Source organism: Hyposmocoma kahamanoa, unplaced genomic scaffold (assembly GCF_003589595.1).
Source record: "Hyposmocoma kahamanoa isolate Upper Pololo Valley unplaced genomic scaffold, ASM358959v1 80, whole genome shotgun sequence".
Classification (NCBI taxonomy): domain Eukaryota; kingdom Metazoa; phylum Arthropoda; class Insecta; order Lepidoptera; family Cosmopterigidae; genus Hyposmocoma; species Hyposmocoma kahamanoa.
This window is the reverse complement of record NW_020654051.1, coordinates 5,175,840-5,247,928: the sequence shown is the minus strand read 5'-3', so window position 1 is coordinate 5,247,928 and position 72,089 is coordinate 5,175,840. Positions and strand designations below refer to the sequence as shown.

General features: G+C 36.2%; 3 protein-coding genes and 1 long non-coding RNA gene across 6 annotated transcripts in view; 1 reads left to right on the top strand and 3 right to left on the bottom strand.

Moving 5' to 3' along the window:
• Window positions 1–260: 260 nt before the first annotated feature.
• Window positions 261–5,055, bottom strand: LOC113233933. The gene is made up of 4 exons (XM_026469169.1): window positions 4,257–5,055; window positions 3,397–3,539; window positions 1,425–1,562; window positions 261–476 (listed from the first exon to the last, which is right to left on the bottom strand). Exons 1-4 carry the CDS (start codon window positions 4,960–4,962, stop codon window positions 261–263), a joined length of 1,203 nt encoding a protein of 400 aa, XP_026324954.1. The 5' UTR covers window positions 4,963–5,055.
• A 6,502-nt stretch (window positions 5,056–11,557) lies between these two features.
• On the bottom strand, window positions 11,558–13,697 carry LOC113233896. The gene is made up of 3 exons (XR_003310760.1): window positions 13,636–13,697; window positions 13,168–13,200; window positions 11,558–11,610 (listed from the first exon to the last, which is right to left on the bottom strand). It is a non-coding gene; the product is annotated as an uncharacterized LOC113233896 (long non-coding RNA).
• A 25-nt stretch (window positions 13,698–13,722) lies between these two features.
• Window positions 13,723–45,696, bottom strand: LOC113233895. 3 transcript variants are annotated; one of them, XM_026469124.1, is made up of 12 exons: window positions 45,531–45,696; window positions 45,071–45,457; window positions 44,335–44,447; window positions 41,403–41,537; window positions 40,978–41,124; window positions 36,304–36,576; window positions 31,546–31,683; window positions 27,953–28,108; window positions 26,694–26,796; window positions 20,826–20,944; window positions 18,951–19,030; window positions 13,723–13,777 (listed from the first exon to the last, which is right to left on the bottom strand). In XM_026469124.1, the coding sequence occupies exons 1-12, from the start codon at window positions 45,544–45,546 to the stop codon at window positions 13,759–13,761; spliced, it is 1,686 nt and encodes a 561-aa protein (XP_026324909.1). In that variant the 5' UTR covers window positions 45,547–45,696; the 3' UTR covers window positions 13,723–13,758. The 3 variants fall into 3 exon arrangements, with proteins under 3 accessions (XP_026324909.1, XP_026324910.1, XP_026324911.1); XM_026469125.1 differs by lacking the exon at window positions 31,546–31,683; XM_026469126.1 differs by lacking the exons at window positions 40,978–41,124; window positions 41,403–41,537.
• A 4,006-nt stretch (window positions 45,697–49,702) lies between these two features.
• Window positions 49,703–72,089, top strand: part of LOC113233932 — a 32,524-nt gene continuing 10,137 nt past the window's right edge. Inside the window, exons 1-8 of the mRNA XM_026469168.1 lie at window positions 49,703–49,732; window positions 50,356–50,541; window positions 51,241–51,371; window positions 55,535–55,690; window positions 58,687–58,818; window positions 60,513–60,713; window positions 64,444–64,584; window positions 66,552–66,704. Coding sequence (XP_026324953.1) covers window positions 50,370–50,541; window positions 51,241–51,371; window positions 55,535–55,690; window positions 58,687–58,818; window positions 60,513–60,713; window positions 64,444–64,584; window positions 66,552–66,704 — 1,086 coding nt within the window. The 5' untranslated portion in view covers window positions 49,703–49,732; window positions 50,356–50,369. The remainder of the gene's footprint in view (window positions 49,733–50,355; window positions 50,542–51,240; window positions 51,372–55,534; window positions 55,691–58,686; window positions 58,819–60,512; window positions 60,714–64,443; window positions 64,585–66,551; window positions 66,705–72,089) is intronic.

Sequence of the window (72,089 nt, the reverse complement as noted above, 5' to 3'; positions counted from 1 at the left end):
CTATTTTCTAGGATTTTAGAGAATTAGAGCGAAATAATGAAACAACCATACCATACAAGCTAAAATGGCAGACTGAGCTGAAATAGGTCTGTCGAGACCTATAGTAGTCACGCATAGGACGGTAACTAACCATTTCTACTGTATTTATTGTTCCGTGTTGATGAATATACAATATATGAATATGCATATCAATAAGCTGTCACGCAAACGTTAGAAACTCAGAACAGGTTAAAGTTTATCTACCTCTTTTGATGATTACGCTACTTTATTCGAAATACACTAGATACATCCCTACATAAAACTAAAAAGACTGAGTATGTCATTATTACTTGAGCATAAAAAATATCCAGGAATTTGAAGTACAGGACAAAATATTTTTTCGTAACGAAATACAGTTCACCGTGCGCTACGTAGGTAGCCAGAACTCCGACAGAACCCCAGAACATACATAGGTATGAAAACAAACGCACAATTTTCTGAAAAAGAAAAAACATAATTATCTTGAATTGTATTATATATACTTAAGGATATTGTACAGTGAGATTAACGGTCTCTACCGGGTGGTAAAGCCAAACTGGGAACCCATGAACATACAAGCCATCTTTATTATCATATTGCCAGAAATATTGATAAACAAAACGTAGAGTAATGGCAAAAGCCTCAATAGTGCCAAACAATTATTATCTACCTCACTGAAGACAGAGGATGGAGACAGTCCTTCTTCATTTTGTAAACGCGGGAATGATCGGATGTTTAACTTTCTTTACAAAGTCATATTCAGTCGTCGTTAGTATCTTTGCGTCATATTAATATTATCTTATGCCCTGTCTTTTTTGAAGACTGAGTAAAATGACACTTGTAGGATAGCCAGTTTCCATAAAATATAAAATAGTCATGTAGTTACTATCGACACTTTTGTCGGTAAATTGTGAAAGAATGCCAAAAATGTCAGAATTATGAAATTTACGATTACTAACTGCGTTATTGCTTTCTTCATTCTTGTTTTGACAGCTGGCCCACTAGTATCAAAATATATTTTTATTCATAAACATTTTAAGAATAACACGCGGATTATCTATATTGGTCTATAACGATGAGGATCTATATTGAATTAAAATTAAAAACTGCAAAATGTCTCCTCTTTTGTTACACTTACAAAAGTTGACAATTCCAATGAATCTATGACGAAGAATGTTGCATGCATAATCGTATTTAGTCGATAGTCGAAATAATATTTATCGACATGTGCAATTAACTGTCATGTTAATCATCTTCTTTGTGGTTGTATATGTGTGTCCATGGCACCCGCGACACAGGGTTTCCCTAGTGCGGGGCTATGTCGAGTGTGTGCGTTATTATTATTATCTTCAAAAAGACTGACTCTACTTGCGACAATAGACCATATAAATAAATCAAAACATTACCCTGTAATGTTTCACTTTCCACATCTCACAACGCTTATATTTTCGCAATTGTCGAGGACATACGTAGCAGGAATAGTACCAAGCGAACAAATACAGAATCAACAGAAATATACATGGGAGACAATATAGGAATATTCCCTGCAACAAAATCACAATCCTTGGTGTAATAAAACCACACGTGAACATAAAGTGAAAAGTGTTTTTTCACGCGAAAGGAAAAAAATAATAAATTAAATTAAATAGGACTTCATTCATCAAACACACACCGTGAGTTTCTATATTATGTATAATATATACACATACTAATATAGTATGCGGTATTCAGATTTATATTTTCTGATATGTTGATGAAAACGATGAAACCTCAGCTTAGTGCTGTTTCTCAGTCTCCGCCTGTGTTCTCTGTCGGACATTGTCGGAACATAATTTTGAATAAAAGGTCTACAACAAAACAAACGTAGTTAATCTAACTTATATTACACTATATAAACAGATACTGAAATAAGAAACAAACCATACGAATTAAATGAAGCAAATTTGTATATATTATGTCAAATTTTAAAGTTTTTAGTTTTAAGTTTATAAAAATTATCGAATAATTTCGTTTTCAGAATTCAAAGTTTTTACCTCAAAGTCCGAGTTCTTTAACTCTATTTATTTGGAGGTAGTATTATTGAACATGTCAGCCCCATTATAAAAACGTTACATCAAGAAAACAATAAAATAGAGACAGATAAATCAAAATATTACCTAACCAAACATGTATTGAAAACACCCAACACTAAAACAACCTGTGCAAATAACCGTACCCCTGATAGGTTCCGTCCGAACGCACTAGATGAGCAAATGATGTATACTCTCAGGAAATCCACTTCGCAATTCGGTGAATTCACCCTCCATCGCCTCGCATCAAATACAAAAAATTCGTAAATCGAATTGGTTGATCGATGCCTATGCGCGCTGACAATTTCACCCTTGCTTAATTTTACGTGGTCAAACCAAGGAACACAAGGAGGCTCACCCTGTATGTTCTTGTACCAGATTCCTTTTTAATATATAAAGAAAATAATGTAGTCTTATAACAGTAAGGGTGCGAAATAAAATAATGAAGGTACATTATTTTTGGTTCCTCACGTAAAACATGTATTGTGTCGCGAGAACCACTCCCAACGTTCAATATTTGTCTATGTCGAAAACTTCTTCAGCTCCCAAGAGCTTTGTACTCTAATTACTGCTCTAACGGGTCATGATCCATTTTCAACTTAGGTATCACGCACGGACGAGGACTGTCCGTGCGTATGTAGAGCGTGCGTGAAGGTAGAGCAAACAGCCGCGCATGTCCTACTACAATGTTCCGACATGGTCCGACAGGGCGTCGAACCTTGTTTTCACCAAATCCAGGAGGATGCTGAGATTCTTGAAGGAGTTCGGGTGGCATGAGTAGGAACCCGCACCCACTCCACAAAATTTCTACACTTCGACACCGACTAGTGGACACCAGCCCATTAGACCATACCACATGAGTAGTGACCGTACCTTAATTATAGGCTAATCACTAAAAACTTGTTAACGTTTAAACGTAAGAAGTTTATAAAATTATCAAAATTTTATCTCTATACTTTTTCAAATTATCAGTACACACACTTAGGCATCGGCTGAGTGAAAAGGTTCATAAATCTCTCACAAGGTATCAGTTACGACGTTGAAAGCCGATAAACCTCAATTAAAAAAATCTATAACAGACACATAGAAGAATTTCGTTGACCTGCTGACTCGAACTGTAGCTCAGTTGGCAAAGCTATGGTAAGGTATACATGAACGCAGGTTGAAGTCCTGTCGGATCGAAGGAATTTTTCTTTGTGTTCTTCTTTGTGTTAATAATTATAACAAACTAGTAGAGTTATTTCACAAAAATATACAAATATCACGGTGTTAAGCACCGTGAAACTCAATAAAAATCAAACGTACTCACTTGCTTGTAACCTGTATTCCCAAATCTAAAATTATTAGATTCTTTTCTAAGCTTTAGAACGTTAAAGCGGTACAGTGCGTGTAGTGTAATAGCAGGTTCTTCCGGTGTATAATTCCAGTAGTCACGAAGACTCAATCGATTCTCTGCGAAGGTGGAGACACATAAAAGCAATATAATTTATAGTAACCTGACTTCTAGCTCAATTGTACGTCAAAAAATATACTGACAGAAAGAGGCCACACAAACACACTAATAATATTTTATAATCAATTGGCATATACACAAACCGACTTATTTAGCAGAACACTAGTAAAATCTCCAAAATAATGAAGTGTTTTTTCGTTTCAGAAAAAAGAAAGATAAGTGAACGTGGGTTAAGAACGAATGAGTTACTTCTCGAAAGTTATTTCTTGTACCGATGGACGATGACACCAATTCTTTCACCTGTTCTAATTTCTCGTTGCCAATCCTAATCTTGCATTCTGTAATACACACACATTCACCTTCATTCCTTTTCTTTCTTTCTTTATCTTCATAACTGTTACTATGTCCTGCAATTGTTTTACTGAAGAAAGACTTGATCATCGCGATGTGGTTATGTCAATTAATCAGATTTTTCTTTGATCTGACAAATAAATAAAATGCTACTTCTACAGCAGAAATTTTCAGCACAAAGCAAACATCGTTATCAAGTATTAAATGTTGTGAACGACTAGCAAAATTCGAAGTCGGTGTAAAACGGTTCATCTTTCAGATGCTGATGTCTACAAGTACTAAAGGTACCAGGGACAATAGACTGTACATTGTGCCTGGTTAGTAAAGTTACCATCATCTGTTTTCAATGTTTTTTTTATACTTACCTTTCTTGCCATGTGGTATCTCATGAGGCCTAGTATCTGTTATCATTTTAGTTTCAAATTTCCGACAGATATTAGTTTCCTCTTTCCTAATGCCCGGCCTCGCGAATCGTGTATGATGTTGTTTGACAATACTGGATGCGATTGGTTTATGCATAAATAAATTTTCATCAAATGACTCGTTTCTTGTGTCTTCAGATTCGTAATTGGTCAGTAGATATTTTTTATCCACACCACGTTCACATTTTTGTTTTACTAAGGACTTCTGAATGTTGGCGTATTTTGGTGTAAGAATGTAATTATTGTCAATGTGATATTGTGCTTTATCCACTAATTTTGTTTCACTTGATAACGTAAACAGATTCTTATCATTACTGGCGTGTTTAAAGACGTTGAATTTTATGTTTGCCTTTGAAACGTCCCTTCGTTTTGGATTCTTGGTTGGTAAATTTTTCGAACTGGCTTCTTTTTGTTGGTTTATTTTATTCGCAATTAATTCTGCTTCTTGCATGACTTCCTTTGTTACAAACTTTTGTGGGTTATTGGTAATTGAATCTGTTTTATACCTACGTATCGGCTTAGAAAAATATAACGTGTCATTTTGTATCAAGGTACTTAAATATTTTCCTTTAACTAAGTATTGTGGCTCATCAATATAATATTCGCCTGTATCTATATCTTGCTTTTTGTCGTAATTCCAATAATACATAATATTATTATAATCAGCTTCGTTATTTTTGGCAATATAATTACGTTTACTTATATCGTTACGTCCTTCGCTGTAATCCAAAGGTTTCCAGTCATAATTAACTTCCTCGTTTATCAGTGTGTTTTTCGAGCGTTTGATACGTCTAAATTTATTTATTGTATCTATTTTGGCCTCTGGATAATAATTGAAATATGTAAGATTGTTTTTCTTTGATAATCCTGTTGTTATTAAAGTGGTAGACAGAGGCAACGCAGTTGTTGTATCACAATTACTTTGGAAATAATTGCAATCCTCTGTGCAAACAGTTGAATTGGTAACAGCCATTTCATCGTAGTGCCTTTCTGTAAATGTTAAATTTGGCAGATGCAGATCACATTCCTGCCTTTCGCAATAGTCTCACGTAGTAGTCTTAGAATGTTTGCTTTGTGAGTCAGGCGCGCGCTGCAGCTCCGTTGCGAGGCTGATACGTGAGACAATGCTGCGGCTGGCATGTAGCCAGATCAGTGTCGAGAATTTGACATGTTAAAAAATGTACGACATTCCACATCTTGGGTAATGCACGACGTGCGTTTGGCTCAAATAAGCAAGGCGTGCTCACACTGAGCAGGGCTATGCATAGAGGGGTAATTCAGTAATGAAAACCAAGTATTAATAGAAAATTAAAATGGTGTTAACTAATTTTGACATATAATATTATAGTACGGAGACAGACTAAAATAAACAAGCTTTTGAAGGCGTTACCTTTCAGTTGTGCTCAAAAAATGAGTAATTTTACTACAATTCAAGCAACTGCAAATTTAGTATTGTACCTCAAACGTAATAAACAATATATTGTTGTTTTTTTAATTCTTGCCGTTATGGAAAAGCATATATGATTTAAAACCATTCAGCCAAGTTGGTGAATTTTTCTTTTACTAGTATAAATCATTGTGCAAGGAGGATTTGAAATATAGGGTACAATGGGTACAATTCATTAACGAACCTTAGCCGACGTTTATAAGATTGCATTATGGGCTTTTATTAGACGGACTGTAAGTTTGCATTTGTAAGTTCAACTGCTTTATGGCGGCCACTAGGCCTGTGCCAGCATCAGTTTTGTACGTAGAGGGAGAATAAAAAAAAAGAATAGAGAAGCTTCTCGCGTATACTGAAAAGGGATACCAACAGAGTACCTATAAATTCTGGGTTGTCTACTTTTAAAATTTTACCCCGTTAAAGAAATTGAGAAGAAAATGAAGCCGTGGTAGCCTAATGGTTTGACCTAGTGCCTCTCAAGCAGAGGGTCGTGGGTTCGAATCCAGACTCGCACCTCTGAGTTTCTCGCAATTTGTGCGAAATTTAATTTGATATTTATCATGAGCTTTTCGGTGAAGGAAAACATCGTGATGAAACTTTGAAGAAGGTTCAAAGTCCTCGGAAAACGTGTGCAATCCCCAACCCTCATTGGGCCAGTGTGGTGGACTGTCGCCTATGCACTCGCCTGAGAGGAGACACGTGCCCAGCAGTGGGACGTATTAATGGTTTCATGATAATGATGAAATCTGCCGAGTTTAAGGAGGGAGAATCCGCCAGACCACATTTAGCTTGGTTGAGTTTTAGTAACCAAATAAAACAATTATGACAAATCATTACTTTTTTATTGGCCCTTGAACAGTATTAACTTAGTATACATATTTCGAACTGAAAAAGTATTGAAAAGTAAAAAAAATACAATATTTAAAGTGACCCATAAATTGGGGAAAAGATAGTGGCAAAAGCACGGTATACCTAAAATCAGCTTAAGCCTGTCTGATTTAATTTATGCGTTATTTATTTGATCTCTCTTTTTCGCGTATCATAACCACTGGTGGTAGAAGTGAGATGGACATGTATCTATATACGTTATATGTGTTAAAGTTGTCAGTGGGGAAAAATCGGAAACGAGTGGATAGTTTTAAGGAACTGATAATGCTTAGTAATGAGTCTTGTATAATCAAAATTAAATATATAATTATTTACCAATAAATTTAACGATGGAATTGCATTATCATTGTAGTCTAGTTCAATTCAAAGTTCTATTAAAATTTGACTTCAAAATGAAGCGAACAAACGAAAATGGTATTTGATCTAATGTTTATGTTGGCCAGTCCTATAATTTCCAACCGTTCTTTCTTTCTTTTTAAATTGATTTGTTACCTTTAAAAATAAAAATAATAATAATGAAATAATAAAAACCTCGTAATGAATTGTTTTAATAACAGAATATTGGTAATATGTATTCTTACAAGAACAACACTATATCAAAATAATTGTTATCAACAATCATCAAAATATATAAACAAACAGTCAATCTAAAGTAACCAAAGCAAAATTTGGCAAGACTTATGAATAAACTACTTAAATAAGTCTAATGACATGATAGGCATATTTGGGCTATAGTATCATTTATAGATAGTAAAATAACACATGCCAGTGCAATGTAACATTCGGTTGATTTTCGTTTTTTCTAATGCCGCATCCCTTAGCGACACATTTTTGGCAATAGTTAATTGTTGTCACCATTGACCTACTAAGTTTTCACTGTCAATATTTTTGTCCATTTAATTACAATTCATGCGAATAAGTCAATAAAACATTTGGCGAAACATTGGTTTCGATATTTGATGTACTTCCCTTTGACAACCGTCTCCGTACTCCAAAAATGGCGAAATGGACAGTTGACATTTAAGAAGACGTTAAGTATTTTCGATTCCCGTGTTTAGCACGTAGCGCAAAACGACGGGTCTATAGATACAAAAGTTGAAGTTGAAGTTTCGCACGTACTAATGTAACGCTATCTTATTCGGGTTACGACGGTACGTAGTAGTTAAACAAAGACAATAACATGTTTATGTTTTCAACGTCGAAATGCATCATATACATATAACGTCTGATTTATATAATAATATGCCAATATATAACATGTCCTTTGGTTTCCATAATCGGATAAAGTTCATTTCACATGGGATGAGCCCGGTGACGTTCGAGATTTGAAGTTTCTAGAGATGTAGTGATGTAAAACCGCATGAAAAAAAAATCGATTCAAATAATTTATAACGAAGACAACATCGATATACAAAAAATATTTTAACAACAAATAATGGACAAAATAGAAAGGATTCAACTAATAAGTTACCAAAAAAACTACACAACAAATTAAAAAAACAACAGCAACCAAACAAAAAGTCAACAACAAAGCATAAAATCATCTGCAACGAAACGAAATTTGAACAATTACTTCAAAAACATCACGCAAAGCTCAAAACAAAAGAAAAAGACCCGCATACAAGATGTACGCACTCGTATTGACGCGAGATGCACAATATTCGGTTTGGTTTATGGATTTCATGTCATCTCTATGGATAAAATATCCCGTTTTACGCATCAAGTAATTGGGGTAATTATTTTTATCTTTGTCATTTCATTTTCATTTTCTTTCTTTCTTTCTACTGTAATTTTTATCAACAAATTTAATATTGCTTGTTTTTGGTATAAGTATTATGACATATTTACTATGTATTGTCCTAACCTGGTTGAGAGATTAGTTACAAATAGTATGGTGGAAAGCTTAGACGATGGAAAAATAGTCTAAGGTGGAAAGTAAAAATTGTAAATGTCACAGAACTCATCCCTATTGAAATGGATGTTAGTAGATAGATTAAAAAGTTTAGAGCAGCGGACAGAAATGGATTTTCACATTATGTTGGGACCTAAGTATCCCGCTGGGAGACAGGCGTAATGATAATATGTATGTCTGTAAATACATAAACATGTTCAAGTAATTTTTAAATCAAGTAACTACACCTACTTGAAACTGATTATTATTTTAAGCAGCCTGACTAAAGCTGACGAGGGTAGCGACAATGTTGCGTTAAAGTTGTTATTTGACTTACTAGGTTTGTTAAATGTATTAAGTATATTTATAATTATCTTGTTTAAATATTGTTTCGTAAAACCTAAACTTCTGCTATATTATAAATAAATAAATAGGTAGGTACTATCATTGAAATCATTTATGTATACACCAAGTTACAATTTTACAAAACAAACAATTATAATAACAATGATTTTTGTACATCGCGACCCTTAAAAGCAATATAACATTACTGTATCCTTGCCATTAAAATACTGATTTTTCGGCGTCACTGTAGAGTGTCCTCAGGAGATAACTTCACACATCCTGAAAATGTTAATGGGATATCATTGATTTGACCTGAGAATCAACATTCACTGGGTGATCAACAAATTTTAATTCTAAAGGTTAATAAAATGTTTCCAAGGTCAAAGGTCAATTGAAGTTTATGTTTATACAATATTTCTTATTTTAAATCGAAGTTCTTTCTATTTTTGCTAGCGTGACGTCGTTGTCTTTCCTATTAACTGCAAGCAGGTAAATTTTCCGAATTAGATAATTTAGAAAACACGACATAGGATTACATACGAGTTACCTTGCGCAGAGGCAAAGAACCATGACTTTAATGATGATAGGGGCAATTTCAGTACATCCTTGTGTATTAATTTTTGCCAATTGCCCAGAATTCTTCAGCTTTTTTATTTGAGCAATTTTAAGTAAATAATAGATTGAAAATTGTATGTAAATTAAATTGCTACTTGGCGAACCTGGTGAAGGTTAAATCATGCAAAAAAATTAGGCTTGTGTTGAGTATTTTTTCATGCAGTTAATATACTCACAATCAAACAAAAAAAAAATTAATAAAATAAATAACACAAGCGCAACTACAGTCACAGATACCATCACCAAAAATATACCAGACACATTTTCGTGTCTCTACGAGTGTCAACAACCTCTGAGGATAGAGGTTGTTGACACTCGGCCGAAGGCTGATGATGATTCCCAAAGTGATGACAGGGATTCCACATCAGACTCTGAAAGTGTTCCAAATGCAAGACTACAATACCTTATCAGCCTTATAAAACATCACAAAGGTTTATAGTTTGATATATTATATGGAGGTTGGTGAAAATTACTATCGATATCGACTTAAAATTTGACATAGATATACAACTTGGCTTCACGCATTCAAGTCATCTTTGTTTTTAAAGAATTTTAAAGTTGCCCAACTGACTTACTGGTCGAAAGAAAAGGGCTCTATTTAGATATTCCCATCATCATCCCAAAAAAAGTCCTTTTCCGGGGGACAATTTAAATAATATTTGGAAATTATACTGCGAAAATTCTAAATAATGATGCGGATTTAAGTTGATTAATCCCTTATTGCTTTATTGTCATTGTAAGACAAAAAAGACAAGATCAATGGAGGAAACCTTTTGAACTAAGTATCTTTTTAATAAAAATACAATACTTAAGTAAATTAATGAAACTAACCCCCTTTGTCGACACACTCCTTTGCCTTCTATTCTATCGCAGCTTAATTTAAATATATTATAGGTTTTCAATGAACGTAAAACTATTATATATTGACTTGCAAGGTAAAATATGCTTTTATTCCTCTCTCTAACCGCTCACGCGATGCGCTCATCCTACCGCAAAATGGCGGCTATTTGGTTTCGCAAATTAGAAAAGGATTCAGTTTAAATACAAGTTTTTACAAATAAAAATTATTATTCTGCATTGCTAAATAAATACCCTCCGTGCTACAACAAAAACATCTCAAATAAAATGCAGTAATACACCGCAAATCCTGCACTTAAAAAGCACTAATGAAATTTTTGATGTACTTGGGTAAATATGATAATATTCCGTTTGAGTAGTTCTAACGTTAACCATGAAATTACTCCTTAAAGTATAGTTTATAAACATTTATATTCAGGGTAAACTTAAAAAACGCTACTTACGGTATGTTTTCAATAAATAAACACCGAAATGACCAGCTCAAACAATAACACACACGAGTGTCGTGACGTATTTTTGAAGTTGTTTATTTTTTTTAAATGACAGACCCAGGCATTAAAAACTTTATGGTTTGCTAGAGTAGTTACCGAAATAGCAATTAGTATTAGTTCTTTTACCTGTTATAACTTCGATATCCGATAAATCGGTATAAAATGCTGCATGTATCGCGTGAGCGGATAAAAAGCCATGGCGCTACGTTTTTTAACTTAACTGTTTATCGCATTTTTTTCTTACTTTGCAATGTGTGATAAATAATTCTTCAGCATATTCAACTTCTTGTTTAGGCTTAAGGTTCACGTTTAGAGGTTCCAGATTCATCTGAATCGTCATTTGAGTCTTTATTTGAACTTTCTTCTTCTTCTTTTTCTTTTTCTTCTTTTTTATTTAAATTTTCATTTGAGGCTTTATTGGAATTTTCACTTGAATGTTCTTCTAAGTGTTCATTTGAATCATCACTTAACTGTTCATCTGAGTCTTCTTTTGAATCTCCACTTGCATAATCTTTTAATTTTTCTTTTGAATGTTTGTTTGAATCGTCACTAGAAGGTTTCTTTGAGTGTTTGGTTTTTGGTTTGGTTTTTTCTTTTTTGGGCTTTTCCTTTTTTTCCTTTTTTCCCTTTTTTTCCTTTTTTTCCTTTTGATCCTTTTTTTCCTTTTTTTTGGTCCTTTTATCCTTTTTTACGTGTTTTTTGCCCTTTTTTTTACTATGTCCAGGTTTTTTATTAAAATGAGGTTTCAATTCCAGAACCTTTTCTCTACAAAAAAGATTAAAAATTGCTATGCAAAATTGAAATTACCTTTTCATTTTATTGAATACCATGTTTTTATTACATGATATTCATCTTTTTACTACGGTACTAAGAGTCCTTCAGAGGCTCTTTAATTCAGTTTTGCTCGAATATTCTAAGCTAATAGAAGAGTGGTGATACTCTTCTTCAAAAAGGGAGATAACACCATACTGAAAAACTGCCCATCTCGCTTCTAGGCCACGTTTATAAGCTGTTTTCAAGAGTCATCACGAACCAATTCGCGCGCAGAATCGATGACTTCCAGCCCCTCGAACAATTCGGTTTCCGAAAGGGCTTCAGTACCATAGATCACATCCACACGGTGCGGCAGGTTATACAGAAGACCGAGGAGTATAAGCTGCCATTAGGCTTAGTGTTTGTGGACTATGAGAAAGCCTTTGATTCGATCGAGGTTTGAGCGGTGCTACAATCTCATAACGGTGCGACATTGACTATCGATATATCGATGTGTTGAAATGATTGTACAGAAATGTTACTGTCAGTTCGATTCCAGGATCAGTGCACAAGGCCATTGCAAAGAGGGGGGTGACAGGGAGACGTCATTTCTCCGAAACTATTCACCACTGCATTAGAAGATGTCTTTAAGTTACTGGAATGGAAAGGACTCGGCATCAACATCAAAGGCGAGTACATCACTCACCTTCGGTTTGCTGATGATATCGGAGTCAAGGCAGAATCGTTGGAAGAGCTTGGCAAATTCTCGGTGACCTCAATAGAGTTTCCCAGCAGGTGGGAATATAAATGGACAAACTTATGTCGAATGTCCATGTCGTACCCACCTCTATAACAGTGGGAACATCTACTCTCGAAGTCGAGTATGTCTACTTCGAAGACAAAAGTCTTCGAACAGTGCGATTACTTACGGTTCTGAGACATGGTCATTTACTATGGGCCTTATAAAAAAGCTCAAAGTCACAGTTGTACCGTGAATAGTGATTGGTACATGACCATTTGTCTGCCGGAAGTTATTGACAAACTCCGCATAAATAACCGCAAACGCCGTATCATCTTGCACCACGATAATGCCAGTTCTCACACGGCCAGACAGACAAATGAATTTTCGAAAGTGAACATCGTTGACCTTATGAGCCATCCCGCATACAGTCCCGACCTGGCACCTTGTGACTTTTATTTATTACCAAAAATTAAGAACCAGTTACGCAGTCAACGATTTACATCACCTGAAGAGGCTGTCGAAGAGTATGAAAAATATGTTTGAGAAATTGCCACGGAGGAGTGGCATAAATGTTTTCAAAATTGGTTCATTCGTATGAAAAAGTTCATTAACGCTAACATATAATATTTTGAGAAACAATAAATTAATTTCTGACCATTTATAGTATTTTTTTAACCATTCCGGAAACTTACAGTGCGCCTCACGTACAAGGAGTCCATTTTGAAAAAAAAAATTTTTAGAAAATATGTCTTGTATCTTTCTTAGGTCGGACACTTTTCAGACCACTCTCGTAAACCAACATAATATAGAAAGGTGTCTGTACTTACAAAGGAATACATAATATTACTCGCTGCTTTAACCTGAAATACATTAAACACGAGTAAAATATAACCATTTTATGTAAAGCGGTTCAGACATATTATGTATATCCAAAAATATATGATTTTTGAATCGATTTCATTAAAATCAATATAATAAAATACAGTTTTCATTAATGTATATAATGATATATCGAGCGGGCCAATCATAACTTTTCAAAAACCAATCTCATTTCAATGTAAGCTTATGAGGTCATAATCGTACCATGATAAATTAGTCAACCAAGTAATGTATTATTGTGATAGGATGTTCTATAAAAATAGGAAAGAAATAACCCTATATGAACTGTAATAATGCCATCTCTTTCTTTGTTGACCATCCTAAACCGTGGTAAATACTGAAGTACTACTCATTACATTACTTACACAGGGTGAAATTGAAAACTTGCTACAAATCGAAATGGGAGGTTCACTAACAGTTATATGATCGTTTGGAAGCATAGATTCCTTAAGAGGCCCCGCAGTGGGCGCTGAAGGGTCCTAGGGGGGCGTAAGGGGCCTCGGAAGAAATTGAGGGGCGTTGATGATGTCCAGGGGGTGCTACCTTTGATGGTGATACCTTACATTTGAAAAACACGTGAATTATCATATAAACTGCACTACATATTGTATTTTTTGACCTTGTGATTTTTTTTGGTGGGCGTTGAAATTTTTTTATCTTGCCTAAGTGGGAGGTGAGCCAAAAAGTGATTTCTTATCATCTTAGATAGTTTTAGGTAGTTTTATCATCTTAGTAGTTTTAGTAATACTATAAAATAAAATCAAAACAATTAGGGACATTAAAGTAACAATTTGGGCGCGCCCGATAGGAATCCAATCCTTTCATCGCTGAGTTTTTTATTTCGTGAAATACGGCCACGGTTTATACTTGCGGTCAATTACTTAATAATAACAATATCGAAAAAAGTAATAAGAGCACCTGGGTGACGTTACCAAATCATGTTGCATCCCTGCCGCCGCCCTCCGCATGCACTACGGAAAGAGAGAGGTCATGGTCGCGCGCGCAATTCGTAACATTGCGAATATTCGATGGTGTAATTTTTTTTTTATTAATTTTTTTTTATTCACAATTAAAAAGTTTACAAAAAGGAACACAAGACAGCTAATAAAAACCATAAACAGATTTATGTATCGCTGCCATCACATGCTATCAGGCGTCTAACAAAATAATTGCTGACCAATACTTATACGTAGGTATCTAATAATTTACGCGACTTACACTTAAGAACTAATAACTTTAACAATTTGATAAATGAATTGACTTAAGGATCGTTTTACAATTTTTTGGTTTACCTATAAGTTTATCAAAAACGTCACTTGGAAATTTATTATAAGCAGTAATGGCAACATATTTATATCTCCAGGCACGCTTTCCATAGTTGTTATTGTATGGAGAAAGAACATACCTTAGTAATTTAGATTACGCAATTTACCGATTCTTGTAGTTTGTTTTAACATGTCAATTTTATCTATTTCATCACAAATTATCATTATATATTATATATTTATTTTACTATGTATATCTAAGGTTTTACAGTATCTAAACAAGTTGTTACAATCATTTCTATATTTATTTTTAAATGATATTGGCACAAAAGGTTTTAGTAGCCTTATTTGTACTTTATAAATATCATCTAAGTATGTTTTGTATGTTCTACCATAACTACTGAGCCTGTATTCAATTATTGAATCAGCCAATGCACACAAACAGCATTCTTAATGTTTTGTAAGGTAACATTTGTTTCAGCAAGGATAGTTTTGACAAGACTGCTCTCAACTTCTTACATACCATAGTTTATTAGAGGTTTCCAGTTAAACTTATTGTCTAATATTAGACCGAGATACATATGCTGTGAGACAGATTCCAATTCCCCAGTTACATGAACAACAGTTAGATGACACAATACAATTCGTGTGCATGCATTGATGAGTGTGCGCACGTATCACTTTCGCCCATTTGCACAATTTAGGTGGGGAGAGTGGATATGGTCCACCTATGAATTTCGTCTTTTCATAATTAATAATCAAACCAACGTCGTGCGTCCACTTACACAATAAATCAAGGTTAGTCTGAATAATGTTCTGTGCGTCGTTTAAGTTTCTATCAGCCACTAGCAGGCATGTGTCATCAGCAAATTGATATACAGAACCCTCTCTAAATATATTGCACATGTCGTTACAAAAAAGTAAGTACTCAGTCGGCCCAAGCACCGACCTTTGAGCCGTGTCTTCTTCAGTCTGAATAAAGCGACTGTATTCATTACCTATTTTCACTGCGGTTTTTCGATTACTATGATAGTTTTTAAGAAAATTCAGAGTGGGGCCTTGTATACCACTTTGTGAGAGCTTTGAGTACAATGTTGTAAACTTTAAAGTATCGAACGCTTTACTAAAATCAACAAATAGAGCAATGACATGTTTTTTATCATTTAAATAAGTATTCTCATTAGTGAAATTACATAGCAACTGGGAAGTATTTTTATTTTTTTGAAATCCGTGTTGACTATGTATTATTTTATTATCTATTAAAAATGTATTAACTTAGGTAATGACCTATGTATTTTTCTATTACTTTGTCTATACATGATAGTATAGTAATTGGTCTATAATTATTTATGTTTTTATAATTACCCTTTTTACGTATTAGCCTTGTAGTACCAATTTTTAATTTATTTAATAATGTTGATGTGATGTGAATGATATTGAAATGCCTAGGACAAGAGGAAAATCGTGTACTATTTATCAACGAGCAATACCTTAACATGGTTACTTTATTCATGGTTACATTAATGCTCCGACTGAAATTTAAAGACAATTTTATGCAATCATGTTTGCAAAATGGCGGTGGCCACTTTGAGCAATTAATAGAATACACGTAAGTGATTCTGATCACACTTATTTTGAAAACATTGTAAATACCGTGATTCTTTTCAACTTTTTAAATACGCCAAAAATGCAATAGTTGTTGGTAATAAATAATGAGATTTAGTTTTTTTTATCGAAGCCATTACCATAATACCATAATAGTCACATATTACTATTATGGTATTTTTGATCGTCCTAAGCCGTTAAAAGTATGAAAGGGAAGTTGGTTTTTAATTGTTTACAATCACAAAAGTGTGGGCGCAGGTGCGTGCGGGCAACAACAGCAAGGCAGGGCGCGGTGCGATTTAGTACGTGCGTGATTACGCTAGGGGCAATATGAAAAATTATTTGATTGATACTTTGATTGTTGCAATTTTTTCGCAATACTAAAGAAAATATATTAATATTCCGAAATAACATCCTCTGAATTTTATTTGTTACACATAAAATTATATATTTAAATTTGTAGCATCTATTCAATTTCACCATGTATACCTCAGAGGTTTTTAGGTGCCAAAAAAGAAAAGTATGCAATAATCAATTCTATTAAGATTACGTTCTTTTCAATTACCTTTGTTAATTTTCACGTGGAAAACTAAATAAATCAAGCTTAGCATTAATTGTCACATAGTAAATTCGGAATTTATCTAGTGTCGCATAATTTTTCATAACGTAAATAGGCATTGGAATGATTTATGTATATTAATAAGTTAACTTACTTTTATTCATCTCCTATCAATATTTAGAAAATAAATTCGGTAATTATTTGTTAAGTAAGGCTGCAAAGTTATTTTTTGACGCGAGTGCTTGTTTTGATTGAATTGCTTGGATTGAAACCTGAGCAAGCGAAGGAAGCTAAGATTGAATTGATTGATTGGTTCAAAAGTAGATTCCTGAGCGTAGCGAGGGTTTCAAGCCACGAGACGCAAAACAATTTTGCTGCCGAGAGAAACACACAAGTTTTCACCTCACTATAGCGTGTAAAATGGTAGATGAAAGAAAAACAGTTGAACTTCAAAGCATCAGTTTTTTTTAATTAAAAGAAAAAGTTAAACTTCGAACGCTTTCTAATTTACACCTCGTCAATTATTATTCTTGCGTACTTTTATTTTGTGTGATTAAGTGATTATTGAAATTATTTTTTTTTTCACGAATTAAAATAATTTAATAAACACAAGTAGTTAACATTGTCAATTTAATGTCAACCATAATAAGAATAAAATATACCAACGGATTTATATATATTATATAAATAAGTAATGTATATTACATAAACAAATAAGTAAAATCGCATAGTTGAACGTGTCATTGTCCTTTTTTTTTCATCGAAAGGAAAAGTTTGGTGCATCACACCACAGTCCGTCGTCAAGTTCGAATTTCAAAAACCTTTTCTACGTTAGCGTACAAAAAACGCTTTTTGCGCGCAGATTTCTAATGAGAAAGAAAGCTTTCCGAGCTAGTGAGGTGAAAATAAATTATTTTCATTGCGTACAGGGTCAAGAGCGCGTGAAGCTTGACACATAAAGACTTAAATCCTACCCTATGCCGCTTACGATAAGAACGGTCCAAAATACAAAGTGTCAAGCTTGATGGGTTCTAGGTTGTAAAAGTAACTATTTTAGGTTTATCGAGTGAGGTTTTCGCGATTGTTACAATAGCAAATGAAACTATTTTTCCGGATTTAAATCGCGTATATTTGTTTTATCGACCAACGTTTCGGACCCTTTACAGGTCCCATGGTCACGGTTGACTGAGTGTCAATATATATTTTAGGATTGTTAAAGACACAAGAACGATATTGCCGTAATGTCAAAGTCGCGTGTAAGAGAGAAATTGAGAGAATGAATTGTCACAAACCTGCCTGCCTATAAAAGATCATAGGTTTAGTATACATAGCATTAGTTCACGGCACGAAAAGTCAAGGTTAAAATATTGTTTTAGGAGGTTATGATTTTTCTAAAATACACGCGAGATAAGCTTTTGTGTAGTCATTTGTTTATTGTTGTGTTGAATAATCCAATTTAAAAAAAAATTTAATTTATTAATTTAAGCAACAATAAAGGGTTTCTCCATGTGTGTGTTTATGTGTGTGTATATATAGGTTGGAACAGAATGACCAATGCTGTGACCATAAAGTACTTTCCAATTAAAAGGACCTTAATATGGGTATCATATCGAACGGAAATACAGATTTAGCGATATCTAGCGACATTTAAACTTTCTTTTTAATGATATTTGCTTTAGTTTAGTTGGGAACACTGCTTTCTTATTCATAAGTTAGTTCGAATTGGCTGGCTGTATGGTATTCGTGATCTCAAGTTTTTCTCGTGTTTACTACACAAAATAACGTTTACTTATTAATTTTTGGGCTGTGACAGCAACTTCTTGGAATAGTGACGTTATTAAGTAGTGTTTGTGATAAGCAAGTAAATTCTATTAGTGCACAGTCTTTGTGTGGAAAACCACATCGGCGCGGCGGCGTGTGACCGGCACACCCAGGAATGTATCTGGAAAGTCTGCAAGAGTAAACGGGACGTGAACAAATTGAACATCCTTTTAATTTAAAGTAAGTTCAATGTACTAGGTAAGCAGTTCTTTCTCACTTTCTATTTCTCCCGCAGGTGCCGATGACACGAACGCTGCCTGTGGGGCGATAGATGTACTAACGTCATTCATTCGCTTACGGTTGTCGCAACGCGAAAAGTTTACATCTGGACAGATTTTATATTTATAGTAAATAAAACTCGTATGTGTAGGGTTCTTATCGTGATACTTTCGGCTTTGTTGGTCATTCCATTTTACCCAAAATTTTGCAAACGTTTTGTATATTCGATTCGACAACAAAATATAGGTCATATTATACAAACCTCAAACAATACAGCGCCACTAAGGTAAAAGTGATAAGAAATGTGGTTGCTATTCCGATCAAAACTTGAAGAGATAGGTACTAAAATATAAAAAAAAACATGAATAATAATATATCAGACAACTATACTAATTGTTAGGTCTCAAAGAAATTTCTTGCAGGTACTATGAACATCAGAGTGAACTCCAAAATTACACGAGAACTAATTTTTTAAATTAAAACGGGACATCTGTTTGACTCGAAATGTTTCTGCCTAAAATCCGAGCAAGAACTTATCGCACCTTTAGAATGAAAGTGACCTAATTCAAAAAATTAATAACATCAGTTTTAAACTATAAAATGATCTTGGATCTGGAGCTGACCCATTAAAGCATGAATTGTACACTCTCCATTTGGGTATCTTTTATATGTATGTTTCAAATTCCACTCCCGCGTCGATACGTTAACGCCGCGTTTAGTTTTCATCTGCAAAGACAACACGAAACAGTGATGGATTGGCAATTGAGACATTTTCGTTCCGAAAATCATCACAAAATTTTCACGAACTCGACTTACTTTATTACTTAGATGGTTTTCTTTGACGGCTTAATCTTGTTAACCACATAACAACTCACTTAGCTGGTAAAAATGTTACAGACTTAACTTTTGTTAGGTCAACTGACAGCAAAAATGTTCAGTTATAAAAGTAACCCTATAGCGAGTCAATATTTTCCAGGATTAATGTAATTTTTTATTAAGTATTTTAAGAGTAATAAATTAAACAATGTGAAAATGTCACAATTTCAAATCCTATTTTGTGTATTGCCTTAAAGTTGGAATTTATGTTGAGTCACTTTCATTTCAAAGGTGCGTTATGTAAAAGAAGTATAGCTTAGTAGACGAAGGGATTCGAGTACAACATACGTTTCCATATTCGTGGATTTGGTTTCCATTAAATGACTAGTTTATTGACCAAAACCTTGACCCATGCACATTGACTTACAAATAAATGGACGACGGGTCTAATACAAAAACCACAAAAAAATGTCCCAAGTCAACCTATTTAAACGTAGCGACATGTAAAGGAATATGAAAAAGCTAAAACGTTGAATTTAAATTGTAATGTCATCGCAGTACTGTCTAATTTTACTTGCTTCGCTGTCAGTCGAACAAACGAAGACTAAAGCGTGAATGACGCTCTGTATACGATTTTAACGCCCTATAAGTTCGGGCACTTTTTAGCGCGGACCCGACGTCCATATAATTGTAAGTCCATGCATTAAAGTATAAGCTAAACACATCTGATGCCTGGTCATATTGATTTAAATATATCTGATTTGTGATCATTCTCAATGTCTGGTAAATTTGATAAACGTATGCACTGCATTATAATGAGTTCACTCTACAAAGTTGCTTTCGCGCCACCTGAATGATACGGGCCAGAGCGAGCGCGTTGCTTAGCGTACATTTTTTTAAACTAACGTCATAATATTTTTATAACTGATAATTAGATTTATCGAATTAATCGATTAGAAATTAATTCGCAATTCACGACACGGTTGAAAAAAGTGATATTTAGTTCACTAAACCTATACATGAAGAAATTTTGAAGAAAACCGGAATATTGTTATCAAGGTTCACTTTGTGCTTACAGAACACGTCGACGACCCAACTGACATTTAAAAAACCGGATTTTACGCATTTGGATTAACTGTAAATATTGTTCTAAAAATTATAAAAACAAAATTGATCTATGCCATCTAGCGGTGTGCGAGAGAACTTTATTTGTGTTGTAGCATAGTATGAATTTGATGAAACTGAAATGGATATTCTTTAATTTGATAATGCAATAAAAATAAATCTGATCGTCCAGTGTCATATTAAATAAAGTTTGTACCCGTATACAAACATTACAGAAGTCTTCTTTGAACCTGTCTACCCACAAAGTGCTACATATATACTGTTGATATTCGTATATTCGAACACTTATATTATCGTTATCCAGGTCCCCGACACCTGCAACCAATAATATGTCGTTAGTATTTTTCTTTCTTTCTATAAGGAACCAATACACTTTTTGGCATATTTAGCGCAACTTTAGTAAAATCTCCAAAAGAATGCAATGCAAATTTTTGAGATTTCTGGTCGGTTATTTGTACCTTTTAATTAAAAAAAAGACGGCTGTAATTTTTTCATTGTTTTAATTTCCTATTAGTTAATACAGCCCTGTCGAGCCACGTGTTTGATTTTGCGTTCTTGAAGATTATGTAAAGGTTGTTCTATGTGATAAAGTTTGATTTTATCAGTATTCAACTGTCACAATTTTTAAAATTTCAGCCATTTCTGTTTTGTCATAAAATATAAAGAAATGCATTTTGTTTTATTTCGATTTTTTCCAATAAAGGTTGAGTAAGGCCGTACTTAATGGACAGATGTTAGAATATGATAATATTCTAACATAATACATAATATTATAATTTTGGTTATCTTTTTTGCAGACGGGTGTGTGGCGAGCTATATAATATATTGAATATGTGTAATGTTTATATACTACTAAATATATATGTGTGATATTTGTATTATGATAACTTTTGCTTATAAATGTTTGTAGGTTTAGCACTAGTATTGATTAAGTTGTAATTTAGATATTCAATTGTGAAGGTTTGTAATAGGCTTTCCGTTGTTATTTTGTGTTATATATCATTGTTTAAGCTGTAAACCTTCCTAAAATAAATAAAATAAAAATAAAATACCTAATTGCTACTTTACGTGTAATTCTTATTAATTTCAATAAGTAAACGTACTTTGTATTTTATTTGCACTTAATTTTTGTTTCACTATATGTGTTGGTATGTGTATTATGTTCGTTTTGTCTGATTCTCTCGTTATAAATGAAAAGATTAGCTTCTACACATTGACATCCCTAAACGATAGCCACTTATCGGATTATGCGTGCTTGTGAATTGCCTGGTTGTGTATTCAAAGCAACCTGACAATGGTATCCTATGGTGACCAAGACTATAAACGGTTTGTTACCGCTGCCGCTGCTACGCTTCGGAACACGCCAGACCACAGACATACCTAGATGGACACCGCAAGTACATCAATTTGTATATAAACCAGGTGTGCTACATTTTTGTACCCACTACGGCGTCACAAGAACTATTTAGTGATGGGAAACCTTTTTCCTCGTTAAATCAATTGATTGAACGGAATACGCGATAATACACGTATTCAATTCAATTAATCGATTCTAAAATAATTGAATGATGATTGTTCAAGTATTTGTAGATTACAAGTAGTCGTGAAATATTAATATAGTAGAAGAATACTAGAATTAGATAGTTACGTCCTATATTAAAACTTGGTTTAAAAAAAATGTTATCGACTTTAAATATTAAAATTATAGTCCTTGCAATAAAATGAGCTTATTATCTAACTGTCTTTTAGTAATAGAAGATCTTATCGATTGATTTAAACAATAAATAATGAAAACGCTCGTCAATATATGAACTTGCAACTGCCCTAATTAAATTGACTAGATGGTTTTCTGTTGGTGATTGATCAAATTGATGAATGGGGAGACAACTGAAAATGTTACTGCTGACAAAATATCGTTAAATCTCTTTAGAGGTTTATTTAATGGCGGCCTCGTGTAATTTTTGTGATTTGTTCATTATTTAGCGGATTTCCAAGTCTGCAACTTTGCATATGTAGATAGCATCTCTAGTGGGATAAACTAGACCACCTTCGTTCTTGAAAGCAACGAACTCATACGTATGACCATCTCCAGGTTTTTGTAAAGACGTTACGTACTGTTACGCTACATTCTTTGCATTTTATATTTTTTTGTATTACTCGTACTACATAGCCGGAGATGCATACATAATTATCTGCTCACTAAATTTGGACATTTGAGGCAACGTGCTGCAAAAATTATCGAAATTACAGATTACTACCCATATTAAGTTCAATACAATCTGTTTCGTCATCGTAGAGTGTAAATACTATGTGCTGTGGTCACATTAATTATTTGTATCGCCGAGGAGTAATTCAGTATTAAAATTTGTTATATTTCCAAACAATTACCACAATCACAATTTTTTATTTCAACGTAGTATATAATATAATCTATAACACGTGTAAAAATCAAAAGTTGAATCAGTTTATTTACTAATTTAAACCAATTATACCTATAAACGAAATTGTAACGTATCGATACACAACGTATTTAGTTGTAATTTTTAGTATATCAGTCATTGACTTACAATTATATGGACGTCGGGTCCGCGCTAAAAAGTGTCCGAACTTATAGGGCGTTAAAATCGTATATAGAGCGTCATTCACGCTTTAGTCTTCGTTTGTTCGACTGACAGCGAAGTAAGCAAAATTAGACAGTACTGCGATGACATTACAATTTAAATTCACCGTTTTAGTTTCATATTCCTTGACATGTCACTACGTTTAAATAGGTTGACTTGGGACATTTTTTTCGTGGTTTTTGTATTAGACCCGTCGTCCATTTATTTGTAAGTCAATGATATCAATAGTCGAAATTGCTGTTTTTGTCAATAGTTGAAGCATTTTTACTTCAATAAAGCTGGCTTCATTAAAATGTTTCGAAGAAATAGTGCTATATTTGGTTGGGAACCAATATTTATTTCCCGTCGCCTCAATCCATTTTTCTAATTTTAATTTTGGGTTACGTGGAAAACTGAAAAAAACGAAACTGAAGAGTTTTATAAAGAAAACGAATATTCGGTTGGAAAAAAGTAACAGCTGTATTACGAATTGACATAAAGCAATGGACAAAGTTGCTTGACCATAGATGACAACTCTATTATTATAATGGCTAGGGAGCCATACATAAATGGTTTCTGTGTTCATATTATACTAACACCCTCCCCAGAACACAGACCCATTTTCACCGTACAATTAACATGCTTAACAAATGTGGTGCCTTTGGTTAGTATGTCGGCAACCATCTCAGCACTCCTTACAAACAAACTTTACATAACCTCTTCCAACATAGTCCCTTATGAAGTGGTATCTTGTATCTATATGTTTAGTTCTAGGCTTATAACCATCACTCAGTGTTAGAGGTATAGCATTTTGATTGTCACAATAAAATGTTCACAGCACTATCTTGTATCTGACCCAACTCAGCCTGCAGCTGTCTGAATCAAAGAGCCTCTTGCGCTGCTGAACTCATTGCCATGTATTCAGCTTCTGTTGTAGACAGTGCAACAGTCTGTTGCCTGCGTGAGTTCCAGGAAATATTTCCGCACTGCAATACAAAAATATATACAGTACAAGATTTTGTATCTTGTGTATTGCCAGCCCAGTCAGCATCGCAGTAGCCTGTGACATCTGGAGAATCATCTTTGGTATAAGTTAATTTAATTCCTTGTAAGTACCTCATAACTCTTATTATCCCTTGCCAGTGCACAGGTTGAGGATTCCTGTTGTACCTGCTTAGCGTGTTCACGGCATAAGCAATGTCTGGCCTTGTTGCAGAAGCCAAGTATAGTATATATAAGCTTCTCTTCTTCTTCTTCTTATATATATAATCCTGCACTTAAAAAGCACTAATGAAATTTTTGGTGTACTTGGATAAATATGATAATATTCCGTTTGAGTGGTTCTAACGTTTACCATGAAATTACTCCTTAAAGAATAGTTATAGTATAGTGTAGTAAATTCACAGCACTGCCCGGTACAAAAGTACATTTCTTACCTGTACTTTATCTATTCCGTTCAAATAAATGTTTACATTACCCATACTTTCGACAAGCATCTGGGCTTTATTGGGAACAGTTATCTGTGAAATAGGTGGTTTCTTGACGTCATACAACCAATAATTTCTGTTTGTCATATGCATAGCTGCACCGGAGCCAATGTACCACTGGTCAGCAACATCTGAAAATGTTGAAAATGCTGCAATAAAACCAGTTTTATTTTCTGTTTGATTTATGCTACTTTTCTTCGGAGTCCTAGAATACTTGCTGATGTGACGATGTTTGCCGCATTTATAACAACGGGGACCTTATGAATGTTGGCCCTTGCTCTGGTAGGTACTGTTTATTTGGTTTGTCTTTCATTAGCTGATTCATTCTTCCTATTAGTGAAGAAGGCGGAGGTTCCCTCATTCTTGACATCTTGTATGAGTTTGGTCTTTATAGCGTCTGCAGTAATTTGCATTCTGGAGCTCTCTAAAGCCATAATCATAGGTTTGTGCGCATCTGGAAGTCCAGCGAGCATTAACATACCAACCCATTAATCGTCCACTATGAAGCCAATATCTCGCAACTTATGAGCAGTGCTCCATTATCTTGTTCACGTATGCTTCAATAGAACCACAGCTATCCAATGTAGTAGTCACTAAATCCTTCAATAAACCGACTTTTCAAGTCAAGCCCTTGTCGTCAAATGCTTTTTCCAACCTTCCCCAAACTTCCTTGGCGGTATTGGCGTCTTGAACATGCACATGGTTCACGGGATCCAAGAGAAGGATTATCTTCGTTCTGGCCTTCCTATCTTTGGCGGTACCCAGCTTGGTGGTGTCAACCGGTTCTATGCACTCCCATAAATCTTCGTGCTGTAGATATGTCTTTACACCAAAACTCCAACTAGCATAATTAGCTCGGCCTGCGAGTTTTTCAATTTGAAAAGAATGTGACGTCGACATTTTGTTCAAAAAATGTTACGTTCTCGACCTCGCCCGTCGAATTTCTCGTACTCGTACCGGTAATATATACCTTTTTGCACTATTTTTTCTGCTAAAACTTTCACAAATGATTAGTTTGTATTATTTATCAATAAGCAAAAAAGAAAAAAGCAGAGAGTAATTACGCTCTGCTACCATGAAAATTTTTCTAAAGAAAACGAATATTTAGTTGGAAAAAAGTAACGGCTGTATTACGAATTGACATAAAGCAATAGACAAAATTGCTTGACCATAGATGACAACTCTATTATTACAATGGCTAGTAAGCCATACATAAATGGTTCCTGTGTTCATATTATACTAACAGAAACGTTACTGAACGTTATAACGAAACGTTATAGAATATTTTTATAACGTTTGCTAATGTCATAATAATTATAGTCCCTTTTTTCCAAAATCTATCAGAATCGAGAACAGTGTTGCATAGCGTATACATCACTAAATGTTAAATTTGGCCAAAAAAAAAAATACAAGCGGCCGTACCACGAAACTAAATCCATTATACAAAATTAGCGCTCGTTCGATATTCATGACGTATTAACAAAGAATTACAAATATATCGCACCAAGTAAAAGTCGCAATGTATTACAAATCATGAGGCATACACTCGTTTGAATAGTTGTTTTCTTTAAATTCATACAAAATAAATAAATAATAAAATAATTGTTTTCAAAATAAATTATGCATATTCTGATTACAAAATCACTTATTGGTGTAACGAAACGTCCCTGTTTACTTGTTTACCCACAGTTATGGCGGTTTTGCACTTTATAATGGCACAATTAGGCATTTTACTCGTTTTCGACTGGTGTTTATCTACGATAACGATCAAGCGCGTTCTGAAGCGTAGAAGCGGCAACTAAGTGAACTATAAATCACATGAATTTTACCTGCTCTCTTACCTTTCAAAATCGAAACGCAGTAATGCTCACAATACTGCTTGGAGGCAGAAATAGGTAAGGTGGCAGTATATCCCTGGACGAACTCTCTGAATCTTATGTTAGTCGACTCTTTGCAAATAGATTTCTCTATACTTACTTATATTTAGTACTTTATTAAAAGTTTTATACAACTCTCCTTTTTCTGGATGCAAAGAATATTTATCATTTGTATCAGGACATGTTGCGTAGTAATATATGGTCTGAAAATGCAAATTTGTTTCAATCAATAGTAATTAACTCCCATTCTTATTAAGAGCGGAGCGGTATGCAAGCTTGCTCATAGCTCCGGTACCTATCTGGAAAATAGGGAGTGTACTGTACGTGCTTCCGGGCGGGTCACCTAAGGCTTTAGCCTTTTTAGAACTGGATGAAGTCCGTGCAAACGGGTTGATTAGGGGTCAGGACCTGACTGAGTAGGTCCCTGTGCGGGCTTGCTAGCACATGTTATAGTGTCCCTCCCGTATAACCAAGAGGTTGATAGGGGTGGTCACTATAAACAAAACTTATGTAGAAAAGATATGGGAGCTGTCCCAAGAAATAGCTTTTTTTTATATACATACATTCGCACATAACGCACACACTCAACATAGCCCCGCACTAGGGAAACCCTGTGTCGCGGGTGCCATGGACACACACATAGACAACCACAAATTACACCCAAACTCACGAGAGAAATAAGTGTAGGTCATACAAATATTTCGCCCGGCCCGGGAATCGAACCTGGGACCTCTGCGTGGCAGTCCGGCATGGTAACCGTTCGGCCACTGAGGCAGTTTAAGTTATATAATTATTACAATAATAATATAGTAATAAATGAAGCGAGTGCCTTGGATATAATAAACAACAACAAATTATGAGAGTAATAAATGTAGGCCATACACATTATTTCTCCTAACCTGGTAATCGAACCCTAGACGTGACCCGTGAACCCTAGACGTGGCCTAAACTAAGAAAGTCCTGTGTGTCCCTTAGGACACCTGGTCTCTACTTCTTGCTTGAACAAATTCTATACCTGAGCCTATATTATTTTACAAATATGGGGATTCAGCTAAAAGTGTGCCTTGTTCGCGTGTTGCGTGTAAGTGTTTCTCTCGCTCTGTTTGTGTGTGTGTGTGTGTGTGTGTGTGTGTGTGTGTGCGCGTGCGCGCGCGCGCGGGTGTGTGTGTGTGTGTGTGTGTGCGTGCGTGTGTGTGCGGGTGTGAATGAGTGAGTGTGAGCGTGATTGAGTAAATTGACACAAAGTTTATCATGATATGGTTACAAAAATATAATAGTAGCCTTGTTGTCGATCATTGATTTCAGTTAATAATTCTTTCATTGGCATATTACTTACCTAACAATGCATTCAAAACTTACCTCAGGAGAAACATTTCCAAATCTATTGGGGAATTTCATTCTAATATTTCCTAAACTACGTCCAACATCATCAGCAATATCGGCGATTATCATAGCCATTATCGCCTTGTATGTTGTTATCAATGCAACCAAAATCATTGTCAGTAACATTGGTATCTGAAACAATATTCGCACCCTTGGTGTTAATAAGGTCACATCTGCAAAATGACAACTTTTCAGAAGAGACGTTTAAAGATTCTATGAATTAAATTAGTCGAAACTTTTTTATGATTAAATAGGAGAGTTATAAAATGAGGTGTTGATTTTTTGCCCAAATTGTGTACCGAGGTATGTACATTTTATACCAAAATAATTCAAAAAATTATTAGGTAAGGATTCATTAATTTTCCCGAAATCTTTTTATTTACAATAGAAATTTCTGAAAAATGAAATTCTGCAATTTATACAAAACAAATGATACAGCGTTCGACGAACGCGCATTGTCGGGATTTGACAGCTGTCACTGTAGCTAATAATTTAGTTGTATAATACGACAGAAACCAACTGCAGTACTGACACGCTATGATCGCAGTTTTGACAAATTGCAATACTGAGATTAATTTATTATCGAAAAAATATAATCAAATGCGAGTCGCATCTATTAGTTTTTAGATTTATAACTGGTATTGCAAGGGGTAGCTGATTAAAAAGCTTTAACGAAACGAAAAAAAAAATGTTTACTTAATATATCGTCAATTCGAAACTGCTTTGCATTAAACTTTGATGCTAGTTTATCGTATGTAGAAGTTGTGCTGGCCAGCAATCTTATAAGTGACGGTCGTATTAGATTTCATTTTTAATCATTTCAAAAACAAATGCCGAGTTGTGTCGTAGAATTATACATCCATAAATTTTACTACACGTCACTATTGACAACAATAAACAACTCCTTCAACGTAGTTATGAGTTAATACGAAACTTAATGAGCGGACAAACCTCAAAACGGCCATCATGGCATGCCGGTACTATAGTTAGCAGTCGAGAGAATGTCCGTAAAGAATATCCAAAATCAGAGATGAATAATTATCATAAACAAAAATAGTAATACTCCATAGACGCGAATCAAATGAAACAAATCCTGTACTCTCGTTTGCAGTCCGACACCCGTCCGAAACAATTAATGTCTTATAAATAATACTCGAATAAATTAAAAGAAGCATGGTTTTCGGACGAATGGCGGATGGAGACCCCCAGCATGTAACCAGAAATAGAGAAGAAATAAGGGCCACACATTCCTAGTAAGTCATCAGTGATATATCACTTTTAAGGGAAAAAGAAACCCCTTGTGCCAGTCTCTGAAGTTGTAAAACCACAGAGGCAGATGGACCGGTGCGACGAGGATGGCTTCACAAAAGTGGAGAAGAAGAAGAAGAGGAGGAAGCCCACCAGCCGTAACCAACGTGGCACAGCATCGACAGGACCGAACTTCCTGCTGCGTCCGGCCACACCGACGATGCTGCTGTACCTGTCGCGGCTGCATTACTCCACGAAGTCTGAGGAGATAGTATATCAAACATAAAGCCAAATACACCCTGAGGGTCGAGCGGTTGGAGTCCCGCCACAACGTAAATTTCAATTCGTTTGTGGTGAGAGTGCCGATCGAACATCTGTCTGTCTTCATGAAGGAAGAATTTTGGCCGAAGGGTGTCTTATCGGCGGTTCCGCGGCCGGCCGGTTACCGGTGAAATAAATAAATAAATAAATAACAACTCTCGTTTGCAATGAAATATAGACAGCGCCAACAACTGACCTGTGTGTATGTCTCCGTATATTCCAAAAATCAACGGAAAAACAAACGGAATCCAATGTCAACGGTAATTAAATATGTAATTTTACAATTTTCGTCCATTATAGCAAAGCTCAAGTTAACTGGATGTTTGAAGTGTAACCAATTGATGACACCCATTGACGACACCCCTCAATTGTTTCGAATTCGGGCTGGTCGATCCAATGCTATTGCGTCTCTATTTCTGGTTATATATACGATGACCCCCAGAAACGGAAAAATCTTTATGTTGTTGACATGCCGATCGTGTCATGAAGTGAAATTTAAATAAGGTTTAACAGCTTGGGACATAGTCTTGTAGCCAACCTTATTATATATTTTAATTATATATAATGCACAGTAGATATTTTTTAGACCTGCAAAAGACTATTAGATCTATTTTTTAAATAATACCAATAGCTGGATTCTTTTATAATGTCAAGTGACGGGACGAACAAGTGGTGCGCCTGATAGTAAGCTACACGGCTGTCCAAAACAGTTACAGTACACTCAGAGCTTTAAATCGCAAAGATCTGAAGGGTACTGCCCCTGCGTCTGTCACGTCGAGACATAAGTTGATAAGTCCCATGTGCTTGTAATTTCACCAGCACCTTTACCCTTCAAAACCGGAACGCAGTAATGCTGACGTTACTGTTTGACAGCAGAAATAGGTAAGGTGGCAGTACTACCCGGGACGAACTCTTTTACAAGGAGCTTTACTGGTACTAAAATGATCACATGTGACTTTTTTATATACCATGGTACGGGTACAAATATAATTAACGCTACAAACTTTGTAGTGTTTCTTTCATACAAATAAGGCACACAAGTAAATATAATACGATTTCTCACCTCTGCTTCCGCAGTTTGTTAGGGAGGTTTTGATAGTAGATCTCTATTGTTTTCATTGACTTACAAATAAATGGACGACGAGTCTAATACAAAAACCACGAAAAAAATTTCCCAAGTCAACCTATTTAAACGTAGTGACATGTAAAGGAATATGAAAAAGCTAAAACGTTGAATTTAAATTGTAATGTCATCGCAGGACTGTCTAATTTTGCTTGCTTCGCTGTCAGTCGAACAAACGAAGACTAAAGCGTGAATGACGCTCTGTATACGATTTTAACGCTCTATAAGTTCGGACACTTTTTAGCGCGGACCCGACGTCCATATAATTGTAAGTCAATGATTGTTTTATTCGTTATTTGGTGATTTCGCTGATCTACGAAACCACACCCATTCAGAGAACTCTATATTTATAGGCCATTTTTCACTTTGACATAGTTTGTCATATTTACTTTCTGGGACTCAAATGAAGCTTAATCCCGTTCTGTTTTAGTTGATTTTAACTACTTTTATTGGTACATCCTGATCACTTAATATTATATTCTTAATGAATGAAAAATATGGTTCTAACTTTTCTACTGCTGTTTCCATTTTTAATCGCCTGATATGTAGATATTTCTTCTTGTAGCAGTGGAGCTCCTTGTGAAAGAGTTCGTCTAGAGAAGTACTGCCACCTTACTGTGAGCAATACTGCGTTCCGATTACGAAGGGTAACCGGAACGAGTAATGTTCACATTACCGCTTGAAGGCAGACATTGGTAAGGTGGCAGTACTTCCCTGGACGAACTCTTTCACAAAGGGCTCTACCGCTACAAAACTAAATGTTCAGGCCTAGTCCAACAAAGCTGCGTTAGACGAAAATTTTAAGCAGCTTGGAGACGTTTATCTTAAAAATGAACATGAAGGTTTTTATTATAAAGATGTACATTTAACTACTTACACGAACAACGTTAAGCAATCGTATACGAAACCGTGTGTATTCATCCATGATACGTATCAGCATAATTGACAACACAGCGGGTAAAGCCCAGGCGAGCACTTCTTTGTGCGTCACATCAACCATGCTCTTTAAAAAATCCTGTAATATTATTATCAAAACGCTAATTATAAAAACATCGAACAAAGTAAAGAAAACTAAATATAAAATTTACAAAACAAAAAAAATTTAAACACGTAGTGAAAACAGATGCAATCAACTTTCACAGCTATTCTACGTGGCCTCTGTGCCACGTTCCATTTACCTGCGCGAAAGTTAGGTTTTTTTTATTATCTAAGTGTCAGGACGAACAAGTCGTGCACTTGGCGGTAAGCGACACGCCTGTCCTTAATAGTTGAGGTGAGGCTGCTGTATGGTGGCAAGGCCTAAAAGATATGAAGTTACTTCCTGGAACGAGTTCGAACACCGCCTGCGCTGCAACTTTGCGCCAAAGAAACCCGAGTATCTTATTTATCAGGATTCAGGATTATTTTTCACATCATAAGTGAAAACAAGAAGAGAGTACACACTGCACGCTTCATAGCCAAGAAGAGGATGTTGTTTTCTCAACTACCAACAAACGAGAAGCTAGAAGAGATACAACAGATGGACTTAATATATTGCTGCACCTTAGCATTCGCGACAAGGTTCCACGCAACACTGTCAATATTTTTGGCGAACTTCTTGATGGGGCCCGTGCCGTTGAACAAATATTACAAGTAAAACCCACCGTACCAGCGACACCTCGTTCGGCAAGACCAAATTACAATAAAGGAAGGAAGATGCAAGTTCTGCAGGAACTATGGCCATTCTTACGATCAATATCGCAAGCAAAACAGTGAGGCGAAGGCACCTCCTCCACCTCAAGTTATCAAACAAAAAGCAACCCCACTGCTTTCAAAAGTATCTTGCTACGGTTGTGGAGCACCCGGCATTTACTGTAGCAATTGCCCGACGTGTTCAAACAAGCCAACAGCGTCTACCTTGGGTGGACATACCTTCCAGAATAATCTCATCGTGTTACCGGAGTCACCAGACATCCGTATCCTGCTGGGAATCGGATTTTTAAAGAAGGCTGGCATTGTACTGAATCTCACCCAATTCACAAGGAGCTTCATCCATGATCCTACCGAAATACATGAGATGTTTAAGGAGGGCTTCGTGCATTTCAATAAGGAGAAGAGCCTCCACCCAAATCCTCCAAAAATAAATAACTTAGCCCTCTCTACCGCCACATGCATCGGCTCCTGCTAATAAATTAATACGCACTGAGGACAATGATGCTGCTACCTCTGCCACATCTGTATCTGCATGTGAATCCATCAATACCCTACAAGCTGATTCCGTTGGACTTGCCTGGATCACCGATTCAAGTCAAACGAAGCAGATCAACAATCTTCAACGGTTACTCTCCGCGCTGTGAGTATATGATGAGAAATGCTGTGTGGAGCGTCAACACTCAAGAAGTAAACTTATCTCCGACGTCTAAAGCTTTATTCCCCGAAACTGACATTAGGCTTAATTCTGGAGATGGTAGCACAATAAATTCAAAGCAATCTAGAGGAGCAAGACAGATTGTTAAAAGAGTATAATGATGTTTTGTTCCCAATGGTAAACCTATTTCCGAGATAGAACATTGTATACATATGTATAGTGGATCATCCACCCATCGATGACACCTTATAGATTATCTCGGCCTTGTAAAGAAATTCTTAAAGGTGAATTTGAAAACTTGTTGAAAGACAAAATCATTGAGCTCTGTAACTCTCCTTGGGCTGCACCTGTTGTAATGGTCCCTAAACCAAACGGATCACTCCGACTATGCGTAGACTATAGAAGACTAAACGCCATAACGGTACCTGACACATATCCGATTCCAAGGATCGACGATGCTCCATGAAGCGACATTGGACCGGAAAGCAGGATATTGGCAAATACCAATGAGGAAAGAAGATCAAGATAAAACTGCATTTATTACTCTTTTCGGTATATTCAAGTTTACAAGGATGCCTTTTGATTTGAAAAATGCACCTGTAACGTTTCAAAGGCTGATAGATAGATTTCGCGTCAGTCTCAATAATGTAAAATTATTAGCTTACCTTGATGATCTCATCGTGTTTTCTGGAAGTTTTCAATCTCAACTCTCTGAGATGTACTCTCAAAACTTCGACAATATAATTTGACGGCCAATGGAGAGAAATGTAGATTCTGCTGCTCTTTACTGCAATATTTGGGACATCTCATTACTCCGAACGGACTACAAGCAGACACAGAAAAGACAGCTGCCATTGTTAACCTACCAACGCCAACTACTTTGAAACATTTGGACACGTTCCTACAAACTTGTTCCTGGTACCGCCGCTTTATCGAGAATTTTTCGAAGATTGCCGAGCCTCTAACACATCTTAATAAGAAGAACGAGAAATGGTCATGGAGCAATAAACAAGACGCAGCATATTGTGAACTGAAAAGACATGCTACAATTCTGAGACAAGCCGACGAATCGAAGCCCTACGTCCTCAAGACCGATGCGAGCAATTACGCTTTTGGAGCGGTCTTGGTCCAGAGGGGGGAGAAGTCAACCCTGTGGAGTATGCTAGTAGACTTCTCACCCCCACCAGAACGCAACTACACCACAACTGAGAAAGAGGCATTAGCTGTGGTATGAAATGGCTGATGTCATTGAGGTCTCCAACTGGAAGACTTGCTCTATAATAAATGCGAACAACCGATAATCAATAAAAATATGGTTTTTTGCCCCTCCCTCTTTTTCACTGGAGGCACTGATTTATTCCATAGGTAACTTCCCTGAGAAGAACGACCGAGAAACTCTAGGGATTGCACTTTTAAAATAAACTTAAATGCTATGGAAACCAGCCCTTAAATTATTTGTGACGTTCCCTTTAAACTTATACATATAATGAGGCGTGGAAGATGTCAACCTCGCTGTAATAACGTTATTGAAAGTTCTCATGCTACGATAAAGTGGAGAAAAATGGTCCACATTAGTACGAGATACAGGAACTAAAAATATATTTTATATATTTTTAGGTAACGTGGAAGCCTTCTTAACTTGAGACATTAATCAGAGCATATCGAGCTGGTTACGTAAAACCTTATAGAGGAACGTTAAGTCGAAATCTTATCCCCGAGTCTTTAACGTTTCTAACTTGAAATGTAACAGACGCTTGGCGTAGTCTGCACTATATGGGCATTTCTTGATAGTACTTTGTCATACTCTCCGTAGCTCACTTTTCTTGTTACCGATCCCAACGAGCAAACTCGTTTAGAAGTGATGTAAATATCGAAAATGCGTGTAAAAATAACTTTTTCCATTCCTCTCACATTAGCGTAATCTTTTCATTTGTATCTCATTGTATTTTTGTCCCATCCATGAACTTCTACGAGTTCTTCAATTTTCTTTAACCAACATTTCATGGTGGATTCCTCGCTCCCAGGAACAAATTATAATATCAAGTTCGCGGTTCGGTCAATTTTACGCTTGTCTGTGCTACTTGTATCTGTGTGCATGTTTTGCAGGGCCTTATAGACCTCGTGACTTAGTAAAATTATGATCAGTTTTCATGTGTGTGGCTTCGTTTCTGAATTCAACGACTAACCTTTTTCCAGTAGAAAGGAACTATGGTAGATTACTCCTTAGCTGGATCATAAAACAGTTACAGTTTGGACTTACCGTCTGAATTATGTTGATTATTTCATCATAAAATATTCAATTTTTACCACAAGTAATGAATGATACGGTCTAAAACTTCTTCGTATCTGTGATGATTCATTGGGACTATGTAAGTTTCAATGCGCGTTATCATTTGTGTTTTCTTGATTTTTGATTCAATGAATTAGTGCAAAACTACTAACTCCTCCGTTATTTCTCTTGGATGGGCTTTAATAAATAAATCCCTAAAATCTCAATTGTCACCTTAAGCCGTGATCATCCATAAGGTTCACTTGCCAAGTCGTAACCTTGCATTATAGGGCAAATTAAAATCCATGAAGGCGTTCGTTGGTTACATCCACGTCATATACGCTGTTAATAAATTACACGGTATAATAAAAATACACGAGCTTTATAGTATCCATGTTTGATTTCAATACCGCAACCGCAATACCGCAGTCCTTGAAGACAAAAGTCTCCGAGCAGTTCGTGCTGCCAGCGATGACCTATGCCTCTGAGACGTGGTCACTTACTATGGGCCTCATAAAAAAGATCAAAGTCACTCGACGAGTCATGGAGCGAACAATTCTCGGCATTTCACTACGTGATCGAATGAGAAATGAGGAAATCCGTAGAAGAACGAAAGTCACCGTCATAGCCCAAAAGATTAGCAAGTTGAAGTGGCAGTGGGCAGGGCACATAGCTCGTAGGACGTCAGTTCTAACGAGCGCCCGTTGGAGCAGAAAGGTTCTCAAATAGAGACCACGAACCGGAAGGCGTTCAGTTCAAGGGCGGCGGGTAACCGATGGATGCACGTTGCGTCCGATCGGCTAATCTAGCAGCCTTTGGGGGAGGCCTATGTTCAGCAGTGGACGTCTTCCGGCTGATATGATGGTGATGTATGATTTCAAACCGATTGCAAAACTAATCAAAATGAAAATAAATACTTGATTATTAAATTTAGTTTGAAAATTTAATTTCAATGGCCAGGCCGAATTCCATAACAAACTATTATGCTAATTATAATAAAATAGGTAGTATTTACATACCCGTGTAAACTTCTGGGTTTCTACTAGGAATGTCTGCAGATTTGTGTTGTTATTCAAATTAATTTGATAATCTGCAAGCTGTATTATAGCATCTTTCAATGTTATTAGATCGTCTTGTTTCTGCTGTATAATTTTCATTAAATTTGGGTCTCCTGATTGATTTGTTCCGTTTGAATAATATTGCGGTGTTGTTGAATTTGTTGCTAATAGTGAAATTATTACTTCGGATAAAACAAATGCCCTGTTTTTTAATTTATTAATCAATTCTGTGGCCTGAAAACAAAGTAGGTTATTGTAAAAAAAAACATTTTTTTTTAATATGAAATACAAACCGGTATCCACAAAGTTAGATAAAAAAATATCTTTCTGCTCTATAAATATACAAAATTCTAAGTTTGCACTCGATAAACTAAATAGCTAGTTACTAGTAATATATTTCGCTGTCTGCCATTTTATTGGAATCAGTGTTCACGTTTGGCGCGGCCGGTCATCTAATGACAAAACCCTATAATAAATCAACCGATGACGTTGTAAAGTGGATCGTTACTACATCTTAGGAGTGCTGGTATCTCTGGATGGATTGCATTCACAGTACAAAAATAGAGACGGGCAGATAATGCGCTGCTGCGTAGGTTGACTAGGTACAGGATGCATAAGCAGCTTAAGTTTTATCAGCATAGCGACGCGCGTTACCAACACATAGGTTCTTTTTGCATGCAGACAACGGTTATCTGTACAGGCTACCTCAAATTACTTGTTTTTACCAACCATTGGCATTTTAGGGCTAGATCGTATTTTTAATATAAACAAAAGGTTTTCACACGAAAATGAGTCCATATAACAAGGGACTACATCTATGCTTGTAAATTATACTGTTTTGGGTTTGGGAAGGCTTGAACTTTGCTGGTAGTACAAGATAAAGCGCGAAGCTTTACATGCGAAGCTAAATCGGCATAAAGCGCTGAGTCTCCTACTCAAAACAAAGTATCACTGTGCGAAGTAGGGAATTTCCAATGCAATGGAAGCTATCATTGTATGAAGCGGTTCTAAAATAAAACGCGGCTGTACGAAGCGTGGAGTTTCCAATACTGACTTGTATCAATGTTCCATGAAAACTGCTTTATATAACCTTCAAGGTTAATAAGGCTCTTAAAATACGCTTGGCAACTTATAAGTTACAACAAAAAACAAAGGTAAACAAAACAATATTGGTTCTGAAGAATTTCCGAATTAAAAGCAAAAGAAAGGCGTACAATAAATAATAGTGCTTAGTGTCAATAATAAACCAACTTTATAGATTTTAAGACTTTCGTGGTTATTCATTAAATGATTATCACTAATTTCAGGTTTCTTACCACGGTATGACTTCTTTTTATTTTCCCGATATTTCGGAACGGTTGCACGCTCCATGGTCACGGGTTGACTGGACGGCGGCAGATGACAGCTTTAAGAGCAGACATATCTGTCTACCCTCTTGCGCTGTCGACGACTACAATCATCGCGATTTGTTGTCGCCTTATAACTCGAAAGAAACTCGAATGGCTATAAACCTGTCTAACAAGGTACTGACTGAACCAGCAATCAACGTCCTGGAAAAAGGATTAAATTTCGCTCTTCCACCTTCATTATAGCTGAATGTAGGAGCGCTATCCCAGTAGATATTGAAAAACAACTATTACGTCCACGTATCGTCCTACCGCCGAGGCTTTATGGTTTGCCAAAGGTCCACAAAACTAACGTACCATTACGATCAATAGTGAGTCCGATAGACTCACCTACGTTTGAACTGGCAAAATATGTGTCTCGTACACTAACATTTCTAATAGGCACAACAAACTCCTTTGTGAAGGACTCCAGGCATTTCATTGAGATCTTTAACAGTACCACAGTTAACGAGAATGAGACAATGGTTAGTTATGACATTGAGTCTCTTTTCACAAGCGTACCAATAAAGGAGTGCATCGACGTTATCAAAGTGAAACTTCAAGAAAATAACATCCCAATGGAGATTGCTCAATTACTTGAACATTGCTTAAACACGAGCTACTTCCTGTACATGGCCAATACTACCTTCAGATTGATGGTGTAGCGATGGACAGTCCCGTTGCTCCCATTGTTGCCAAAATTTGGATGGAATACTATGAACACGCCGCCATTCTGTCAGCATCATCAACAATAAAATTATGGAAGAGGTATGGTGATGACGTATTTTGCGTAATGGAAGGAAAGGAGCAACATATACAAAATTATTTAGCACTTCTTAACAACACCCACAAATAACAAAATGAATTAACTTGTGAAATTGAGACAAATCGCGCGCTTGCATGTTTGGATGTATTGGTCAAAGTCCAACAAGACGGTTCACTCGGTCATTCTGTGTACAGAAAACCAACTTACACGGACAAATATTTACATGCCACTCACTTCACATCATCACCCAAAACACATTCGGTCGTCAGGTCATTAACCAATAGAGCTTGATGATCTTTGTGATGCACACCACCTACCACAGGAACAGGAGCACGTTAAGACGGTTTTGCGACAGAATGGATACAAAATTAAAACATGTAAACCAATACAAAAAAGGAAGAAGCAAATTGACGTACGTACAGATAATACCAGTTTTTCTGTCCTATGTAGGTGACAGATAAAATAGCCAGGTTGCTAAGGAAGTTTTCCGTAAAAACTGTTTTCACCCCCTTAACCAAAATAGGAAAAATGTTACGTTCACCAAAAGACCACCTTCCTTTACAAACACCGGGTGTCTATAAAGTGAACTACAGTTGTGGGAACTCGTATATCGATCAGACTAAACGAACAATTGTCGATCGTATGAAGGAACACATCCGAGCAGTAAAAAACAATGGTGCACAGAAGTTGGCTATAGCACAACATCTCACACAGACTGACACTAACCACTTGATCGAGTTGCATAGTCCCCAGGTACTCTCGACAGAACGTCACTACATACTACGGTTGGTACGAGAAGCCATCGAGATCACGAAGTGCAAAACATTTCACCGTGATGATGGTTTTATCTGTCCAGTGCATGGAATCCGGTCCTTAGTGCGTGCAGTAATAAAAACAAAAACACCTCGAGTTCAGTTTCGCGTGTGGACACAGTGAGTGTGGTTTGTGTGAAAAAAGTGAGTGACAATGGTAACGCTACAACAAATCGCGATGAAGGTAGTCGTCGACACCGCAAGAGGGTAGACAGATAAGTCTGCTCTTAAAGCTGTCATCTGCCGCCGTCCAGTTAACCCGTGACCATGGAGCGTGCAACCGTTCCGAAATATCGGGAAAATAAAAAGAAGACATACCGTGGTAGGAAACCTGAAATTAGTGATAATCATTTAAACGAAACTTTGACATAATGTCATCAAAGTAAGTAAGCAAAAAACATTAATTTAACACAATTATTCCGTTAATTCCATTGACCTACTTTAATTCAACATTAACAGTATCGTCCATTTGATTTAACAAATCTGGTGAGCCCGATGGCTCTTCATGAAACACGTATTCAATACGATCTCTAAATACTGATTTCACTTTACATTTTTCATTATCTCAAGTCTTACTTGCAGTTGCTCAGGGATTAGAACATTCGTGGCTAGTGCAGTGAGGGTTCCATCGCTGCACTAGGTTCCTTCGCGTTTGGATACCACTTTCCACTTAACATCAGGTGGAGTGGAGTCATTTGCCTGTCATGTATTAAAAAAAAAAAAAAAAAAAAATTCATTCTCATTTTTTTTTTCATTAAAATAATATTATTTTCAAAGTCAATTGACGAAACGGGCCTTATCGCCCATTTCCACCTTCGCTTCATGTTCATTTTTCAAATTATTTCTCATAATAGCGAAAGCATTAATCAACTTTTATGCCTATTATATGTGGGCTCTCATGATTATGGAGTGTCAGAGTTTACTTGCAGCCTGCAGCCAATCGGCACTAACGTGCACATTTTCCCATCTAAAATTCTTGTGGAAGATCTTTTTGCCCTTACGATATTTCATCACAACGTCAAAGCTTTATGGACTTCAGATGGTTTTTTTTTTTTTGTTTTAACCAAAGCAAACCAAAATTACATCCTCATTTGCACCACATAAACACTAGTTGTAGTAGTAAGCAGCAGTAGAGCTCTTTGTGGAAGAGTGGTTCGAGGAAAATACTGCCACCTTACTTATTTCCGCCGCCATGCAATAATGTGAGCATTGTTGCGTTCCGGGTTTGAAGGGTTAGCGCCCAGTTACACGAAGAGGTAGTTCTCTCACGGCCGCCGCACGGCGACCGCTTAGGTACCACGCCTTCGTGTTTATTAATGGCGAATCTGAATTCTATTTACTAGGCAACGACATTTAAATTCATCTGAATAATACAACCGCGCGGTCTTAAGAGCTGCGAACTTAAGACGCACGCGCGGTCGATGCGCGGCGACAACGCGGACTCCGCGCGGCCTCCGGGGAGAGCGCGATAAAATTCGTGTCGAGTAAATACGCGCATGGGACTTGTCAATTTAGTCAGAGTGACACTTCAACTGATTTGGACAGGCGTGTCGCTTAACACCAGGCGCACGAATTGTTCTTCCCATCACAAATCTATCTATACATTACAAATATACATTGAGTGATCATTACATGAATAGTAGTAAGAAAATGAAAAGGAAGATAATAATACCTCACGATTTACAATGTTACCGTAGTTTGCTAAAAAAGTTGTAACTGATGTACCGTATGAGTATATATACGTCGACATAATTAGATTTGTAATCAGTTCCAAAAATGCGCAAACGACACATAGACCCGCAAATATGTTCATAATAAGCTGGAAACATAAATATTAATTCATCAAAAAAAATTGCAAAATTTGGGCATAATATAACAAAAATATAATTCTAATATTTGTAATTCAGCTCTGCTGGTCCCCGAATTTTTCGGAGATGTTAATGAACTAAACAGTTGATTTATCTTTCTTTTTCTGTTCATGTTTTTGTTTACAATAATGGCCGAAACTTTAACTCCCAAGTTCAAGAATACAAAAGTGATATTTTATTATCTATTAGCAAAAAAGAAACAAAACTTAAACGTTATGCTAAATAATACCTTACGTATTGCTACGTTGGGAAGTTTACGGACGCGCAGTCTTTTATTGCGTGAACGGAATCCACAGAAGTACCAATTACATAAATTAATACCAACGAGACAAAAGCAAAAAATCATGCCCAAAAGCAGTAGTGCCTGCAAATCAATAATTAAATTAAATAAATACTGAATGGTGTCAATTGTCTGACTCCCTTTAATACACTTAACCTATTACTGCCTCCGTGCCACTCAGAGGTATTGGATTCGGTCGCCGGACCGGGAGAAATATTTGCATGACCTACATTTATTTCTCTCGTGTGATTGGGTGTAATTTGGAGTTGCACATTGTGTGTGAAGATGTAACCCGCGCTACAGGGTTTCTCTAGTGTGGGGCTATGAGTGCGTGCGTTGAAAAAGAATTTTAAGAGTCCATACTACCTTAGCTCGCATCCAAATATTTCCCGTACTAATACGGTTTTAATTTTTAATAAATTTTTCGTTTTGTGTGTATCGCAATAGATTTTATGTTGCAAGCAACGAAAGTTAATCTTATGTCGCTGCAATATAGTCGACTTTTATTTTGGTGAGCTAAATAAATATCTCAATTTTTCCCTGCTGCTGGTAGGCATGATCGTTCGTCGTCTTTCAACTATAGACCGCTAGATGGCAGCAGAGTGAATTAAACCTCAATTTAAAACCAAAACGTCGCCGTCGTAACATTTTATATTATTTTTATTTCACTTTTACAATATGATCAATGAGATGCCAATTAAAAGCTTCCAAATATATAATAATAATAATAACGTTTATTATGTCTTCCACAAAATACAAATTATAGCTAGGAACAGTTTACACGTTAGATTTTGGTAAGGGTAATTTTGTGGGAGACTGATGCCTAAACTTAGCAAAAAAATGCCTGTGCGTCAGGTCACCAGGTTCCCACCTCTCAGAAATACAAGTTCAAAAAATTTACACAAGATATTTTTAACACTACCAGCACCAACGAGAAATATTGAAATGTCGGTTCACAATCCACAGATACAAATATAGAGTAACGAGATAAATCTTGCAAATTAGAGTCTCAAAAAGAACAAAAGCATTGTACCATTTACAGTCCTGTGAAATTTAATTTCTAGGGTCTATCGTCATTATACCACTGTAAACATTTTAAATAATAATAATAATATTTTAAGTGTTGTATTCAACAAGTCAGCATTGCCAAAACCGCGAATTGGATTGAACAACATGCATAATAAATATATTATATATGAGACAACGCTCAAAAGGTCTCCTGTTTCGTTATAAGACAAAGTTAGGAGCCATCTTTTAAGAGCGCTTTTACATTTGTTAGTGTTTAGTTTATATATTCCAATTATCTTTATATGATTTAGTTGTAATAGAGATTGAACGTTCAACGATATGCAACAGGGTAAAATTAAAATATTATTAATTAAATTTTTATTGAATTGATATTCATTTTTTTTTGTGAAATTACTCCACTAGTTTGTTATAATTATTAATACAAAGATCGAACACACAGAAAAAATTCCTTCGATCCGGTCGGATTCGAACCGACGTCTTCTTGCATACCGTGCCAGACGCTATACCAACTAAGCCACGGAACGAACCAACGGACCTCACGAATTTCTCTATGTGCTTGCGTCGTGTCTTTGTATTTGGTTTTTCAACGACTTTTTAGTCGTAGCGTCATCTATGAGAAATCTATGAAAGATTTATCACCCAGTTAGTACCTTTACAGCTACCAGTCTAGTCCAGTTAAAATTATATTATTTGTTCAGAAATTGTTACACATTTTTAAATTAGAAACTACGACCTTTACCGACCGTTATCAAGACTTCATTGTCTTTAACAATGAGTTTTGGCGACAACGGTTCTGACAGTAATCGAGGCATAAGACCTTTCCATTATTTTTCTTCCGTGGTCATGATGCACAAATCACGTTAGTGTCGAATAATATCTATGGGAGAACGAGTCTTGTACCCCATTTCTCTTATGGCAGCACTTGACATGGCTACTTGTATTCGCTATTGGGTGGTTGATGTACTTGGAAAAATATTTGACGTACAGGTAAATATGCGATAACTGACAAATACAACGAGGAGTTAAATAATTTCGTAGCAGTAGTAGCTCCTAGTGAAAGAGTTTGTCCAGAGAAGTACTGCTATCTTACCCATTTCTGCCGCCAAGCAGTAATGTGAGCATTACTGCGTTCCGGTTTTAAAGGGTAAGAGATGTTAACGATTTAAAGCTCTGAGTGGCACTGCCACTGTTTAGACAGGCGTGTCGCTTAACACCATGCACACGACTTGTTCGTTTCGTCGCTTGGTATTATAAAAAACAATAATAATGAATATGACGTTTTGTATGTATGTATTACGCAAATGCAAATACTCGAAAATGCCGCGATGACAATCATGTCTCAGTACTGCCATGTATTTATATTAATATAGGCTATAATTGTTAACGTGGCTAAGTCTTCATGGATGAAAAATGTAAACAAAACATATATTTTTAACCGACTTCAAAAAAGAAGGAGGTGCTCAATTCGACTGTATTTTTTTTTTGTATGTTTGTTACGCGTTTACTTCGGCATTTGTGAACCGATTTTTATGATTCTTTTTTGATTGGCAAGATGATATCGCAGTATTGGTATCATTTAAATTTGAAGAAAATATTCCACCTCTAAGGGTGGTAAACTAGGGGATGAATCCGGTTTCACGCACTTTCCGGGAACCGATTTCAATAACACTTGGCAAATAGATGTAATACACGAACTTTTCGAGGTTTTTTTTTTAAACAAAGTTGTAATTAATACGCATAATGCCTTGCCCAATACATTGGCACCTAATAATTGTATTTAAGAAAATATAAATAGGTGAAAAATCAAACATTTAAGCAGGATTTCTTTTTATATTAAACTTATAACACTTACTGGTATGTAATTATTATTGAGACTTCGCAGGTCAACTTCATTTGTACCTCGCATCATAGTTACAAAATTAAAACGATATGTATCATGGAGTGCTTGTCGCAGTTCTGCGATAGCTGGAAAACAAACCCAATAAGAAATATATGAGATACACGAAGGCCGGGATAGTGACGTGAAGAAAAAATAAATGTGCCTCATGGTATCCGAATCACCCCCCCATGGATGTTCCGCGATTTTTCGTAGTTTTCGACTCATGATTTTTTACTGAATTTTTGTAATTTTTACCCGAATCGGCTCAAAATTATTTTGTTTTCAATTTGTACAACATTTGTTCAAGAGTTGTTTTTTGAACTCAATCTTTATGAATTGTACTTTAATGCTCAAAATTATCGGCTTCGTAACATCAATGGAGCTAAGAAAATTTTGACATAAAGTGGAAAATTCGCGTTCGAGCAGTCAGCAGTCGAGAGAATCACTTCAGTCGTTCTCACCTTGTGTTTAGTGAAGACTAATTATTAGGAAGTTATGCAGAATGTGTCAAAACTAAAAAACTGTCATGCGGAGAATCCAAACAACGAAGATCCAAATAACAAGAAAATACCTCACTATTTTGGGCACATGGTAAGAAAAGCACCCAATAAATTTAGAAAAGAATATTCTTCTCCGTAGAGTTGAGGACCGCTATGTATTGGACCAGCGCAATGGAGAAACTATATCATTAAGACTTCATAGGATATACCTGATAAATTCGATATTTGCACTTCATCGTCGGCAAATATATACACATTTGTTGGCGTCACATCCGTCGTTTCATCTGTCGTTTCATCTGTCGTTTCATCTGTCGTTTCATCTGTAGTCGTAACAGTGATTTTTTTGCTTGCTTTGCCTTTAAGTTTTCTGACCATAGTATTTTTTACCTTTGTGCTATTTAATACGATGGTATTGCTTGTTGTTGTCATCACGCTTGACGTCAACATCGTTGTAGTCTTGCGCATATAAAAAGGTTCAAATTTTGGATCGTAATTTGTTTCTTGTTTTCTGTACTCTGGTTTAGATTTATACGTGGTTCGACGGGGAGACGTTACGTTCAATAAATTTACGTTGTATGTCTTATTTCTGGTATTATCTACAAATTAAAATATCTTTTAATTGGTACTTAAAATTTAACTCAGCATTGGAATTGGTATTTAAAATATAACCTTTCTGATCACGCATCTTTATCAATTTTGTCGTAAAATTATCTGTGTTAATTAATGTCGATCTGTCTGTGGACAGTGGTTGTGTGTATTCTGGGCTAAAAACGTATTCACTTTCAATATCATACTTTACACCATCAGTTATTGGTGCTTCATTTATATATTCCCAGGCATCAGATTCTATTTTTGCATTGTCACGCTTGCGAACGTATTTTAATGTTGTGATTTTTTGTGGAACATATGACATTTTTTTTTTGAAACTTTGCGTTTGTCCCAATAAGTTCAAATACAATTGATTTGGTTTGTTCATTATTTGATTTGAAGGATATCCATTTATATAACGTAATTTGCTTTCGTATTTTTGTTTATCCTTTGTTTGATACTTAAGTGTTTTATATTCCATTTTATGTAACTTTACCTCGTCTCAACTCTAAAATAAAAAATTGAGTATTCATAGCAATCATTTTCTAAGCTAAATAATGAAAAACACCCAACAGAGAGTAGCGTGAGACACAATACAAAGACAGCATATTGACAAAGATAGCTTGCTGGCCAAGTTTTTAAGGATGTGGGCGGGTACAATACTCACCATTATGATTTACAACGAAAATTGGTTTAACAATTTTTAGCAAATAATCATAAAGGAAAACAAACTAACCACTAACTAGACTTTTACCACTTTACTCATGTGCTTTTATTCCACATTGTTAGTTACCTTCTTCTGAATTTTACTACAAAACCTACTGAAAGACTTAAAAAGTTATTACTACTCGGTTATCTTTATTACCATTTAGTTTTACCTTAAATAATTTTTCTACAATAAATTTCGAATTCCTATTCACATTTTTGTTTTTAAACAATAAAGAAACTTCTTTATTAATTTTGTTTATGGTGTCTTCACATACTACATTAACAAAAAGAATGCAACCTCTATCGTATGAGTGAATGATGAGAGTGAGGGAGAGGAATGGATGAGTGAGAGAATGAAGAGAGAGAGAGCGGTGGCGGGATAGCAGGAGGATGAGAGAATTTTTGGGTTTTTACATGTGTATCATGTTTTTGTAAAACGATTTAAAGAAATTTAAAAAAAAGAATTTACGAGCCGAATCTTTTATTATCCGAAGAAATCCCCCACCCCAACGCTATTACATTGATATCATTGCCCATCATACATATATCTAAATATCTGTCAGAGTGACATTGCAACGACGTTACACTTATGAATTTAAAAAAAATTAACAAGGCTCTTAATGGCGGCCATATAGACAAATGCCAAAAAGTAAATTTTGACTGCAAATTATTATTAAACACCCATAGAGAACCCCACATGCCGATTTTCAGTAGAATTAGAGCAAATTTTTATTAATCGCTAAAAGTTTGTAAGGCAATAATAATGAAAAATTACTAAATATTGAAAAATTACTAAAAGAAAATTTTAACGACAAATTATTATTAAACACCCATAGAGATCCCCACATGCCGATGTTCAATCGAATTAGAGCAAATTTTCATACGCCAAAAAACACTTCTATGGCAGCCATATTGAAAAATGGCGAAAAACCAATTTTGATCACAAGTTATTATCAAGCACACCTATATGCCATATGCCAATTTTCAAAGGGAAGCAATTTTTTTTCTACCGCCAACGAACGCTTCTATGACGGCCATATTTGAAAATGGCGAAAAACAAATTTTGAGTACAAATTGTTATCCGGCATTTCTAGTGGCCTTCACACGCCAAGTTTCAGTCGAATCAGAGCAAATCTCTTTCGGCAGCTATTTTTAACCAAAAAGACACTTATAAGGCAGCCATATTAAAAAATGGCGAAAAGATATTTTTGACCCCAATTTATGATTAAGGACTCCTACAGACCCTCGCATGCTAATTTCCAGCCGGATCGAAGCAAGTTTTTCTTCGGCCTCCATTTTGAAATCGCCATCTTGATTTTTTTTAACACAGGCAGTTGAACAGTGTTACCCTCTATGACATTCCTTCGAGCACCTCCTACCTATCTCTAATAGTTTCCGTGATAGGAGGTTTTGAAATTTGTACGGCGGCCATTTTGTTTATTTGAATTTCGAACATTTTTTACTTCCCGCGGCAAAAATGCACAAAAATCCCCCCCCCCCCTATATTATAGTTTTTGCAGGCCGTTGATCACTCGTTTACATTTCCCACATTCGGGTTTTCTCATATTTGATTCTTTGCCTTGGAATCTGTTCGCGTACAACGGTATAAACATCTTTTTTCTACCATATCGGAAAGTAAGCGTCTATTTCTATCAGTGAGTAAGAACTATATATATGTATAACTAGATGGCGCGCGTTGCGTCGGGCCGCTAAAGCGGCCCGCGAGGGCTTTCTTTGTATCTGGTGACAAATTGGGAGTCGAACCTCATATTTCAGTAGAGAATTCTCTTTATTTGACTTTAAGTGGGAGTGTCGGCCATTTTGTTTTGCGAATTTTGATTTTTTTTACTCCCTGTAGAAACTACCGCTACCTACGGGTGTGTAGCAACATTTGTTTGGAGACCCTAGGGCCAAGACTTGTACTTCTCCCGTGCACCTTGGGTCCTACCTGACGCGGAGCACTTTTCGAAAGTTTTGGTACTTCCTGATACTCACTCAATCAATCTTATACACTCGCTCTTGTTTTGGAAGAAAAATGCTGGTCAAAAAACCAATAATTCACTTTTATGACGGCCATCTTGGAAAATGGTGGCGGAATCCAAATTTCGTTGGCAGATACATACTATGAGCCCCCATACACGATCGCATGTCAAATTTCAGTCGGATCGGAGCACTTTTTTTTGGGCCCCCATTATGAGTCTAAAAATTTTGTCACCGGCAGTTGACCCCCGCCGCCCTCTATAACATTTGGTCGAGCACCCCCCACCTATGTATCTCGTTCCAATTTATTTTTCTTGAATAAGTCAACGTGTTTTGCACTTGCACAAATGCAAACCATGAAGTGTCTGTATAAAAAAGTCCTATATGAGGCTGTTTGGCAGAACCTTTGCCTATCCAAATAAATGGGCGAAAACTAAAACAACGCAAATTAAAAACATATATTAGAAAATGAGTTTGATAAAAATTTAGTTTGGTAACTAATAGACTAAAATGTTATAAATTATTTTAATTCTAATCAAAATTTTTTGTGTTTATATTCTGTTGTTGTAATTATATTTGTGCTGTACGTGATTTAGTTTTGGAACGTTTTAAAAAGTAAATAATTTCTCGATTTCTTAAAAGTATTATTAGTAATAATAATGTGCTAGATAATCGATAATTTTGTATCAAATTGGTACTATAAAACAGTACCATCACTATGAAATTAACTCCAGCGTTTTACTGTAAAATTGTACCCGGGTACATAATCGTTAAAACATACGCTGTAACATCGTTAAAACATATGCTCTGCTTGACTGTTGCTAAATAATATGACATGCTAGGAGCAATACTTACTCAAGCTAATGCTAGTCTGAGATCGCATAGCAAGGACAATATTTGTAGGTTCATCTGCAGAGCGGCTCCATGAGAGTATTTTTCGTATGGTAATCAAGTGACCCTTATAATTTTGCATTGCACTCAGAGCTTTTAATCGCGAAAATATGAGTGGTATTTCCACTGAGTATCCTCACGCTGAGCTATTAAGTTGCCAAGCCCCATGTGCTTATAGTTTCACCAACATCCTTTTGAACTGTAATGCAGTAATCCTCACATTATTGCTTGGCACCGGAAATAGGTATATAAAGCACTTCACGAAATGGATTCGAAATGGCCGCATTGTCGATCGTAAAACGATAAGTCCTCTGCTTACCAAATCAAGCCTTACCACACTTTGACGAAGCTGTAAATCTAAAGTTTCGGCACTTAATAAGACCGAATGGTGGTTAGCTTCACTCAACGTTTACTGCCAAAATTTTCGAAGACTCATGACTAAGCCTAAAGTATTTAAATTGGCCCTGCTTTCCACATGCGACGATGTTGTTGTCGATTCTGAAACATAGTTGGACGATGGTCTGTTCGACCGTGAACTGTTTTCCACGTTTACCACCAATTGTCAGGTTCATGAAAAATATCGTTGTACTATGTCCTCACTTTGTAAAACTGGCTTTTTGTTTCAAGCTGTCGAGGAGTATCCAGCATTTTGAGAGTAGCAACGAATACTGCGGGTCGCCGTGAAACATCGTACTTGTAAAAATGTAATATTCTTTACTTTATCCATTTTGCATGAATTCTTACAACGTCTAATAGAGTAAAAACCCTAATTGTAGTATTTTTTTTAATAAAATCTACTGAAGACGCGCTATAACGTGTTTGTCATAAGTACAAACACTACAGAATGTCTATAAATTAAATATATCTAGAATAAACTTAAGAACACTAGTTTTTAGAGTATTAATAGACTTTACTGGATGTGTATAGAACAATTTTACTAAGAATAATCAGTTGTTCTACAGATGAACTTAAAATAAGGACTATAAGAGTAAATCTTAAGAGAGATTACACTTAATTAAGTACTTTGGTATTAAGAAGGTTTTAAAATTTTGACTTGAGTGAAATAAGTCTATAAGAACAATTTCTTTTTTTTTTAACCATTTATAGAGAACTATTATCTAAATGTATACCATATTAAGACTGTTTATAGTTATAACAGTTTTAAGGCGTATAAAGTGTGCTCCTTAGGTCTGTTTTACAGATTTATGTTGAAAATTAGTATTCAACAAAAAATTGTATGCATACTGAAGAGAATAAAAATAATATATTTCAATTTTTCTTGAGCTAATTTCTTTTCGCTACAAACTGAGCTTTCAATTTGTTTTAGATTTTCATAACACGATGAGCACCATCTACATGATAAGTAACTTCTCCATGGTTAATGACCTCTCTTTGGCGAACGTCTCGTATCGTCGTCAAAACGACAAAAGGAACCGTATTCATAGTCCTCAGCTTAACGCCTTTGATCATCTTCACTTGACACCATTCCCGAATTTATATGGAGAACAGAACCGTAACCTAACCACTTATTTTTTCGTCATCTTTAAGATATATTAGTTTGGAGCTATTTTTAAATACATGTACTTTTAGAATACGTATCTTTAATGCTGTGTTTAAAATTAGGTCCATGACACACTTACTGACACGAATTCGCATTAAGCCGACCAGAAAAGCCTATGTTCCTGTATAAGAGTGAAAAAGACGTTTTGCAATTCGCTTTAGCGATACGAGCGGTCTTTTATTGCTTTTTTGCACATTTTTCTCTCTGGTTACATTGTCGTAAAGTTTTTGCGCTAGACTCGGCCTTTGCGCTATTCAAACAACTATTGTGAGCTTTGGGAATAGGATCTTTGTTTATAAAGAATATCAAGTGCCGGGACGAACAAGTCGTGGGCCTGGTGGTAAGCGACACGTCTGTTCATAACAGTTGCAGTGCCACTCAGAGCTTAAAACCGCAAAGATCGGAGGGACACGGGACACTGCCACTGCGCTCGTCACCCTGAAACATAAGTTGACAAGTCCCATGTGCCTGTTGTTTTACTAGCACCTCTACACTTCAAAGCTCACATTACTGCTTGGCTGCAGAAATAGGTAAGGTACTTCCCTGGAAGGACTCTTTCACAAGGGGCTCCACTGCCACTGTCTTTCCCCTTCTTGGTATAAGTAACACATAGTATGTTATAATTAAAGTAATTCTTGCAATTTCTTTCAGTTAGCGATGTAATTCCGGCACATTTGTCAAAACGACTACACGCTTTACCTCGCCTAACCATGCATTTAAAAGATACAGACAATAATCTTAAATGTAAAGAAAACCCGAAATTTTTGGATCTTGTCTTTGCTGTGAGTAAAGATTTCATTATTTATTATACTGGCTTTTACTCCAGCATTATCACTCTTAAGCTATTGGCTAGGCTCCGTCAGTTGCTGAAGGTCAAACGATGTGCTTGCCGCCGTCAGCACAAGCACTCTAGGGGTGACGTACACACAACTTTGTCCCAGTGGTTGACACTGTCCCAATGTACGACGCTTTTACAACAAACAAACAACAACAACAAACAAATATTGATATTACTCACTACACAAATATTATTACATTCAATAATTTTTGAATATGGCGAAAGTCTTTGCGAGCAGGTGATCGGTGTGTAACGTGTGTCGCTCTTGTTATAGAAATCGTTAAGACTTTGAGTAGTTCAAGTGAATTTATCAAGCGTAATATTATTAATTACCGGTAAGTATTTATTAAAACTATTAGATAACTGTAAAAACAATTGATTTTGCGTGTTTTTATTGATGTATATCCTTCATATTTTATTTTAGAGTTTAATGTTTACTAGTAGTTGACACCCATGTCAAGCACTCGTATACGTGAATATTTTTAAAAACTTAATTTCGACCATTTTGTAAGGACGGAGAACATAAGTTTGGATTACTCTGTTAGTGACAAGTTTCTAGGGGTAGTTTGAGTAGTGTTTGACATGGCTGTCAAAGAATGTTTTACTATGGGGAGCCAATAATTGACAGTTGTATAATATTGAGATGTCAGTGTCAACTATTTGGTTACGGGTTGTTCAATGTAAAAATGCCATTAAGGCTGTCGCCTTATTCTCTTATCTTATTATGATGGTGACGTATTGAAGGCGGTAGATGAAGTATCAAGATGAATTTCTATCGCAGCAGCTACGAGAAAATATGAGATATTGCGGATTATTTTACTGTATAAAATTTAACTAACTTAAAATTTCATTAAATTTATATCAACATTTTAGTAACTAATTTTTATTTGAAATTTTGTACAGAGACTCTCGATGAAGTACGCATTATTTTGGGTCCTTTAATATAACTACACTTTTCTGTTACATCCTATATTTTCTCATTTTAGTTTCTATTTTGTATGCTTTTTGCAGGCACTTACTTACCTTGACTACAAAGGTAAGTAACTATTTATTAATTTTAATAAAACTATCTCGATAGATTATGGTTTTTCTTGTTTTTTAAATTTATTGTTATCAGGTAATTAATGCGTTTAAATAACTATGAAATCATAACATCCTTTCAAATACTGTTACTCCGATCTCACTGTGCCATAGTCAACTATTGGGACATTAGAAATTTTGCCTGTCATCATACACTGGTACAATTTTAGAGGTAGCGGAAAACTGGAATATATTAATAATGCGTATGATTATTTTTAATTTTATAGTTCCTAGAAGATAAATGACAAACCGTTTAATATGTTAACATATCTAGGTAGTCAGTATGACTGATAATAATGTACTTTTTTGACAAAATACGTGATTTTCCGTCTATAAACGTCAACCACTGGGACATTTAACTTACAGTAAAGATTCATTTTATAGCGGCTTGAATTTCCCATTGAAAATATAATAATTATATCGTGGTAATACAAATAATATTTTATCTACATACGTATCATAAACCCTCTATGATGTGTTCTAAAACCGCAAATTACGACCAGCATAAAGATAAACTGGTTTGTTAGAACAAATTTCTTATCTTTGAAAATGTTATTATAGCTTATAAATGTGTCCATGCACTAAACTCCACTAATTTATCAGAACAAAAATCTACAAAAAATACAGAGTATATCATAAGTCGAAAGCTAATTGGAGAGTACAAACTCTTTGGAAAAAAAATCTGAAGCGCCTAAAACCTGACAACGGTGGCGTGTCCCGAATGAAGAACACAAAGTGTCATTTTTGTTAAGATTGTAACTGTAAATTGTAAGGTTGTATAATATATATATGTTCATGTTTAATAAATTAGATGATAGTACTTATAATCTGAATTTTACAATAAACTAGACAATAGTTTTATCACAGTACCAAGATTGCTGCGTGTCCCAGACTTACGCGGGAATGCGGTGGTCGTTACTAATCATGCTACACGTCACAAGTGAAGCATTTTAGAAGCTTCGCAATTCGTTCGTGTTATTCGTCCATCACGCCTGTGGCTGGAGAAAACAGATGGATGGTCTGTTTGCTGATTTTAGGACTTTTCTATCATTAATATCGAATTCGGTGGATTTGGTTCAGGTTGACTTTTGAATTCAGTGTATACGATATTTCAAAAACTAAATTTTATGGTTGAACGTAATATTTTTTATAATGTGTTGTAACAACTACAATATAATAACAACTTTTTTTAGAAGTATTGTCGTATACAAGTAATATAAAATATATATATATATATATATATATATTCTGAATCCCGTGGCCTTGGTGTCGGTGGATTTTATGTCACCTAATTCAGAAAAGCTTCCGCCGAAGTCGGAAAGAACTGAAGTTGAAGCTATATTTTCTTTGAAAAGCAAGAATTTTCTACGTTTTTTCATATAAATGTTTAGTTAATATTATTGATTTTCACAATTTTATATTACTGCTTGATTCCCGGTGAATGTGAATAAATAATAAGAAAATCAAAACAGAAAAAAAAATTGAAAATTAAGAAGATGAAGGAACGTCCTAGATAAGCGAAGATAATAAGCGATCCAATCGATGCGAAAGCGATATAAAAGGCTTAAAGAAAGATAGTCTATATATAAGAAAGATAGAAAAAGCAGAAGGAAAGGTTTTGAAGTTGCATGAATTACCTCGTCATATATAAAAAGTAATGAAAGATATTAATCACACAAGTTCCAAACAATTGATTGCTTTTGTAGCTACGGATTGCGTTCAAAATTTTTTTTATAAAGAGACTACCAGATATTTTGTGTGATTGAAAAAAGGTGGAACAGCCAAACTGAAAACTGTGTTTAATTAATAGTCATAAGGTGAAATTTGTTTATGTTGTTCTGGTCGATTTATAAATATTCATATTTTCATATTCATCTTTATTTGCAAGCTATATAGAAAATCAAGATTTTACAATTTTTGTGACTGTACATGTAGCACCCTGCAAGGGCACCGCAAGTTGAGAGCGCAGCTCTTGTTCATTAAATTAGAAAAATAAATTTACATGCAAAAACTACTAACATTTTATCGATATATTAACATTAACGTAAAAAATAAAGATTAATAAAAAAAAAAAAAATTTTTTAAATAAATATTACTTTTTAAAGCTTGATTGAATAGTTACTCATATTAGTAAATGTTTATGTAGAAAATTACTTAGATCAAACATACAGTGGAACTGTAAATAAAATATTCAACTATAAGTTTTTAATAAGTAGGTATATTAAAATTAACAAAACCTCCTAATAACAAATAGATATCAATATTTATTATTATCTAAGTAAGCGTTTATTATTCAATGAAATAAAGGTTTACAATATGGTTAGCTCAAATACAGGATGAAATTGAAAACTTGTCACAAATCGAAAAGGGAGGTTCGGTAACTGTTACTTATTCGTTAGCGGATGAGGAAGCGGACCGGTTAGCCATTGCGGCTGCTTCAGAGGGGCCCGAGGTTGATATTGTGGCTGACTTCTATGAAGTGGTTGCAAACTATAAGAGCAAGTTCCATTCTCATTGGAAGAAATATTTCGATATAAGATCCCAGGAAAAAGGAATCAGAGTAAGTCTCCTCGTGTCCGGACGCGTTCCATTAAACAATTTTTTGTGTTTGATGCGGAGGGTGAACTCACCGAATTGCGAAGTGTGTGGGATTCCTGATGTACATCATTTGCTCATGGAATGTGTTCGGACGGAACCTATCAGGGCGCGGTTATTTGTACAAGCTGGTTTTCGAACATTTAATGTTGGGTGGCTTCAAACTGTTCTGTCGGAGCCAACATGTAGTGCCGCGAAGATTTTGTATACGTGTTTGGTTAGGTAGTATTTGATTTATCTGTCTGGATTTTATTAAGTGTTTTCTTCACGATCAAACCCCTTAATAAATAAAGAGCAAAAAAATAATAATTTCCCAAACAAAATTTACTAAAAAAATGTAATTATCTTCTTAGATGATTGACCCACAATGTCTTAGATAATGAAAACTGACTTACTGTGTTCATGTAAATATTATTTATAACTTTGTTGCAGGACAAATTACTACCATACTTTGCTGTCGGTGTTGGCGGTGGTATCCTCTTGTCTATCTTGTTGGCGGGGTTCTTGTTCCGCATGTTTCGCGCTAGTGACCCCAGCACCATATGCCCAGAAGAAAACCGTAGAACGCCTAGAATGCGCTGTTACTCGGTATTACTTTCTTTAATTTCTCTTTTAGGAAGTTATCAGAGAATAACAGGTGTTTTAAGCTAAGTACATAAATCAACCTTATTAAGCCTCAAATCGGAAACATAGAAAAATATTAACCTTAGAACACGATTAAAATCCACCTATATACGAAAGTGATACTTGTATACTTGACCTATGCTTCTCGTTATCACTGAGAGCAGGCGTCTTAGTCAACGAGGTAGTCTTTCTATGTGAACCATTGCAAAATCGTTGGTGGAACCCTTTTTGGTTTTTTTTTTTATATTTTTTTTATTTAAATAATTATTATTTATTTCTATTATTATCATCGTCATCATCATCAACAGCCTATCGTAGTCCACTGCTGAACATAGGCCTCTCCCAATGCGCGCCATTTCGCCCAGTCCTCAGCTCGTTGTATCCATCTGCTGCCAGCAGCCCTTCGTAAATCGTCACTCCGTCTGGCCATAGGGCGTCCTACACTACATTTTCCGAGCCGTGGTCTCCACTCAAGAACTCGCTTCCCCCATCGGTTATCGGTTCTTCCACAGATATGGCCGGCCCACTACCACTTCAGCTTGCTTATTTTCCTGCTATGTAACGGCGACCTTAGTTCTTAGTTCCATAGCTCGCTGAGCGAATTTCAACTGGTGAACTAATCGTATCGCGAGTGTCCACGTCTCGGCTCCGTATGCCATAATAGGTGAAACTCCGTATGTCATAACGCACTGATTGAAAACCTCCGTTATCAATCTTTGTATGGGTGACGAGAAGACTCGACGTAGTTTACCGTTAAATAAATATATAGTAAACGCTGCCCAGCCAGCATTTATTATATATTTATTTATCCAGCATTTTAAGGGAGGCTGGAACGTAAGCTAAGACTACTCTGTATTTTCGGACTCCGGAGTCTCCACCTATCGATTTTACAAGTTCATTATTTAAAAGTATTGTTGTTAAGAGAAATTTAGAAGTTAGTGATTTTAATGATTTGCTTAGATTTAGTATTTGACAAATAAATGGATTGGTAAAAACCACTGGTTGCGGACCCCAAATTAGGCGCCGCGTAAACGTATCTTGTTTTGGATACAAGCATCGAGTGTATAACCAGAAATAGAGACGAAATGTCATTTGATTTGTTTGAAATCTATTCTGCCATATCATTACGGCAACAACTGCGCTCCGATTGGCCAGCCCGAATTCGAAACAATTGACGGGTGTCGTCAATTGTTTCACTTCAAAACTTCCACTTTAACTTGAGCCTTGCTATAATGGACGAAAATTGAAAAATTGCGTATTTAATTACCGATGAAATGTGATTCCGTTTGTTTTGTAATTAGACGTTTTGCTGTTTTTCCTACACCACCTAATAGAACAGCATCCTATAGTTAGACATATTATATTTATTACATTGACTTACAAATAAATGGACGACGGGTCTAATACAAAAACCACGAAAAAAATGTCCCAAGTCAACCTATTCGAAATTTAAATTGTTATGTCATCGCAGTATCGCGCTGTCCGTAGAACAAATGAAGACTAAAGCGGAGTGTCGCGCTCTGTATACGATTTTAGCGCCTTACAAGTGCGGACACTTTTTAGCGCGGACCCGACGTCCATATAATTGTAAGTCAATGATTTATTACAATAAATTCAGAAGATTTTTTTGAATATACGGAGATGTACACACAGGTCAGTTGTTGGCGCTGTACTATTTCAGCTTTCTAAATTGTGATTTCAGCGCAAACGAAACTTGATATTTAAAAGTGATATAAGGCCCATTTGTCAGATGAGTTGTCAGGAATAGATGGCCCTTATTTCGTCTCTATGTCTGGTTATATACTTGATGGATACAAGCAACCGGCAACTAGAAGCGAATATTTTATTTTCATACTATTGATTTGAGATCGACACAGTCGCCGGTTGCAGCAATCGCACACAGTCGCTGATTGCGGCAGTCGGACACTGTCGTCGGTTGCCATGGTTGCCGCAACCGCAATTTGTATGAAAATTGAATCTTCACTTCTTATTGCCGGGTGCTTGTAACCAACACAAGACACACGTTTGCGCGGCGCCTTACACTACAGTCTTCCATATGTGTATCTGGTTTGTTTTTCTTAAATATAAAATTCTTGCAACAAAATTGTTGTAGTCTAAATTTTCATATTTTCGGTGAAGTTTATTTTTATTTTTAAAAAGTAGTGAAACGACCAAGTCGTGCTGCTGGTGCACTCAGACCTATAAATCGCAAAGATCTGAAGAGCACTGCTACAGTGTCCGTCAACCTAAGAAATGAAGGTTCCATGTACCTACCTACCATCACACTCGCCATACAAAACACACCGGTACACAGTAATGCTGTTATACTGTTTATACTGTTTGCCGGCAATATAGTATGTAAGGCAGGCGGCAATAATATGTAAGGCAGTACTTCCTTGGTCGAACTCTACAAGGAGAGCTCTATGGCTACTTAAAAGAGTTGTTTGAAAAACTTTTCTTTTAATTTGCAAAAGACGTCCGATGCTGTTGTTCATTGAATGCGTCATTTTTAACCACGTGGACTATTAAGCACCCAGTTACACGAGACGAAAGTTTTCGCGCGGCGACCACTCAGTTACCACGCCTTCGTGTACATACATTAATGGCGAATCTGGATTCTATTTATTAGACAACAACATTTTAATTCCTCGGAATAATACAACCGCGCGGTCGCGGCTGCCGCGTACACCAAATTCACGCCAGACTCGTACGCGTGTCCGGGAAGCACATTTAAGTTAAAACGTAAAAGCTTAGATAAAGGTAAAGATAAATTTATTTCAATATGACTTAATCTAATACAATACGAGCTAAATAAATAGAGCGTATTTTGCCATGACAGTAGACGCACGCGGTTGCTCCGCGGCGGCACGCTGATTCCGCTCGGCGACCGCGCGGGGTGAGCGCGATGAAATACACCCTAACACTCGCAAAATAGTTTGCTTTGTTATTATTATTTTCAGATGATGATGTTGATTTTCACCCTAACTTGCATATTTCTGTGTATATGTGGGTTTTTCAGTGTGAATTTACAAGTCAATCGAGTTTACCATTTGATTGAAACCTCAGACGGATTCTTAAATAACATAAATGAGGTAAAATTATCTATTATTAATATTATAATTGAATACAAGTCACCAGTAAAAAAATCGTAGCATAGTACACATTAGGTATGCCGTCGCGGTCTGTATCTGCAACCCAATTTAAATATAGACATCCGAATCTATCGTTGCAGTTTTTGCGGATACAGATGTTTTGCTTAGTGTAGTATAATACATATATACATATTATCCCTTGATCAATAAAGTCAGTCTTGTATCGTCATTCGGTTGTTTCACTCGCAAGCCTTATAACCTTACATAGCGAACCTTTTTTTTTTTTTTTTTTTTGACGGGGGGGAAATCTTTATGGTTATATAGCGAACCTGCCCTAACTGAGTATTGTCGCTGGCGCGGCGACTCATGTAGCAAATAAAATATAAATTATATCTGGCTTCGTGCACATCAAAATGTATAACTCGCAAGCTCCGAAACTACAGCTACAAGTGACTTCCCAAATTGGTTATCAAAATACGGTAACCAATAATACCCAGGTGGAAACTCACATTGGAATGATCTCCTGGTGTATGCTGGCATTTATAATATTTTTTTTACTGGTCGGAACAATCATCGTCGTACGCTACTGCGTAACATGCATAGATTTTTTTTTTTTTTTTTTTTAATTTATTAAGGCTTTGGCAAAGCCATCAGCCTACACATGAAGTTTAATTATGTTTCTGTAAATATGGCCGCCACAAAGAAGATAGGCAATTTGAGGCGGCGTGCTTGGATTGACTCGGGATTCCTTAAAATGGGCCGCTACGGGTATTCTAGTTCGAGATTCGTATAATTTCGCGTTTTAATCTTCGATTAAGGCACAATAGCACTATCCTATTCCACTTTAAACTAGATTTCACAAAATAATTGAAAGTCAAAATAAAAACGTAACTTTTCCCTCCAAAAGGTCCAGAGCGAATCTCATGCATAGATATAGGAAAAAAGGGGAGTCTCTTACACAAGTCGCGCTTACATCATATGTTATCCCATTCACTCGTTCTTAACGTTCATTCCGGTTTCAGCATACGACTATTCCCATTTGTTCAAAATTCATTATTCACATCTCGTCAGACTGAAATGATGATGCCCCTTGACCACATAATGAATAATTACAGCTGAGTTCCAATGAGTTATTGTACCATGGCTAAAATTACTTCAATTGTTTTCCAATTTTTGATATAAAACATATGTTTTTGATATTGGTAACATTGACTGTAATATTAACTAAAATAATTTAGATGTGGTGTCCATGTCCTCTAAGAGATTAACCACACTTGTCGACATTGTATCGCTGGTCAGTCAGAAAATGATGTTGTGCGTTGCGCTTCGGCGATCCGAGCGGCGACTCGCACAACGTCTTTAGGTGGACTCACAATTAACAAATTCTGGCAATATATTGCTGCAATTTATCGCGTTGCGCGATATGGCCTGGTGAGTTGACCAATCAGGAGTTAAAGTCGCAACTCCTGATTGATCAATTCAAGGTGATATCACGCAACGCGATATAAATTGCGGCAATATATTGCCAGAATTTGTGCATTGTGAATCCATCTTTTTTCGCTTTTATTGCTCAAGGCGATTACTTGTAAATAAATGTGGTGAGTCCCTAACATAAATTTGTTGATTGAGATGACTCGACGATCACATTCGCATCTTTGTTTTTTAATGCTTACTAATGTCAACTATTTTTACAGACTTTTGATAAATATAGTAAAGATACACTATCTCGGTATAGAAAACCAAGTTTTTCGTATCATGAAAGACGACTGGTTCGAGAAATCGATAATATAACTAAAGCAATGGAGAACAACTTTGAAAATAAATACAGAGCATTTATTAAAAAAGTGCAACAAGTCACGAAGGAATCGGAACCTGGACTTCGAGACCTTATTGAGGTACTTAATATATTTTCGAGAGCTGTATTCCTTAATGTTGTATAGCGGAGAGAGATTATTTTTATTTGTTATAAAAGATATTCTTACGTATGTCTATTTGTAATTTCATTAAGGTGGTACGTGCTGGCCTATAATATGCATGCTCGCTCAAACTTTTAAGAAACAATCTTGAATGAAATCTTATTGTAAGCTTATAACGACATTACTCATATCCATACCATGACAACCACTTAACCAAATAATCTATTATTATTAAATTGATTGGAAAGAACGAATGATTTCCCAAGATTGTTGGAAAGAAATTATCTATTCCTTGCCAAAAATAGCAAAAAAATAACGCTATATGAACTGTACAGTGCCATTTCTTTTTTTTAGATGATCTGAATTGTCCAACCGTAGTACTAGTAACTCATATTACTTGCATTCAAAGAATTTTAGCTGCCGTAAAAAGAAACGTATATTATGTATTAAATAGTCAAATATATTATGTTTACGCCGTCGCCAATTGTTTTAAAAACTAATATTGATCGAAAGAAATTAATTCCAATAAAATAAATTGTGATATTGTTTCCATTGCGAACGCGTAATTTTTTTAAGACAGCTACGAGTAGTTTTGACAAAGCACAGATACTAAAGGGTTTTCCATTAGGCGGGTAAAGTTTGACAGTTCATAGCGGCCATGTTGTTGAGGCTGCTTATGTCAAATCTGTGTTTATTTTTCAGCCATTAAAGATAAATCATTATGGAAAGTTACAGCGTCGAGCAACACGTACAAATTATAAAAAAAATATTATGAAAATGGGGGTTCTATTGCATCAACGATGCGCGCATAGCACTCATTTTCCGGTTTACGTGGCCGTCCTTCCAAGTCGACTATTCAACGTTTGGTGACCAAATTCGAGTCGACCGGATCAGTGAACCACCAGCCAACACCCGTAACCCGTAACTCTGCTGAAAACATCGCCACTGCAAGGAGAGGACACGTGATTTGCTCTTTAAGTCGGTAGATGTGTCCGGACATTGTCGCAGGACACTGCTACTTGGCATCTCCGGCACTAGCCCGGAGAGCTAGTAGAGTATGAGCTAGACATCCTCCGGTCCCTCCAGCAGCGTAGGAATTTGGGAACTGGAGAGACGCCGTTCATTCGGCATCGGGAAATGAGCGTGTCTTACAGCTTCGTCACCAATGAGGAGATTCGGTAGTCGACTTAGTCGTGAGTCGACGGCTCAGCGGTGGCAACCGTTAGTAGTGCAGAGTGCGACGGGAAGTGAGCATGCTTACAGCTCCGGTACCTATCTGGAAAATAGGGATGGTGCTGTACGTGCACCCGGGGCGGCTCACCTAAGGCACTAGCCTTACAGAGAACCAGATGAAGTCCGCGCAAACGAGCTGATCTGGGGTTAGGACCTGACTTAAGACGGTCACTGTGCGGGTTCGCTCGCACAGGTCATAGTGCCCTTCCCGCATAACCAAAAGGTTGATAGAGAGGGGCACTATAAACAGAATTTATGTAGAAAGATATGGGAATGTTCGTGAGAGTGTTTATGAGAAACCGAGGCAGTCTATTACGCGCACACCGTTGCATTGACTGAAAAATGAACAACAGATTTGACAAAAGCAGCCGTGATAACATGGCCACTATGAACTTTCAAAATTTACCAACCTCTAATGGAATACCCTTTATGTTAATTATAAGGAATTAATCCTTATAATTGACCCTATCGATCGGCATCATAAAAATACAGGATTTTTTACATTTGGTCGGTTCGATTCCCAGATGGAGCAAATAACTTTCTAAAAGTCTTTGAATACTGTATTACTTGTAAACATAAAATAATGTGTCCATCAAGCAAAAAGTCCTTTGAATCCATTGACTTACAAATAAATGGACGACGGGTCTAATACAAAAACCACGAAAAAAATGTCCCAAGTCAACCTATTCGAAATTTAAATTGTTATGTCATCGCAGTATCGCGCTGTCCGTAGAACAAATGAAGACTAAAGGGGAGTGTCGCGCTCTGTATACGATTTTAGCGCCTTACAAGTGCGGACACTTTTTAGCGCGGACCCGACGTCCATATAATTGTAAGTCAATGTTTGAATCCACAATATTTAAAGTACATTATACACCTTAGAGCGATTATAGACTGCGACTTTTCGACAGCGCAGCGGTGCGTCTGCAGCGATTTAGTCGATATAGTCGCTAATCGTCTACCTGTACATATAAGCGCGGCTAGGGCATACAAACTGGTTACTCGATTAACCGAAAAAACCAAGTAACCGTCCATTTTAGATCCTGGTTTTCAGCTAATGAATATTCGGGTTTTTCTGGATTTTCAGTTTTGTTTTAAAACTACTAAAACGTGAATTCGTAACTCATGATATCATCGTATCGTGATTAATAATGATAAATAAACGCTAACTAAATAGGCTTCATTACTCCACAAAGTCTGCCGATATTGTGGAGTATATACGGGTGAAAGCCAATGCTGCCCTGAGAGTCGAGTAGTTGGTGTCCCGCCACGATGTAAATTTTAATTCATATGTGGTGAGAGTACCAACTCCACATCTGTCGACCTTCATGAAAGATGAGTTTTGGCCGATGGGGGTCGTGTGACACCCACGTTGCGTCACACGTTGCAGACAATACGTGTTAATAATAATTAGTCAGTGTTTTTATTGTGTTATTATGTATGTTAGTCTATAAGGTATGGTATATTTATGGGTCTTTGTTACCTGAATGCAAATAAATAAATTAAAAAAAAATGCTAGGAACTCTGGTACCCAACTGCAGTGCAGCGACAGTGTCCGCAAAATGGGTGCTGCAGGTAACCTTCGGGTGGCGAGGGGGCGAGTGAGGTATGCGTGCATACGCAGAGAGCAACAATAACTTTAAAAAAAATTTTGTGGTTTTATTATTTCATCCTTCCCGTTTATCCGTTTTAGCGAATTAGTCGCCAGATTCAGTGAATTTTACGAATGTAACAACAAGCTAAAATTTAGTTTTAGCGAGAAATAAATGTAAAGACAATTTTTTTTTACCCACGGACTATTTCAGAAATTAAAACGTGACCTGTTAATGTTTAATGTTGTGAAATTGAGCAATAGTTATATTCGTATGTCTGCCTAATGCTGATACATAGACAGACTGAATAAGAAGATATTTAATTGCTTGTTCCTAAATATGCATATTTATTTTAGAATATCAGTGTTGTTGATTTGTTTTTTTGTTGTAACTCGAGAATTTGATCAATCTCATTGAAACTGTGAATTCCATAAAGAATAAAAATATTCTGCAAAACTGATTTGATTTTAGTATTCTGACATGACATTTTTAAAGTATTATTTGGGTGACAATAGAAAAATATCCCATAATATTTTTATAAAATTTTTTTAAACCGAAAAAACCTGTTTTCGTAATGACTCGGTTTTTGCATGCCCTAAGCGCGACTTAAGCAGCGATACAATCGCGATGCACATTTTTAATGATTTAACAAACGCGACTGTATCGTGGCAGTCTTGCAATCAGACGTTTGCAAGCATACAAACGCCTATAAATAGTTAGTGTCGCGATGCAGTTGCACGTTTTTTGGTATTGCTGCCGAAAACCGCCGTGTGTAACCGCTCTTAGTCTCAAAATATTTTCTGTCAGAGCCGTGTACCCCATATACCTACAGAACGCCTACCCTTAACTTCGAACTATCGTAGCAATAAATTGCTTTATTGCAGAGTATGTGGAATGCAGATATAATAATTACTGCCTTACAAGTTGTGCTCTGGTTGAGTCTCCTTATTGTACCATCTCTATTATTATTAACCGTGAAGAATATTTCAACACGTTGTCTTAGAGGAGTAATCATATTGTTTAAAGTAAGTGTTTAAAATTGCAAAGAGATGTAGATGTATTATGCGTAGGTTCGGTGTAGAATGACGTGAAAGAAATCAGAATGACTCATACTGAACTGAAGCTGTTACGATGCTGAGGTCAATTAGTTTGCCAATTAGTTATACCAGCCCACTAAGATCTAAGATCAAGCACAAACCGACAGCTCCCTGAAGGTTTGGGATAGGAAACCGTTCTTTCACCTAAGGGAATCACAACACTTATCAATACAGAATCGCATTAAGCCGAAATGGAGTGAAAAGGACATCGCGTGTTTTACGTTCACACACAGTGTTTTATAATAAGTAATTTTTTTTAAATAATTTTCTTTCTTCAATCTCTTTAAAAATAATTTTGTGGCATGCCCTTTTTCTTCCAGATTTTTTAGTTTGAAATAATAAAAATAATGTAGTAAATAAAATATGAAAACGGAAATAAATCAAATACTTCGTTGCGAATGAGGCTTTGTTTCTGCCAATTACTTTAAAATGCGCTATGACTGGTTTTATCGAACGATTTTATCTAACGACTAAATCGGTTAGCTACGAATTTTACTTAATTTAAAAAAAAGTTCTCTGAAACTCGCATTTGTATTATTTCAAGGCTATAGTAGTCTGGAAGAAAAAGGGCATTGGGATTTATTAAATACTGGGTTGGAAGCAAGCGCATAATGCCTATTTCGCTCGTATTTAAAGGATATAAAGCTTATTCTGACCAGAATTATTTCATAGTAACTGTTTCGAGTATAGTATAACCAGAAATAAAGACGACTTAGAGTTCTATATGCTCTAAGAAAGACGAAATGTCATTTAATTTGTTTGAAAACTATTCTGCCAAATCATCACCGTAACAACTGCGCTCCGATTGGCCAGTCTGAATTCGAAATAATTGACTCGTCAATTGTCTCACTTCAAAACGACCAATTCATTTTCAGCTTTCTAATTTGTTGTTAGCGCTGTACTATTTCAGCTTTCTAATTTGTGATTTCAGTGCAAACGAGAGTTGATATTTAAAGCGATATTTGTCTGATGAGTTGCCAGGGGTGGATGGCCCATATTTCGTCTCTATTTCTGGTTATATACTCGATGTTTCGGAGTGAAGTCGGACGGAGAACGATAGTAGACCCCTAGTCCCATTTGTTTAAGTGTACCTACATTTCAATAAGCTTGTAGTCATTAGTAACTCAGACGTGTTTACATTTGCTGTCAATATTAATTATTAATCTGTATATTCAATCAACAATAGATGGGTAACAGGTTTATCACAACACAATTCAACTTAGCTAATATGGCTTCTCCCTCGTAGGCTCGCCCGAGCTAATCTCTCACAAAACCGATCAAAGACTGCCTGAAATACGATAATAAGACTGAAATGTCCAAACTCTTATGCGCTCACGATCTCACGAGTCTTTGACTTGCGTATTTCGCTTGTTTGCGTTGGCTGAGTGCACGGCGTAGAAATCTTCTATCCGCGCAAAGGCGTTCACGAGTTATCCGCGTTGCGTTGCGGAGATATTTTACGCGTCTTGCCTTTGTTTTGGTTGTATTGGACCCGTGGACGTTGCTGCTCTGTGGTTGACCAGTGGTGCTGTCCTATGCAAACATTCCCTGTTGGTTGCGTGGTAATATCAAGCTTGCTAGATATCAAACTCACGCAACGGCAACGCAAAGAAATCCGATTCAAAGCAAGCTACAGGGCCGACGCAAGCGAGCGAGTCGTGAACAGTCCTCCCTACGAGTACGCGACAGATCTTTGCAAGCAAGCGAAGCAAGCGAAAAATGCAAGTGAAAAACTCGTGAACCCGGCATTAAAACCTCCCACCAACGTACTGACGTTCAGCCTAACCCAAACAAAACCCCTAGTTACCAACGTTGCTACTTTTTCGTTTAATATTCTCTATTTATTTATTTTTACAAATTAGTGAACCTTACAATTGTTATCTTTCTTTTTCCAGCTACCAACATTTTTAGCAATTTTAGTTGCTTGGGCGCTATTAGGAGTTTTTTTCGTCATGGCTGTGACAGTTTCCGACCTTTGTTTTACTAACGACACTCTTAATGGAATAACTAACATTACTAACACAATTCTATCGGAAACTACTAAGAAAGTAAGTTTTTTTTAATAATATCAAGTGACGGGACGAAGAAGTCGTGCGCCTGGTGGTTAGTGACACGCCTGTTCATAACAGTTGCAGTACCACTCAGAGCTTTAAATCGCAAAGAACGTAAGGGCGCTGCCACTGCGCCCACTCTTGTGAAGTTGACCACCCCCTAAACGGTGCCCAGAAACGAGCCATACAGGTCGTTAGTATATCGTTAGTATGCCCACTTACTTTCGACGTAAGTATACCCAGGGAACAATGATTTTCTTTAAAAAACTTTTTGGGATGGTCAACTTCACACTGCCACCCCAAAACGGCTTTTAGTGGTTCTTTCTACGGCAATCGTTAGTATGTCGAAAGTATACGTAAGTGTGCTCACACTCGTCGTAAGTATACCCGGACAATTTAAAAAAAAAAACAAAATGCACTATGTTTTTTCAAACACACCCGGAAACGGCTTGCGCAGGTCGATAGCAAATCGTTAGTATACGTTAGTATACCCACATTCGACGGTATTGCCCCAAGAGAACAGTGATTTTTTCAAGAAACAATTTCTTAGGTGAGTCATTCAAAAACACACGTGGGTTGATATTAGACACAAGCTGACACTATCAAAAACTAATGTATTGTTCGAGAACTATCGGCAGGACTACAAACATAACTAGTTTAATACGTAACAAAATTTCACATTCAACTAATCAGTCCCTTTCTAAAAAATAAGCCCAGCTGCCCTGATTTTAGTTTTTTCGGATGATAAGAAAATCCCCTTACGCACCAATTATTATCAATTGAACCGTTAGTATACTCCTCAATAACCCTCGGTAGGACTTTGAAAACTAGTCGTTTTGCGTTTAATAAAATTCTATTCAACTACAAACTTCTGGTAGATTTTCTTGAAAAGCAGACTGACTGCCCCGCTTTAAATCACTTTTGTGATAAGAACCATCCCTTGCGCAGCAAACAACAATAAATCAATCGTTAGTATACCCTTCAGCAACTTTTAGTAGCATCTTGAAAACAATACATTTCATTGCGAAAGAAATTCCATGTTCCATTTAAGAGAGAATTTCTCAAAAAAAAAGCCTAGCTACCACACTTTTTGTCATTTCAGTGATAAGAATATCTTCTTGCGCCTCAAAACACGACATTAGTTGAATGTGAAATTTTGTAACGTATTAAACTAGTTATGTTCGTAGTCTTGCCGATAGTTCTCGAACAATACACTAGTTTGTGAGAGTGTCAGCTTGTGTCTAATATCATTTGTTTTCTACGGAATTGCGAGAAATCGCGGTAGCCATGACAATTTTGTTTTTTCGTATGTATAGTACATTACTTAATCTAGGTGAACTCTACCAAATTGCATATTTTTTTACATTACGTGATTCTTGACTTAGCATATAGTATATGTAGATACGTAGAACTTGTGGTTGAGTATTACAGCATTTCTCTCATGTGTATTCTATATTTATACGGTTGATTTGTGATTCGTAAGAAAAAGACATCAACGAATTTAGATTTTTGCTTCATGTGAAAGACATCAACGAATCGACGTGCGTTTTTGAACGACTCACGTAAGAAATTGTTTCTTGAAAAAATCATTGTTCTCTTGGGGCAATACCGTCGAATGTATAGTATAATCATACTAACGTATACTAACGATTTGCTATCGACCTGCGCAAGCCGTTTCCGGGTGCGTTTGAAAAAACAAAGTTGGGAGATTTTGCTTTTAAACAAAATATTTATCCGGGTATACGTACGACGAGTGTGAGCATACTTACGTATACTTACGACATAGTAACGATTGCCGTAGAAAGAACCACTAAAAGCCGTTTTGGGGTGGCGGCGTGAAGTTGACCACCCCAAAAAGTTAAAAAAAAATTAATGTTCCCCGGGTATACTTACGTCGAGAGTGGGCATATTAACGTATACTAACAATTGTAGCACAAACAGGGTATGAGCTACGGTGGACCGAGTCTGGGCCTCGAATCAGACGACAAATTTTACCTCTACAAAAAGAGCGTTCATGGTGAATCAAAAATAGGGAAAAATAAGTCACACAACACATATAAAAAAGAAAAACAAAGATATACTACTACAGGATTTAGAAAATATACAAACTAGCTCACGTCACATACAAAAAGGAAAATAAAATATACTACAACAGGATTTAGAAGATGAACAAACTACGACACATCACATTTATAAAAAGGTAAACAAAAATATACTACTGTCGGAATTAGTACAAGCTACGAAGACATACATAAAGAGGGGAAAACCTAGGGATTGTGCCACTGCACTTTTTGATCCACGACACCGCTCAATTAAAACAGTAAACAAAAATAATTTTTTAACGTCAACAGCAATTTTGACACGAAACGCTTCACGGTAATAAATAGTCGTCAGCACTTGGTACTTAAAAATGCATCCAGAATTTCCTCGGGTGTTAGGGTAGTCGTTGCATTCAGCATACCGCAGACATGTGTCCGTGGTACCCCCAACTCACATCAAGCACCCAGGCAAAAGTGTATCGAGGGTCTACGTGCAATTAAAAAATGAAGTTGATTCGTTCGTTTTCTTATTAGAGAAAAAACCGCACGTCAGTTTCCTGTCAACCAAAAAAACAAAAAACCTAACCAAACAAACTTTCAAAAAGAACCCAACGTTTTTAAATTTCAAGAAACGCCCGACTAAACCACAAAAAGTTTCCAAACCAAAAAGACTAAGAACATTAAGAAAAAAGATGTTCATGCAGCGTATTATGCTGCACGATATACTAACGACCTGTATAAGTCGTTTCTGGGCACCGTTTAGGGGGTGTCAACTTATTTCACAAGGAGCTCTACTGCTCAGTAATAAGACAAGTATGGTAACTCCATATAAACTTAGCAGCGCGGCTTGTACCTATGCGTGTACGTCCGATGCTTACCGTGTACGAACGCACACTTTCATATAATCTCGCGTTGCATGAGGCGAGTCGCCACAGGCGCCATTCAAAATTATAGAATTGAAGCGGTAGCTTGGTGTTTAAGAGTCTATACTACCTAAAATTAGCTTTGGTTGATTCCGGATAACAGTTGTTTTTAAAATTCTTTATTTAAGTAAGTAAGTTACATATGTAAACACTAAATTACACATTACAACATCAAAATTTTAAACACTTTATGAGGCTAAAAAACACCTACCAAAGTTTAAATACATCTTTTAAATATTTCTTATTACGTCATAGGTAGATGCTTAAGTACAGTAATTACAAGACGTAATCGTAAAACTAGGATTGTAGTGTGAATCATTGTAATTGATCACTTATAACCTATTAATTCTTTTCATATTTTGATTTGTTATAATTTAATACAAACAAATATAAGGTAGAGTGCAAATAAAATTATTTGCCGAGCTCAGCGATCGAATTACGACCAGTATAAAGTAAGCGACGAGAACCGTCCCGCAGCCCCCGCGCTCATGCACGGCGCTTGTGTCTCTTCAACCTGGTCATGCGCATACTCATAGCAACTATTGTTGTCAGACGGAGGAAACAAAAGGTAGTGATGGGGTAAGCGATATGTGCCGTATCTATCGATGTAAGGCAGATTAGTAATTTTAGTGGTACAAATATTTGATATTAATGGATTTTTGTGGACGAAATTTTTTGCGTAAAATTTACGTGTGATTTTTAATATGAAGTTCATTAGCAATGGAAATTTAATTATAGAGTGTAGGGTGATAAGATTAGTTTTGTAAGGAGTATTGAATGCTATTTTTAAACATTTATTTTGTAATACCTGGAGAGTTTGATAGTTAGTTATACAAGTACTACTCCATACGGGGCAGGCATAAGTTATGCAAGGTCTCACAAGAGCACTGTAAATTCTCAATTTCGTCAGTGGGCTCAGGTTGCTTCTACGGTTTAAAATTGGAGTCAGTGCTCCAATAGCCTGGGCTCCTTTGACACGCAGGTTCGCAACGTGCTTAGACCAATTAAGCTTATTGTCTAAGATCACGCCTAAATATTTGACGGAATCACTCCATGAGATTTTATGACCACCAATGGTAAGCATTCTTTTAGGGGGTTTACGCTGTCGAGTGAACAGTATGGCCTCGGTCTTTGCTTCATTTAGTTTCAGCTTCCATTTGGTGAAATAGGCATGGAGCAGATCTAGAGATAGCTGTAAGCGTCCTATTATTAGGTCTACGTCGAAGGATGATGTATATGAAGCGGTATCATCCGCAAAGCAGGCCACACTGGTCCTAACTTGGACAGGTATGTCATTAAGGTAGAAAAGGAATAGGATAGGTCCCAAAATTGATCCCTGAGGAACTCCTGCAGGCACTGCCTGACCGGATGATTTGTGTTCTCCAATATGGACCCTGAATTCTCGATCAACAAGGTAAGATCTGATAAGTTTGACTAGGCTTAGAGGTACATTTAAGATTACCAGTTTGTGAAGTAACCCCTCATGCCAAACACTATCAAACGCCTTTTCGATATCCAGTAGGACCATACCAGTAGATTGTCGTAGGTTAAGATTATGAGAGACATGTTCATATACTCTAGCGAGCTGCTGTACGGTGGAGTGAGCCGTGCGGAAACCGAATTGCTCATTCATAATGCACTTATCAGAAACAGACAGTAGACGGCGATAAATTGTTTTTTCAAACAATTTACCAAGACACGGGAGCAAGCTAATAGGGCGGTAACTAATGGGTAATTTGTCATCCTTACCAGGTTTCTTGAGAGCAATTACTTTGGCCGTCTTCCACTGCTTAGGAAAGTATCCCAAAAGTAAGCAACCATTAAATAATTTAGTAACATATACAACTAATTTTTGTGACAGGTTTTTCAGTAAGATATTATGGATACCGTCATCGCCAGGTGATTTACGAGTTTTAAGGCTCTTAAGTACGATGCGAATTTCCAACGGTCTGACAGGATCCTGAAGATTTGTAATTAAATGGTTGTCAAGTGTTGAAAGGGAATTCCGCACAGCAACATCCAGGTCAGTACTGGGCCAATTTAATGTGAGACACATATTGTCGTGGAATGCAGAGGCGAGGCTATCACATTGCTGACTAGTAGAGGTAGTAACTGTGCCATCGGGATTCCTAAGAGGTGGTATATAGCGAGATTTACATTTGAGACTTTTAGCTACACGCCACAGGTCTGCACTGGCTTTATCTATTTTGGCAAGCTTGTCATTCCAAAGTTTGTCGGAGTGTTGTTTGATATTCGCTACTATTAGTCCTTGTATGTTGTGGATATTGAGACGTATGAACCTTTTATAGGCTCCATTGGGTAAACAATTGTCCAAACAACGTAGCCTATTTTTATATTTTATTAGTTTCGTAATATAACCGGGCAATTTAACAAGACCATTATTAACCTTGCTAGTGGGA

Bases quoted from the DNA above. Each gene is read 5' to 3' on its own strand.
- LOC113233933 (XM_026469169.1), bottom strand. From the start codon at position 4,962: ATGTATTATTGGAATTACGACAAAAAGCAAGATATAGATACAGGCGAA. The intron at 3,540-4,256 runs GTAAGTATAAAA...CCACCTTCGCAG, and splicing joins GATACCACATGGCAAGAAAG to AGAATCGATTGAGTCTTCGT. The intron at 1,563-3,396 runs GTGAGTACGTTT...ATTTTGTTGCAG, and splicing joins GGAATACAGGTTACAAGCAA to GGAATATTCCTATATTGTCT.
- LOC113233895 (XM_026469124.1), bottom strand. The intron at 44,448-45,070 runs GTATATCCTATG...TTTGTTTTCCAG, and splicing joins GCAAATATCGAATTTATCAG to CTATCGCAGAACTGCGACAA. The intron at 26,797-27,952 runs GTAAGTTTTGAA...TTGCATTTTCAG, and splicing joins TTGGAAATGTTTCTCCTGAG to ACCATATATTACTACGCAAC.